General features: G+C 44.7%; 2 long non-coding RNA genes across 4 annotated transcripts; both read left to right on the plus strand.

The window, feature by feature from the left end:
* The first annotated feature begins 4,763 nt into the window (after positions 1-4,763).
* Positions 4,764-24,920, plus strand: LOC141056754 (uncharacterized). 3 transcript variants are annotated; one of them, XR_012221926.1, is made up of 4 exons: positions 4,775-7,529; positions 8,076-8,125; positions 18,609-18,750; positions 19,862-20,570. It is a non-coding gene; the product is annotated as an uncharacterized lncRNA (long non-coding RNA). The 3 variants fall into 3 exon arrangements; XR_012221925.1 differs by lacking the exon at positions 18,609-18,750 and having other exon boundaries at positions 4,764-7,529; positions 8,015-8,125; positions 19,862-24,920; XR_012221924.1 differs by lacking the exon at positions 18,609-18,750 and having other exon boundaries at positions 4,771-7,534; positions 8,015-8,125.
* A 1,518-nt stretch (positions 24,921-26,438) lies between these two features.
* LOC141056756 (uncharacterized) lies at positions 26,439-58,329 on the plus strand. Its single transcript, XR_012221927.1, has 2 exons — positions 26,439-27,438; positions 57,718-58,329. It is a non-coding gene; the product is annotated as an uncharacterized lncRNA (long non-coding RNA).
* The last annotated feature ends 13,760 nt before the right edge of the window (positions 58,330-72,089 follow it).

The raw sequence follows: 72,089 nt of genomic DNA on the forward strand, positions 1-72,089 counted from the left end.
GATAGGACAATCATATTCTCTGTGAGGAGGTAGTTTCTCCGACTCCACTATAGAGAAAACATCTTCATAATCCCTAAACGCATATGGAATAGAAGGTGTTTTAATTTTAATCTGGTTCACTGAAAAAGACATACAGTTACTCTGACACCGTGGACTCCAGCGCACAACGTCACCTATGCGCCAGTCAATAACCGGATTATGTTGGTGCAACCATGGCATGCCTAACACCACTGGATCTGATAAATTATATATAACAAAAAATGACATTTGTTCGTTATGTAACGTCCCCACTGACATAGAAGTTTCGGCAGTAACGAATTCCACGCCTCCTTGGAATATTGATGTACCATTAATTGCAGTAGTCTGAATAGGCGCTTTAAGCCTTGACAGAGGTACACCAAGGCTCTTAGCACATAAAAAATCCATAAGGTTGACGGCAGCACCACAATCCACATAAGCCTTCACACACAGACGTTTCTTAGCAAATGAAAGGGAAACTGGTAACAACAGTTTGGCCGCTTTTGCGGGCAATACCTTGCCCCCAGAGCTGTCCAGGGGGTGATGGTCCAGGAATGTGGATTTCCAACAGCCAGCATTTTCCTTGAGGCTGTGTGCACACGCTGCGGAAAAGGTGCGGATTCATCCGCGCGGATTTTGTACAATCCGCAGGTGAAACCGCAGGTCAAAAGACCTGCGGTTTTACCTGCGGATTGCTCTGCGGTTTTGCATCTCCTCAATGGAGGAGATGGCAAACCGCAGGAGAATCCGCAGAAAGAATTGACATGTCAATTCTTTCTGCGGATTGAAAACCGCAGATAATCCGCGCGGAAAATTCCGCACCGTCTGCACTGCGGTTTTTGATTCCCATAGGGAATCATTGTACTGTACACCGCAGCAGAAACTGCTGCGGGTCCGCAGCGGCCAAAACCGCTGCGGAACCGCAGCAAAATCCGCAGCGTGTGCACACAGCCTGAAGCTTCCAGGCTGCAGCATGTTTGAGCCTGAGAGTGACTTCCCAGGCTGAGCAATGTAACAGGTGTTTGGGCCAAGAATCAGCTCAGTCAAGAGGAAGGAAAAAAAAAAAAAAAAAAAAAAAAAAAAAGGTGAGGAAAACTGCTTTTATCTGTGTTAAGTATAGACACAAAAAGCAGTTTTATTTTTATGGCCGGATATAATGTGACGTCTGCCTGCGGTCTGGACTGCAGCCAGACAGCACCCCGAGAAACACTGAGACCCTTTACCCCTATACAGGGATCTGGATTTATAGCAGAGCCCAGGAGGCGCTGTCTGAATAGGAGCAATGACCAGAGCAGGACGGTCGCCAGAAAGGTGTTCCAATACAGGACACAGAGGCAATGATATCCGAGACTAAACCAGTCAGGCAGAAATGGTATAAAAACAGTAGACAGTAGCAGAGTCAGATTCCAGGTCGAAGCCAGAGTCATAAACCGGGAGGGCAGCAGAGGTACAGAATCGTTAGGCAAAAGCAGAGTCAGAATCCAGGCCAAAGTAAGAGTCATAAACCAGGAGGGCAGCAGAGGTACAAAGTCGTTAGGCAAAAGCAGAGTCAGAATCCAGGCCAAAGTAAGAGTCATAAACCAGGAGGGCAGCAGAGGTACAAAGTCGTTAGGCAGAAGCAAAGTCAGAAGTCCAGGCAAAAGTCAGAGTCAGTAAAACAGCAATTCACACAGTAACACGCAGGGGAACCAAGAATATATCCGGCGGCCTGCAAGAGCAGTCCCAAGGTATTTAAGGGATCAGGTCATCCCTTACAGGCCCGTGGCCTGATGATGTCATCCGGACCGCCCCCAGGAGCAGGCTGGATGGTAATGCACCAGCCCCTTCATGACTGACCGAGGAGCGAAGCCTGCGTCCAGCGGACGCCTGCGCAGGAGCCTCATGACTATCGCCGCCACCACTCGGGGTTGAAGCACAACGCCTCCCAGAGACCAAGGCCGAGACTGCAGGCCACGGGTCAGACGGTGATAGGACAGTCCGGCGCCTCCTAGTGGTCGAGGCCGGAACAGCAGGCCCTGAGTCTGACGGTGATGTGATAGTCCGGCGCCTCCTACTGGCCGAGGCCGGGACAGCAGGCCCTGAGTCTGGCGGTGATGTGATAGTCCGGTGCCTCCTACTGGCCGAGGCCGGGACAGCAGGCCCTGAGTCTGGCGGTGCCGTGACAAATGGTCTGCGGGTGTCATGTGCGTTTGGAGAGCCCCTGATGTACCTAAACTATTGAAACTCCCCACAAGTGACCCCATTTTGGACACTAGACCCCCCACGGAACTTATCTAGATGTGTGGTGAGCACTTTGAACCCCCAAGTGCTTCACAGAAGTTTATAACACTCGGACGTGAAAATAAAAAAATCATTTTTTTCCACAAAAATGATATTTTTGCCCCCAATTTTTTATATTCCTAAGGGTAACAGGAGAAATTGGACCCCAAAAATTGTTTTGCAATTTGTCCTGAGTAGGCTGATACCCTACATGTGGGGGTAAAACACTGTTTGGGCGCATGGCAGAGCTTGGAAGGGAAGGAGCACCATTTGACTTTTTCAACTCAGAATTGGCTGGAATTGAGATCAGACGCCATGTTGCATTTGGAGAGCCCCTGATGTGCCCAAACAGTGGAAAACCCCAATTATAACTCCAACCCTAACCCCAACACACCCCTAACCCTAATCTGAGCCCTAACCCTAGCCCTAGCCCTAACCCTAGCCCTAACCCTAGCCCTAACCCTAACCCTAGCCCTAACCCTAAGGCTGTGTGCACACGCTGCGGATTTTGCTGCGGTTCCGCAGCGGTTTTGGCTGCTGCAGACCCCAGTACCATGATTCCCTATGGGAATCAAAAACCGCAGTGCAGACGGTGCGGAATTTTCCGCGCGGATTATCTGCGGTTTTCAATCCGCAGAAAGAATTGACATGTCAATTCTTTCTGCGGATTCTCCTGCGGTTTGCCATCTCAGATGAAAAACCGCAGGACAAAACCGCAGAGCAATCTGCAGGTAAAACCGCAGGTCTTTTGGCCTGCGGTTTCACCTGCGGATTTTACAAAATCCGCGCGGATGAATCCGCACCTAATCCGCAGCGTGTGCACACAGCCTTACCCTAACGGGAAAATGGAGATAAATACTTTTTTTTTAGTTTTATTATTTTTCCCTAACTAAGGGGGTGATAACGGGGGGTTTGACTTACTATTTATGGCGGTTTTTATGTTTGGCGGCTGTCACACGCTAAAAGACGCTTTTTATTGTAAAATAGTTTTTGCATCACCACATTTTGAGAGCTATAATTTTTCCGTATTTTGACCCACTGAGTCATGTGAGGTCTTATTTTTTGCGGGACGAGTTGACGTTTTTATTGGTACCATTTTCGGGCACGTGACATTTTTTGATCGCTTTTTATTCCTATTTTTGGGACACAGAATGAACAAAAACCAGCGTTTCATGAATTTCTTTTGGGGGGGTGCGTTTACACCGTTCCGCGTGTGGTAAAATTGATAAAGCGGTTTTATTTTTCGGGTCAGTACGGTTACAGCGATACCTCATTTAGGTCGTTTTTTTATGTTTTTGTCGGTTTTATGCAATGAAAACTATTTTATATAAAAAATAATTATTTTTGCATCGCTTTATTCTGTGAGCTATAACTTTTTTATTTTTTCGCTGATGATGCTGTGTGGTGGCTCGTTTTTTGCGGGACAAGATGACGTTTTCAGCGGTACCATGGATATTTATATGCGTCTTTTTGATCGCGCGTTATTACACTTTTTGTTTGGTGGTATGATAATAAATCATTATTTTTTGCTTCGTTTTTTATTTTTATTTTTTAAGGGGTTCGCTAAAAGGGTTAACTAATGGGACAGTTTTATAGGGCGGGTCATTACGGACACGGCGATACCTAATATGTGTACTTTTATTGTTTTTTTTATTATTATTTTCAAAAAATGAATTTATTGGGGAATATTTTTTTTTTTTTTTACTAATTTATTTGGCGATTTTTTTAAATTTATTTTTACATTTAAAATTAATTTTTTTTTTACTTTATTACATAGTCCCAGGTGGGACATCACTGTCCTGTGACAGATCGCTGATCTGTCACATCACAGATCACTGTGACAGATCAGCAATCTGTCACAGGCATTGAAGCAGACCTCCTCTTGCCTGCGCTCTGCAGGCACTGAGGAAGCCAGCTTCCTCAGGTCCCCGAAGGCCCCCGTCGCCATCTTGGATTCGGGGGCCTGGAGGATAGGAGCCCCCCGCAGCAGCGCTGCACATTGCGCTGCCGTGGGGGGCTCAGGGAAGCACGGAGGGAGCCCCCTCCCTGCCGATGCTTCCCTTTAACTCCCGGTACACCGCGATCATGTTTGATCGCGGTGTGCAAGGGGTTAACGTGTCGGGGGCGGTCCGTGACCGCCCCTGACACATAGTGCCGGGTGTCAGCTGTGATAATCAGCTGACACCCGGCCGCGATCAGCGGCGCTCACCACGTGGGCGCCGCTGATCGCGGTAGACGTACTGTCCCGTCCACGGTCATACGGGCCCGGGTTCCGTGGACGGGATAGTACGTCGGATGTCAGGAAGGGGTTAACAATTGTGAAAATAAAAAAAATTGCTTCTGAAGTAAATTTTTTGCAAAAAATAGTTAAATGTTAATTTTTTCCTTCCACATTGCTTCAGTTCCAAGGGTTAATAAACTTCTTGAATGTGGTTTTGAGCATCTTGAGGGGTCCAGTTTTTATAATGGTGTCACTGTTGGGTATTTTCTGTCATGTACACCCCTCAAATGACGTTAAATATGATGTGGCCCCTAAAACAAATGGTTTTGTAAATTTTGTTGTAAAAATGAGAAATCGCTGGTCAACTTTTAACCCTTATAACTTCCTAACAAAAAAAAGTGTTGTTTCCAAAATTGTGCTAATGTAAAGTAGACATATGGGAAATGTTATTTAATAAGATATTTGTGTGACACATCTCTCTGATTTAAGGGCATACATTTTTTGGCCATATTTCCCTTCTTTTCAGAGCTAAACACAAGTCATATAGAAGAAATTTTATCACTAACATGAAGTAAAATATGTCACGAAAAAACAGTCTCAGAATCAGCGGGATCCGTTTAAGCGTTCCAGAGTTATAACCTCATAAAGTGACAGTGGTCAGAATTGTAAAAATTGGCCTGGTCATTAAGCCGCAAAATGGCTCTGTCACTAAGGGGTTAAAATAGCAGACAACTTCTTTAATTAGTGAAAAAAAAAATGCAGTACAGTCTATCTACACTAAAAAGTTCTAAGATGGTGGTTCAGAAAATAAGGTTTTCTTTAACTACTGCAAATCCTCCCAATGCAGGGCAACAACAGTCTCCTAGGCAGCACTACATTTAGCTTCCCGTATATCTCAGTGTCATCCATACACATTAGACTAATATCAGCCAAAAGCGCTGATATTGATGGGTTCAACCAACAATCTCAAATATATTGGGGTGTCAGCCGACTGATGGTCAAGTGAGACGTTGATAGCACGTGTTGATTTTAGACCACCAATCGTATGGCACTCTTGTAGCTAACTAACGTGCAAGCTTTCTCATAGAGAACACAAGTAGGTGGCCCAGGATGGGGGTTGTTATACCAGGAAAAAGCCTAGGTTAGAGGACATTACAGCCAGAAGGGGCCTAGGATGAGGCATTATACCAGAATGGGGCACAGGATGGGGGACATTGTTATAGGGTGATTGGCATTATATCACGAAGGGATACATACTGGGGGACATTATAACAAGATGAAGGAGAGTGTTACAGGAAAGGACTAGGAAGGGGGACATTTTTGTTGAAAGGGGCTCAGGATGAGGGACTTTATGCTAGGAAGGGGCCAAGGATGATGATTACCGGATAGGGGTTATGACGGGAGACATTATTACAGAAAGGGGCTAGGATGGGGAAGACATTGTTATAATTAGGGGCCAGGACGGTGAACATTATTACTGGAAGGTGCCAGAATGGGGACATTATTACATGGAGGGTGTACATGTATGATTTTACAGGATCTAGAATGCTACAAAGGCCCCATGCATCTGACCAATGTGCAGATAGGGACCCAAGTCCAAATGAGTATTTGGTTAGTTTTTGATGTTGCAGAATTTCTGCAACATTTCTACTGCTATTAGGCAAACTATTTTACTTGCGTTTTGTTTGTTTTTTTTACATGCGTGTTTATTACATTTTTGACACGGTCTTTTTGGTATGTCATGTTTTAAATAAAGCTGTTTTGTTTTTTTATATTTCCTGGTATTTGGCTTTGACAAAACGTTATTGATACACTCATTGTGCGGATTACATACATCTTGAGTGTTTTCCCAGTAAAAACGCACTAAAAATGCTCAGATTTTTTAATAGTGAATTTTCCGCATCTGATGCAATTTTATGTAGCAAATTCGCAAATAAAACTCAGCGTACAAACAAGAGAAGTTGATATGTTGTGGATTTCAAGCACGCACCACAGGTGAGTTTACGCAGTGTAAAAAAATCACAGTGGGCATGAAATTTCTGTAAATCCCATCCACTTTGCTAGAACTGTAAGACGCCACGATCTTTTGTGAAGCAAAAATATGCAACGTCAAAAACTCAGTGTGGGAACGTAACCTTAAGGTACTGTCACACTAAGCTATATCACTAGCAATATCGCTATAACTTGTGACGTTATAGCAATATTGCTAGCGATATCGCTATGTGTGATACTTACCTACGACCCGCTCCCCCGCTGGTTATCGCTGATCGCGCGAGAATGTTCAGGACCGCTTCTCGTCGTCAGCATCCTGCTGGGCTTCCTGTGGAGAGACGAGCGACGAGCGTGGAGCCAGGCGGGAGGACGCAGGATCGCCTAGTGTGACAGGTAAGTAGCGTCCCCGTCCCCAGCGATGTCGCTTTTGAGATCTGCCTGTGTGGCAGCTCACTAGCGACCACTTAGCGATGTACCAGCGATCCTGACCGCGTCATATCGCTGGTCGGAATCGCTGGTACATCGCTAAGTGTGACAGTACCTTTAAAGAGATTGTCCATTGCTAGGACAACCCCTTCTCGATCTAAATGTTTGATGCAAATAAAATAAAAAAGCCAATACCTCCCGTGCCGGCTCCTTTTGTCATGTCGGACGCTATTCACACCACAGCGTCCGGCAGGCAGAGGTAGTTTCACCTCCGTCCACTTGTCATGTCGGACGCTATTCACACCACAGCATCCGGCAGGCAGAGGTAGTTTCACCTCCGTCCACTTGTCATGTCGGACGCTATTCACACCACAGCGTCCGGCAGGCAAAGGTAGTTCCACCTCCGTCCACTATAGCCTCAGTGGCGCCGGCTTGAGTTTCTCAGGCTATCGGGGGTTAATCTAGCTGGAGATCAGGTTGGATGTTTGGTCACGCCCACGGTCTTTAAATAGTCGTGCTGGCCTATGGGCGTTGCCGATTATAGCTTGTGTTTCATACCAAGTGGTTCCGGTCTGGAGTGGAGGTGTTGGAGAGAGAGAGAGATTCGTATTTGGTGGCGTATGATCCGTTGTTACCTTTTCACCTTCCCATATTTGTGTATTGTGCCACACATGTGCTGCGCGTAGTACACACACGGACACTGATATCTCCAGTACCGGTTTTTCTGGTACCGGAAATATCAGGACGTGTGAAACCGACCTAAGTGTCTTTTTTGTCGTATTTCCTGTCGTGCTTTGTAATTGGTTTGCTGCTGACATTTTTTATTGTAATCCCCTAATGAGATGACTGCTGAAAAGTGATTGATATAGAACAAGAATTGTCTGATTAGTATGAGGCTCATTAATAAAAATAACATGGTAAATTAAAGAAAAATATTCACAAAAAAATGTGTTTAGCATAAATCCCTGGTTTAAACTTTGTCTTTAGCTGATGACGCCTTCTCTTTAAATGTCTGTTATAGGACACGAGTCCTGTGCACTGCCTACTTTGATGAGTCAGTCTGTACTATACTGGACATATTTGTAATGTTTCCTTTAGTTCCTTCCCATTTTCAAGCAGTTGAACTATGACCATGAAGATTATTACTTCATTTCTGCAGGGCAGCTCAGCCGTGTGATTCTGGAGAAAGTAAAGTCCTTGTAAGACCTGGTAAGAGTTTGTATTTACTTATGTTATTGTGCTATAATCTATTCTTATTTCAATGTAAAATGTTTTCCCCCTAAAATCTAATGTATTTGTTGTGCAGAAATACACTTGATTTGAAGCTGCAGCAGCAAATCATAACCTCCTTATAAAACCTGACAAATGAGGCTTATTCTCCAGTCTTATTAATAATCATTCAGATGTTTTTACAGATGGTATCAGTAATCCCTGGATGCCAGACAGGATCACTACAGACCACCTCCACCTTGCTGGAATCCCCGGCAGCTCTTCTGATTTGTAGGCCCAGAGTGACAATGTTGCTGCTGAGCCTACTAATCAGTAGAGGCACTGCAAATTCAGGCAGATATGGGGCAGCTTTGGGGCCATGGAGCACTGATGTGGCCACTGGATCAGGGCTCTGTGAATCAATTCATCCTTCTCCTATATGTAGCGGCTGCTCAATGCACACGATTACACAGCAGTGTGCGACTGCTATGCACAGCAGAGTGAGATGAGAGCACGCACACACTCACATTGTTCATATTCTCATGATCCCCCCCCTCCTGTCAGCATCAGCCACTGCTGCAGTGTGACCCTGTGTGTAGCGAGCGGCTACTATACACTGGAGAGGAAAGAAAATCAGCCCCTGCACACACTAACACTGTGTATGCAGACGCACAGTTGCTCCAGTGTTAATATGTGCAGGCCTAGTGAGTTAGATTAGACAGTGCTCGAAAGTGAGTGCTGCCAATCACCATGAGAGGAGGGGCGGAAAAGCACATCAAGCCATGGCCACATGAAGGGTGCATCAAAGCCCCATCATTTATAAACTTTTTTTTTTTTTTATCTAAAACACATTTACTAAACTCTATAGTTTCAGTATGATTTTTATAGGGCTAAGTTTTGATTTATATTTTTCTTCTTGGCGATTAACATAAAGGGAGTCTTTCCTCCATATAATGTAGTACAATGCACACCATAGTCCTCCATATATTATAATGCAGCCCCCCACAGGAGTATAATGCAGCTGCACGCGGGAGTATAATGCAGCCCCACACAGGAGTATAATGCAGCCCACATAGGAGTATAATGCAGCCCCACGCAGAAATATAATACAGCCCACACAGGAGTATAATGCAGCTAGCCCATAGGAGTATAATGCAGCCAGCCCATAGGAGTATAATGCAGCCAGCCAATAGGAGTATAATGCAGCACCCCAACTGAAGTATAATGCAGCCCTCTCATAAGAGTATAATGCAGCCCTCATAGTCATGCAATATTATGGTCACCACGTACTCACTGATTTAAAAAAATAAAATATAATAAAATAATAAATATAATACTCACCTCTCCTCGTGCCGCCGCTGCAGCGCGTCTTCCCACCTCAACAACTCCACTGCCTGGCACAGCGTGGTGCGAGTTAAAGTGATGTCATCGATCGCACCTGCTGTGACAGAGGTAGAGGGGGGATGATGGAAGATGGAGCATCATGTGACTCTCTCTTTAGTGGCATGCCACTGGCTGGGGTACCCTGGAGTAGTGGGGGTTCTATTCAGATGCCTAGTCTGGATGCCCCTAACGCTGGCCCTGCTTAGGCTCCTGGAAGGAAACAATGACTTATCCTTTCTCCAGGCCTCTGTAACAGACAAGTATTTAATCCGATCTCTCCTAATCTCTAATCTATGACGTTTTTCCTCTTTGAGATTCTTGGGATTAGCACAAAAAGGTGGAAGAACTACTTCTTGAGACCTATAGAAAAGAGAAGCTACTTTTGGCAGATAGGGTCATTTTAAAGATATCTTCCAGTATTTGTCTGAAAGGAGGACTGACAGGGTCTAGATGTTGCTAGCCCTGCAAGCTGATGTTAACGTTACCAGGAAGATAATCTTTATCATGAGAACCTTAACCGATACTGACTCTAAAGGTTCAAAGACCGAATCTGTTAGGGCCATTAGGACCAGATTCAGATCCCATGGAGTTAAATTTTGCCTAGGAATTGGTAATTATCTAGAGTAAGCCTTGTTAGAACGGGAAACCCCACGATTACCTGCTAGATCACAATTATATTGAGCCTCAAGTGCCAACATCTGAACCATAAGGATGCTGATGGAAAGACCCTGCTCTGGACACCTTTGTAGGAACTATAAAATAGAACTGACTGGTACTCTGTCTTCCAGCTTTGCTACTGAAGTGGGCTGAAATTTCCTCCAGGTCCTACTATAAATTTTCATGGTGATTGTCTTCCTACTCTGGAGCATGGTATAAATTAAGTTAGTAGAAAACCCACTGTCTCTTAATAGCGACCTTTCAAATTCCATGCTGTTAAATATAAGCTTGCTACTTGAGGATGGTATACCGGTTCCTGGGAGAGAAGATCCAGAACCTCCTGTAGAACCCATGCTTCGGTAATGACATCATTCTGAAACCACGGACCCTTGGACCAGAAGGATGATATCAAATGACTTTTGCTCTGTCTTCCCTGATCTTCCTGAGCACTGCAGCAATTATAATCACTGGTGTAAAAGCATATTCTATATTGTAGCTCCATGTGATCAGGAAGGCATCCACTACCTAAGGATTTTCCCTGGGATTCAGGGAAAAATTTTTTTACCTTCCTGTTTTGTTTGTTTGCTAAGGCCTCTTTCACACTTCAGTTTTTTGCATCAGTTCAAATCCGCCAAAAAGTCAGACAAGCGGATCCGTTATGAACTGATGGCACAGGATCCGTTTTCAGACGGATCCTGAAAATGAGGAAATTTAAAGGAAACGCTGGCCGGGATGAGAGAGAGCTCCGTTTTGAAATCTTTGAGGATGATAACGGACAGCAACTTTTGGCGGATCCACAAAAAAAACGGATGCAACGGACGGCAATCCGTCACAATCCGCCCATAATGCAAGTCAATGGGGAAAAAAAACGGATCCTCAAAAAAAATTTGCGGATCCGTTTTTTTCAAAACCTGGCGGATTGTGACTGATTGTAAAAAACTGAAGTGTGAAAGAGGCCTAATAAGTCTATGTCCGGGAGGCCCCACTTATTCACAATCCGATTAAAAATTGATTCATTCAATGTCCATTCTCCCTGCTTTAGCCGATTGCAACTTAAAAAGTCTGCTTTGCAGTTCTCTTTCCCCTTTACATGGGATACATAAGGTCAGGGAATCCAGCAAGGGCATAGCCCTCCTGAGAGGCATAGTGGGAATCTATAGAGCATCTGATACCTGGCTGCATATCTTTCCTATTTTGCCATCTGAAAGATGACAGTCCTGATTTCCAGAGTCCAGCAAGATACCTAAAAAGTCCTGCTCTTTCAGGGGTTCTAATTTTGATTTTTTTAAAATATTTAGGAGACAAGCGAAAATATTTTAAGATAGCGCTGACCTCTTTTAACTGAACACTGCAGTGATTAACTGAATTGCCAATAATTAGGAAGTCATATAGAAAAGAGACAACTAATGGATCTTTGCCCCAAAGGTGAGCCATTACTTCCGCTATAACTGTCGTAAAGACCCAAGGGAACACTGCCAGGTCAAACGGAAGAGCTCTGTTCTGGAAGTGTCTGATAATTACGACTATGCTTAAGGCCACTCTGAAGAATTTCTGGTGTTCCAAGTGTAAGGGCACATAATACACATCCTTCAGATCCAGGACTGCCATGAAAAAATCCAGAAAAATTAGCTTTATGATTGACCTTACGGACTTCATCTTGAATACTTGAATCTTCAGAAATCTGTTTAAGCCTCTCAAGTTGATTATTGTCCTGAAACTCCCATCTCTTTTTTTTTTTTTATCAAGAAGAGCGGGGAATAAAACCCTTCCTCCTCTTGTATAGGGAGACGTTTGATTCCAAGGCTAGTTGTTCCCTCTGGGAATCCCATGGGGAAGTCAAAATTAACTTCCCCGGAGGAAACAAGGGAAACTCCACCCTTAGGACAGATCTTTCTAGACTGACAATCCAACTGCTTGAGGATATCTTTTCCCAGGCAGGGAAAATGATGAAGAGCCTTCCCCCTGAGGACAGGTGTCACTGGGAGGATTTCTTTCCATCATGGGAGGGACCGCCACACATAAAACCTCTACCTTATTTCCTCTGGTCATCCAATCTATCCTGCTCTCTGAGGGGTGTCTTTTACAATTAAAACTTTTTATCCAAAAATGTTGGAAAATATTTGGTACAACAACTCCATTCCTGTTTATGAGTGTTTAGTTGCTAGATTTGTATGCTGTTTATAAAGTTAGAACAAAAAAAAAACTCCCAGGGGCTCTCACAGGGAGACTGTATTTCCTGTTTTTTCCTGTGTCTGTTTTTATGAGAGAAGCAGCCTGCTGTAGATGCTTCACAGAGAGACACAACACAAATTATTTATTCCTGATCTTTTAAGCTTATCATATATTGTCCCTGATTGTTCCTGAATAAAGAAGCTCAGTTGTCACATGCTTGGTGAGTATCCTGAATAATCCGCTGCCAAAAGGTTATGGGCCCAGAGTGACACAGAACCCCAGAGTAACACAGCAACAGAAACCAAGAGCAAAAGCAGCACAGAGCAACAGGGAAGATGTCCACTAGCAGCAATCCTGTCAAGTTCTCAGTGCCAAAAATCTCTAACCAGAACTACCAGTCCTGAAAATTCAAGGTGAAGATGCTGCTCATAAGAGAAGGCACGTGGAAATATACTCAGGATCAAGTGCCTCATCCATTACCAGATGATTGGCTAGAGAAGGATCAGAAAGCACAAATCACAATCTCCCTCTGTGTGGATGATAATCAGATTGTACATATATGCAAGTGGGCAACTGCAAAGGAGATATGGGATGAGTTACAGAAAGTGCATGAAAGATCAAATCTCAGCAATAAGCTTTATCTGATGAGAAAAGCTGTATCAGTCTAAGATAAGTGATGGACAGAATAAGCAGGACTATATAACAAACACCCTAGAGATTATGGAGCATCTCATGGGTATTGGAGAAGAAATTCAAGATTTTCATGTTGCTGCATTTCTATTAAGTGGTCTTCCAGAAAGTTATGACACGCACGTGACTGCACTAGATGCATGGCAAGATGATGAGCTGACACTAGAGTATGTTAAAGGCAAACTTGTGGATGAATTCAAGAGAAAAGTGCAGCATGTAAGCAGCACTAATGAATCCAGAGCTGAAACAGCATTAAAGACACAGGATTTCCCTAAATATAAGAGCAATCATCTTTTCCCACTCTTGACACACTGATAGCAACACCGCAGAAGAAATTCTAGCACAGGCTTCCAGTATCCGTTGTTTCAGATACTGCACATCTCGTATCTTCACAGCACAGACAATTGCCTTCAGATGACATGACCCCAAAGATAAAAGTCTAAGGGGGTCTGATCGGGAGACCTCGGTGGCCATTCAACTGGCCTACGATGTCTTATCCACTTTCCATTAAACTCTTCATGTAGGAATGCTCGGACCTGACACCCATAATTGATGGTATGGTGTGGTATATGGGGTACATAGATAGTGGGGCCATTCTTCATCAATGGAAACCTCAATGCCACTGGATATCTGAAATTGCTACATAATAATGTGTTGCCCTCTTTATGCACTGAAAATGGCACGTTCTGAGTTTTTCCAGCAAGATGATGCACCTCCACATTATGGGTGTCAGGTACGAGCATTTCTACAAGGAATCTGTCCCCCTTGTACTAGCATTTTTTCTGTGGTGTTGCTATCAGTGTGTCAAGAGTGGGAGAAGAGGGTTGCATTGACAATCCAACAGAATGGGCAGCACTTTGAACACATTTTGTAATACTTGTAAATAACTAATGAAAAAATAAAGTTACATTAAAACCAAGCACACCAATGTTTTTCTTGTGAAATTCTCAATAAGTTTGATGTGTCACATGACCCTCTTCCCATTTTAAAAAATAAAGTTGGATCCAAAATGGCCAACTTCAAAATGGCCACCATGGTCACCACCCATCTTGAAATAAATGGCCCACTCACCCTGTATAGTCGCCTACCTGCTTCACAGTAAATATAATGTTCCACAGAAACTTAAAGAATATATTGCTGTACTGTTTAACAAATTTGGAAGAATGGCAAAAGCCCTGCGTGCAGATAATGGAACTGAATATAAGTGGTAAGGTGCAAACCATTTTGAAAAAGGATGGAATCGTTTTCCAGACTACCATTCCATACAATCCAGAACAAATTGGCATTGCAGAGAGAGAGAACTGTATTCTCTGTGAAGGTGAAAGAAGTATGTTGTTTGATGCGAATCTGCCTACAACGTATTGGGTAGAAGCCATCATGACAGCTTGCTATCTTCAAAACAGAGTGCCGGGTAAAGCCACAAATAAAACTACATATGAGCTATGGAACTGTGAGAAGCCTAACCTGAAGCACCTCAGGATATTTGGAAGCCAAACATTTGTGTATGTTCCCAAAGAAAAACGTTCCAAGTGGGAATCACATGCAAAGCAAGGAGTCATAGTGGGCTATAGCAAAACTCAAAAGGGATACAGAATCCTGCACCCAGAGACCAACACAGTAACCAAACACCTACTGTTTGGGAACGGACACCGAACGCAGACTTCACCAGGAAGTGTGTGTTACTGTTCGGGTTAGGCTGCCCGAACACCGGTTGTTTGTTGCGCTTTCATGTGCATGGCAGCGCAGCAAGCACAGCTTCTGATCTTAGAAATACATGCAGCCGCACACTCCAGTCCCGAGTCCCGGTGGCAGTGCCGGGTATTGAGGTGCGAGACTCGTGTGAGTTTCTTGCAAGTGTGACCCCGGCCTTAAACGCAATATCTGTTTAATTTAAAAAAAAATGGAAAAAAAATTGCTTGGGCTCCTGCGCAATTTTCAAGTCTAGAGTGGGAAAACCAGGAACTGGGGGCCGGTGTTTATAGCCTGGGAAGCGGATAACACCCATGGATCTTCCCAGGCTATGATTATCAGCCCACAGTTGTCTGCGTAGCTTTACTGGCTATTAAAATAGGGAGGCCCTGTAGGGAAGGTGACCGGACGGACGGACTAGTCTGAAGAAGAAGGAAAGGGATGCACAGTGTAGACAGGTGTTAGTAATGACAGTGGGAAAACAGCTAGGAAAGTGTAGTGGACGTGCAGTACCTTGGGAGGACAGTAGATGGCAGGGAGGAGTGTGAGCAAAGGACTTTACAGCAGCTTAGGGCTTTAGAAACCGTTGGTCATGGGGGGCGTGGTGACAGTTAGAGTGACAGTTTCAAGGAACTGGGAGAGTTATAAATACTGAGGGAGGGTTCCAGAAAGTTCCAGTCCCCAGGGGGAGCTCAAGTGACAGGAGGACTACGACAGTCTGTGCACTCTGAGGAGAATCCAGACCAGGGGGACTGAGGAGAGAGAACGTCAGGGGGGTGGTCCTGACAGGAAAGGACCGCAGTTGAGACGAGGTACTGGGTGTAAGACACCGTATGTGACACGACGACTGAGCAGTAGAAGCGCTGTTGGTTAATGGGCCTAAGGCGGCCACAGTGACGGAACTGTCAGGAGCGTCGACAGTAAAGGAGGGGACGGTGTGTGCAGACACGTCTCCAGTGTACGGTGTGAGAAGCGGCTCTGGAAACGGAGGGCCGCGAGGTGTGCCGTCAGTCGGACGGCAAGTGAAGAAATAAACTTGGACCTGTTGCACCCAGAATCTGCCTCCAATTGTCTCTGTACGCCTCTGCGCGGTATAACGAGGGATCACCCCCCTAGTCCGGCCCTCACACCCCTACATTCCCCCCAAAAAATGACGTGGGGTCCCCCTATAATTAATAGCCAGAAATGCTACGCAGACAGCTGTCGACCGATATTCATAGCCTAGGAATATTGGATATTGGCCCCTCCCGGCTACAAATACCAGCCCGCAGCCGCCCCAGAAATGGCGCATCTGTAAGCTGTGGCATATGTGGTAATAAGGGGTTAATGTCACCTTTGATTGTAAGGTGACACTAAGCCTGGTTAATAACGGAGAGGTGTCAATAAGACGCCTATCCATTATTAATCCAATAGTTAAAGGGTTAAAAAAGACACAGCCAGAAAAAAGTATTTTAATGAAATAAAACACAACACAGTTTTGCCATTTTATTATACTCCTAATCCATGCAAAGCCATCGATCACCTGAAAAAAACAAAATAACAAACCAACAGTATACTCCCTGATCCGACATAGTCCTTAATAACGATTGTCCCACGACGAGTCCAGCTCTGCTACATCTGGATGCATGACATCCAGATATAGCAGAGCTTGTAGATGACCACTGGAGATGTCTCTGGCGATCACCTACACTCTAGCTCTCGTGGTCAGCTGACCGTGAGAACTAGCCTAGTGACCGGAGATAACCCTTGGTCACGTGCACGGCAGCGTCAAACCCGCAGCGTTTCCTGACCATGGAAACATACCCTCAGCGCACAATCACTAACAATCTCGAAAAGAAGGAAGAATTGGAACCATTTAAAGAGACCAGGATGGATGAACACAGAACTTAAACACTTGCTAAAAAGAAAAAAAAAAAATGCATGTTAAAGAGAATCTGTCACCGCCATCACGAGCTTATGTTATGTTATCTTAAATAAGCCCCCGATGAAACCTGAGAGATAAGAAAAACAAGTTATATTATACTCACCGGGGGTCGGGTGCTGTCGTTGTCGGGGTCTGGTCCAGCGTGTCCCATCTTCCAGAGATGACGTCCTCCTTCTTACTTCTGCCGCGGCTTCTGCGCAGGCATACTTTATCTGCCCTGTTGAGGGCAGAGTAAAGTACTGCAGCGCACAGGCACTGGGAAAGGTAAGAGGTCCGGCGCCTGCGCACTGTAGTACTTTACTCTGCCATCAACAGGGCAGATAAAGTACGCCTGTGTAGTAAGGGGTGGCCAGACTGGGGGAGGCGATTAGGTGGTGCTTATCCAACAGGACTGGGGGGTGACCCACTTTATGGCACCAACAGACATGAGACTGAGACAAGGGTTGTGTCCAACAGTTCAGATTTTATTGGCCGCTTTTCGGACGACCACCGTACTTCATCACAGGATTAATCCACAGTTCACTTTTACACACAGACCCGGGTACCTTCTCTTTCTTAGTTTCACCGTTCGTGGCGTCCTCTATTGCTCTTCCCCGCTGTGGCTGCCCTAAGCATTTTCACCACAGCGTTTCACCCTTTAGAGTACGCCGTCCACCTGACACTCAGTCTGTCTCTGTCCGCAGCCACTGTCCTTTTTGGGTCACCCCCCGTGACCGTCTTCACTGTCAGTAGCTCTCTGTAGGCCTTTTCCGTCTTTCTACCTACAGCAAACTCTCCTCTCTAGTGAGCTCCCTTGGCTGACTGGAACTTCCAGAACCTTTCCTGTCCTCTTATACTCCCAGTCGCCCTGCCCACTATCACCTGACAGTAGCCTTTGACAAATAGCAGTTACCTTGACCCATGGCAGTTACACAGTCACTCTCCTATACTCCCCACTGCCCTCTAATGGTCAAACTACCACATGACACCCTTTTCTTTTTATCTCAGCCTACACTGCGCTATCTCTCTGGGGGGTGACCCACTTTGTGGCGCCGGCAGACATGAGACTGAGACAAGGGTTGTGTCCAACAGTTCAGATTTTGTTGGCCGCTTTTCGGACGACCACCGTACTTCATCACAGGATTAATCCACAATTCACTTTTACGCACAGACCCGGGTATCTTCTCTTTCTTAGTTTCACCGTTCGTGGCGTCCTCTATGACCCTTTCCCACTGTGGCTGCCCTAAGCACTTTCACCACAGAGTTTCACCCTTTAGAGTACACCGTCCACCTGACACTCAGTCTGTCTCTGTCCGCAGCCACTGTCCTTTTTGGGTCACCCCCCCGTGACCGTCTTCACTGTCAGTAGCTCTCTGTAGGCCTTTTCCGTCTTTCTACCTACAGCAAACTCTCCTCTCTAGTGAGCTCCCTTGGCTGACTGGAACTTCCAGAACCTTTCCTGTCCTCTTATACTCCCAGTCGCCCTGCCCACTATCACCTGACAGTAGCCTTTGACAAATAGCAGTTACCTTGACCCATGGCAGTTACACAGTCACTCTCCTATACTCCCCACTGCCCTCTAATGGTCAAACTACCACATGACACCCTTTTCTTTTTATCTCAGCCTACACTGCGCTATCTCTCTGTCTCTTACTACAGACAGACCTGTCTGTCAGCTCAACCTCCCCACATTCCCCCTTCCTTTATCCATTGTCATCCCTGACAATCTTATCTCCTTCTTTTCCGTTCTGAAACTTTCCCACCTTTTGTCGGACTGGTTGTTGAGCCAAACCCGCGATACACGGGGGCTGAACCAAACCGGGAGCAATCATGCTCCGAGTAGCTCACGGCTTACTCGCCAGCGCGTACACCACCATGACATTTCCTTCAGGTTGGGTTAGGTCCATCCTGACTACTCTACGGATGTGTACCTCCCACTGCTCTCCCTTCTCTCAGCCTACACTGCGCTATCTCTCTGTTTTACTACAGACAGACCTGTCCGTCAGCTCAACCTCCCCACATCTGCGCAGGAGCCGCAGTAGAAGTAAGGAAGAGGACGGCATCACATGAAGATGGGAGGCGCCGGACCGGACTACGACACCCATCGGACCACACCGCACCACACGCCAGGGTGAGTATAATCTAACTTGTTTTTCTTGTCTTTCAGGTTACATCTGGGGCTTATCTGTAGATTACAGAATGCTGTAGCATTACAGAATGCTGTAGATAAGCCCCTGATGGCAGTGCTGGCAGCTGATAGGGCTAAAATGAGGTGACAGATTCCCTTTAAATGCAAAGAGGGCAGCATATCTAAAGAATATAATGCTATTTTTAGGGAATGCAGGCCAATTGCTGGAAGAGCTAAAGCCAGTAATGAAGTAAGGCTTGCAATCAAGACCAAAAGCAATAAAAAAAGATTTTAGGTTTGTATGTCAAAAGCAAAAGACACATCAAAAATGCTATTGCATTTTTACAGGATGAAAAGGATGAATTGGTAAAAAATTATGTTGAAAAGGCTGAACTTTTAAATTGCTATTTTGCGTCTGTGTTCTTTTAGAAAGCAATTGTAACATCAACTGATCTTCACGGTGCTATGGAAGGAATAAAAGAATGTACACTATCTCTAAACAGAGAGATGGTGAGGGAACACTTAAGCTGATTTAAATGAATTTAAATCTCGTGTTCCAGATGAATTACATCCTAGGGTACTGAAAGTCCTTTCCAACTCTAACATTCTATGATTCTATGTCTGCTGTAAAGCGCTGCGGAATATGATGACGCCATATAAGAAACGCATAGTAAATAAATACACATAGCCTAATTTACATTTAAAAAATCTCTTCCATGACTTTCTCTTGCAAGATGCAATAAAAAAATCTCAGTAATGGAAATCCAATCATAACCCTGCAATAGAAGAATGATATGATGTAAGATCTTAATCTATTTGGCACCAGTTCATGAGCTATTTAGTACTTTTGATTTAGGTAATATTTTATACTTTAGTGCAATGCCCATATGTTTGTTTATTCAGGAGCACTTTCCTTTATGATGAAACAACAAAGATTGTACCACACACTTTCTCTAGTAGATGAACACAGAAGTTCCTATAATAGCTACTGATGATGACTAGACAGCTCTTACATTATATATCTTGTTTGAAAGAACTGCAGAATGTGATAGACAATCATGTAGTGGTGCAAGGATGGAAGAAATAGCTGGACTGCTTTTTTTTTTTTTTCCAGACATGCTTTATCTATTCCAATTTAGCATTTTGATACTGTACTTCTGAAGACTTTCCTGAAAGAAGACATCAGTAATCAGTTCAGAGATGGATTTGGCACAGGCATCAGTAATCAGTTCAGAGATGGATTTGACACAGATGGCGGCACTTGAGGAGGCATGTTGGCCAATGATGTTGATATGGGAGAGAATTAACCAAGCGTTTACATCGGATTCTCCCCCGAAGACCTTTGGGTTCCAAAAAGGGGACTATGGATACCAAATATGGTTTTTTAACTCCTGTAATGAAAGATATTCCGTGGTCTGGGACACTTTTTGCTCCTACTGGAAAGTAGTTACTCCTTTCGGACCTGTTTTATATTTTATTGGTCCTTTGTTTATTGATAAAACAAGTACAGGATTACGTGTTCAGCCATCACTTACTGTCATTTCATCAGAAGCAAATGTTTTAACGCCTTCCCGAGGTTCAATAGTGGCTAAACAAATAATGAAAATTGCCAGGTTTGTTATGAACTCTGTACAAGACAGTGATTTACCGTAGATGATAAATTCATTTGATGTGTAAAAATAATTTGTTGTAATTCACAAATTCTCTGAATGTCACTGTATTCATATCTCTTATGTAGGTATTTCATGTTTGAAAAAGTAAGTAGTTCCTAGGATTTATATACATTTACATGTTGCTAAAGGGGAATATACTTCATTTTAATATATTGTATGGCATTGTCTTATGTTCAAAGTGTATGTCAATGTGCAGATCCATCAAACGTGCTGAGTGATGCCCTCTCTCTTTACTCTGTTTACTCTAGAGAAGCCAATGGCTTTCCGTAATGCTTTTCAGGGAAAAATAAGAGCCTCTGTAGTGTCATTACACTATATCTGAGAAAACTCCATGTACCAGGGAAGTAAAATGGGACTTTACTGTCTGCTGCCAGAAGGGGAAGGAGACTGATTCTCTCTCTAAAAAGTCCCCAGCACCACAGATTAGCAGCAGCAAAACTACAGTGACATAGAAACAAAAATTTTATAAAAAGATAATTATGTTATTCTAGAAAATCTCTAAGTTACTGCTATTGGTATGAAAATGATTTTACCACATAGAAGAGTAGAGAGGCACTAACTTTTTTGATCTGCAAATATTAGTATGAATAGCCATACAACTTCAAAAAGTAGGAATATAAATGCAGCACTACGGCCATTTTGCCTCTTCGATAAAACAAAGCATGAATTAAAAGAACGACTAGCAAAAAGAGATAAGTAATATAAAAAAAAACAGAAAAAAATCCACTGTTTAGGTTTTATAGCATCAATCCTAGGTGATAAGACAAGATATATCTAATGTAGGGCTTCTATTAAAGGGAACCTGTCACCCCCCCCCCCCCCCTGTTTTTAAGTTAAAGAGCCACCTTCAGCAGCACTAAGGCTGCACTCTGTGAAGGTGGCTCTTCTTTTTCTGACCCCTAGTAACGCTGAAATATCGACTTTTATAAATAGCTCCTCATAACTGTAATGTGTCCCCCTGTATCAGCCGCCTACCATCCGTCCATCATGCCCCTAGTCTTGTGTCTGGGCGCCGCCCACCGTCCGTCTATCATGCCCCTGTGCGTCGCTGCGTCCTCCTGTTTTATATTCCGGCACCTGCACTGTGACAAGAGTTCTCGGGCATGCACAGTGCGCGCTGCCCGAGAACCGACATCAGGCTATTGCGCCTGCGCATTGCGGAGGCCCCAGATCCCACCCCGCAGTGTGTTATGATGTATTCACACTGCAGGGCTGGGGCCTCCGCAACACGCAGGCGCTATAGCCTGATGTCGGTTCTCGGGCATCAGAGAAAAAAAAAACATGGTTGGACCGAAATAATCCAACTGGGAACCATAAATGCAGCTGTTGTTCCTTTTGCCAAGTACATTTCACAGGCAAAACAATTAAAATCAGGCCAATAAATCATAAAATAAAATGTATAATATGTCGTTTTAAATATATACCGTAGTATATGTCATTTTTTGCCCATGCTAGTTCTTTTATATTGGTGAGACGATACGACCATTATTTATTAGATTTAGAGAACACTACCATTCAATATTAACAAAAAAAGGCCTAAACTCATAAAACATATACATGAGCACAACGATGCTGATCCAGACACACTCAGATTTGCAGGTATTGAACAGCTGTAATATCCCCCACAAGGAGGAGACAACCACAGATTATTAGTAAAGAAGGAGGCAAAGTGGATATTAGACACAGATGTCATAGGGCCTCTAGGTTTGAACAAAAAACGTCATGTCTGTAACATTATAAAGCTGTGAACACTAAACTTATTTTAGTGTTTTTTAAACTTTTTTAAATAAAAAGACGGTCTCCTCCACCTTTAAAAGGAAGTGGATACATGTCAGCTGACAAAATGGACCCGTAGAAGTGTCAATTAAGACGCAAAATGGCAGTAGTCTGTTGTTTCTCCTCTCCCCTGCCTTAACCCCTGTTTTTACATGCTCTCTGCGAAGAATAATGTCCATGTGTGTGAAATAAAAGATTTTTAATTCATAGGATGCAGGTGAGTGTTGCATTTCTAGTCCTACTTTTTGAAAGTGATTCTAACCTCCTTAGGACTTTTTTGAAATTGCTTCTAATCTCCTTTAGATTTCTGGTTCAGGTAGAAAATAAATGTAGAGCACAAAAAAAAAATCAGATTCATTTTGACTGTTAAAGGCTATTTTTCACAAAAGGGTCATTTTGTGACATTTATGACACATTCTTGGGTTATGTATATAAGGGGTTGTCATCTTTCTGGTAATATCCTGCATGGATGAAATTTTGTTAAAAAATAACAAACTTTGCCGTACTCACTTTCTTTTGGGTCCGCCGGTGACTCTCCTCTGCTGCTCCTGCTGTCTGGCATTAGCTGCTGTGTTGACATGACGGCGCGGCAACCAATTAGTGATTTCAGCGGCTCTGAAGCGGGTGTTCATTCTACATGGGCAGTGCAGCTGACTGGCTGCCTTGCTGTCGACGTCAGTGCCGCAGCCAATGCCAGATTCTTGGAGCAGAGGCGGTGACTCTCCGATGGACCCAGGAAGTTGAGTACAGTGTGGTTTGTTATCTTTTTAGCAAATTGCAATCAAGGCAGAATATTGTTATCTATTTTCAAACTCTCAAAGAAGCGAATGGATACAAACTGCATATTTGTATGCATCTCTTCATTCACAGCTATGAAAAATGGGGCCCTGTTCTTACAATAGAGGTGTGACACATGTCAATCAGTCTTTATGGCATATCCCATTCAGTTATGGAGGCAGTTTTTGCAGAAATAACTATAGGCTGTACAAACACTCTCTCTGGCTCCAGCTACCTCTGATTTACGCCTCATTTTAGACATCCGTGTATCATGGTCCGAGCATGAACTGTGATGTCTAGACTGTCCATGCGTCTCCTGGCCTGAACTTCACAGCCTCATAGGCTTATATTTATATCTGTAATCAAGTTCTAGGATAGTCCATGCATCACGGTTCTAATTCTTTCGGTTAAAAAAACCTCTTTCATAATGCTTCAAAGCCGTTTCAGGAAATGAAAAAATTCTACAAAAATTCACCAAGGATGTTATTTCATTAGGGTATGTGCACCTGATGTCTTCTTCAGGCTGGTGAACCAGTCAAGTTTTCCAAGAGGAACGTGTTTCAGAATACGCAAACCTATCGAGTTTTTTCAAGAGGATGACATTTTAAGAAAGGCAGATATGTCAAGTTTTTTCAAGAAGAAGATGCTTATATGTTTGTTTGTTTTTCTGAAGATTAGTGTGTTTTTGGTAGTTTCCTGTGTGCCTTTTGTCTATTTTACAATCTGGCAACAGACAAAATTATTGTGGTTATATACTGCTTTGAACCATTACATAAAGGGGCTTTCTGGTTTTGGAAATACCTCACCCTCCAAGCTCCAGTTTGTTAAAAAAATAACCTCTGCTTTGCTCACTGTCCCCAAGTCCAGCTGTGTTTCCAATGTAGCTCTGACATCACGTCACATGAACCCTGGAGCTAATCAGTGAACTCAGTGGCTCTGAGCTACTCATACTGTTAACTTGGGCAGAGCTACTGAGTTCACTGATTGGCTCCAACGCTCATGTGACGTGATATCAGAGCAGCAGACAATGAGAGACACCAGGAGTAGTTGCAGAGACTTAAGGCCCCTCACACACAGCGAGATCACTAGCGAGATCGCTGATTTTGTGATGCATCAGCGATCACGCCAGCGATCTCGCTATGTGTGACACGCACCAGCGACCGCCCCCCCGCTGGGTATCGCTGATTGTGCTCTAATGTCCTGGGCCATTTTTTGATTGTTGGTCTCCCGCTGGCCAGCACGCATCGCTGCGTGTGGCAGCGGGAGACCAAAGATCAGCGATCTGGGCGCTGTAAGCAGACGCTAGCTGGTATCCAAGGTAAATATCGGGTAACTAAGCGCGCGTCGCTTAGTTGCCCACTGTGTACCTTGGATACTTGCGTGCTGGCAAGCGGAGAACTAAGCGACGCGCTCGCTTAGTTACCCGATATTTACCATGGATACCAGCTTCCTCGCTGGTCCTGATCGCGGGTGAAATTTGCATGTTTGACAGCTCACCAGCGATCATGTAGGAAGGCACCAGCGATCCTGACAAGGTCGTATCATTGTCGGGATCGCTGGTGCATCGTTTAGTGAGACGGGACCCTTCGTGTTGGACCCCGGGAGGGTGAGTAAGACAAAGATTATTTTTCAAAACAAACTGCAGCCCGGGGAGAGTGGGGTTTTACAAAACTGAAAGACCCTTTTAATCATTTTTATGCTCTAATACTGGCATTGAAGCCTTAGCAGCACTGTTTTCCATTGTTTGGTTTTTGCCTGACTTAATGAGGATCTAACCAATTTTTGCTCTTTTTTTATTCTCTCTGCTCCCCTGCTGCATGAACGGCAGAACCTTAGTCTTAGATTAAGTGCTGTGGAAGCTCAAAATGCACTGATCCGATACTACCATGCTATTTTAATTCTTCATTTTTCTTTAAATGGTTCAAATAAATGTGATACTTTATTTATTTTTTTGGTTGCTGTATTTTTTCCTCCTTTCTAAGACTGTTTGACTCAAGAGTTGTTACCGCAACAGAGAGGAGCCAGAAGACCACAGTGACTGATTTCTTCAATTCCTGCACTGATTACAAGCACTACATCTTCATATTAAATGGTACAGATTTCTTCTAGCAGTGCAGGGGTTAATCTGCTCTGTTGAAAGCTCCTGGAAGCTTTACTACATTAAGGCTCCCAGCTGTTCACTGTTAGCCATGCCCATCTCCTATTTAAGCACTCATTGCCAGAGCTAGCTTTTGCTGCATGGTTGGAAGTTGTTGGTTGGTGGTTGTTTGAGTAGGTGTTTGGTGGATTTATCGGTGACTGTTGCTAGGTTTTGGGTGTGTGCTAATTTCCCTTCTCCTACTTTAGTTTTACCCCATCCTCCACCTCTGTTTGTATGAGTATATTCATATGATTGGTATTTTCCTTTATCCCTGATTGAATTTACCTTGTTAATCTGGTTAGGGTATTACGATACATTACTGCTCCCCTCTTCCCTGGGTGGAAGAAGGGCACTGAATGAGGGAAGATTCAGGAGCTAAGGGAAGGTACCTGGTCCCGGCGTCTTCACCATCAGAAGTAATCCAGGGAACAGGGTGGGCTAAGGCGCCCCTAGCAATAGGGACAGGAAAGGAGCCCCTGGTCTTGGGACACCCAACAGAGCCATGACAGGAGCCAGCCTGAAGCCATTGTTCACCATGCCCTCATCATAGCACACTTCATACTGGTGAGCTGATATTTATTCTCCTTACTTGCATGTGTTTTCTCCCATAAGTGTCCCTAGTTTACAAAACTTCAACCCCCAATGAATACATATTCTTATACCATTGGGCAGAGAAGAAAAAAATAATTACATGTTTAGTACTAAAATGTTGTTTTAGTCACAGATTTTACATTTTCACAAGGGTAAATGGGTAAAAGGGCCCCATATTTTTTCACAATTTCTTCTTAATGTAGCAATCAATACTCCACATTGACCACATACAGTACTGTTTGGCAACATGACAGGGCTCGGGAGGGAAGGAGCTCTATTTGACTTTTGTAGTGCAGATATTCCTTTTGTAGAGCAACAAAATGCCAGACCAGCAGACACTTCTCTCAAGTTACCCTTTTGGAAATGAAACCCCTTGGGAATCCATCTACAGCTGTAAGGATGATTTTTGTTCCACAGGTGTTTCTCAGAAACAAGCAGCAATGTTTGTTACAATTTGCCCAATACATTGTGGAGCCCAATTGGACAGTGAAGAAAAGATAATTACATATTTACCACAAAAAAATTGTTTTAGCTCCAAATTTTAAAATGGTAGTAAAATTTGTAGCACAATTTCTGTTGAACATTGAAATACCCCATCTGTGACTGTACAGTACTGCTTAGTCATGGTGAGACTTGGGAGAAATGGAGCGCTATTTGCCTCCTGGAGCTCAGATTTTCCTAGAATAGTTTGCAGACTCAATATACAGAGCCCCTAAGTGCTAGAAGAGCAAAATCTCCCCTCAAGTGATCCCATTTTGAAAATTCTACCCCTTTATCTACAGGTATAGTGAAGATTTTTACTGCATAGGTGTTTTCCAGAAGCAAGTAGCAGTCGATGTTGCTGAATGAAATTTTCAAACTGCCGATGTAGTGCCCAGTACACATTAGTGCCCAGCTCATGCTTCTAGAGACACTCATTCATAAATTTAGCAGGCTCTTATCGTTACAAAACACCAAACGTGGATGCTACATGTGGTTTAAGTACACTGGGGTTCAGAAGGGAGGGGTATATTTGGATTTGGCAGCACAGAATTTGATGAATTTATTTTGGGGGACGAGGAGCCATTTGCTTTTTCAGAGCCTTTGTACTTCCAGAACATGGAAGCCCCTATATGTCTGTTAACAGATGACAGACCTGAGCTGGGACTTGCTTATTTTATGGATTGAGTTGAACCTTTTGTTAGGAACATTTCACATAACATTTGGGGTCACATTTATCCTTCACACTATGCTGAGCACTTACATTGGTGTTTCCATCTAAATCTCAGAGTGGTGTGATTCAGATAAAACCTCTGAGGGAGTCACTCACTATAGTGAATTAGGATAAAAATATAAGTAAAAAATGGGCTTCCAAATGCGCTGCGAAGGATGTAGGGAGAATGTTCTTTTCTTATTCAATTATTTTTCTTAAGCTAAGCATTACGGAACTGGTCCATCTACTTTATCAGGCTAATACAAACTGAGTAATATATTCTGTCATTTATAGTACCATAGTGACATTACAACCTTAACTTCCAATCACATTAATTTACAGGCATTAAAAATTTACATATAATGTTAATAACATTTAAAATACCTAGGTTCACCGCAAAACACACTTAAAAATTATTTGCAGATGAAAACAAAGTACAATATGTTTAAGGGAGGGACGAAGCCACTGATTACACAAGAGGTCATTGACCATAAGTTTGTCCTAAGTGAACAAAGCTCAAAAGTGAAGACATGAAATAGCAGGTAGGCATCGGTGGTGTAGAAGAGACTTAAATGTGATTTTCTTTTACTTAATTTATAAAACTCTTGTCATGATTCATATCTTCTAAATATTACTGACAGCATCACTAGGATAGGGTCATTATTAGCATTACACTTCCTACTTCCATTATAGCTGTAAACTATTGCTCTTCCTATTTCCAACACACGTCATTATACTTGGGGCTCCCTGTATAATGCAAACTATGGATTTTATAGGATGCAGAGGCTGTTGCTCTTTGCCCTCGGCAGATACTGCAAGTGTTATGTTACACTTATTGTGTGATCATGATTGCTTGCTGGATATGTTGTGCTTTACATTGCTTCGAATGTGTGGTGAGCAGGGGTCAGAGTGATCCATGGATGTTTGTAGGTGGGAAGTCAGTCATCATGGTCAAATTGGCATATCACTCAGTGTTGGAATTCAGGGGAGGCAAAGACTGCGAGTCTCCCATATGGCCAAGGGGAGTAGATATATAAGTAGAACAAAGAGGTCATGTGCCCTCTATAACAGGCAGGGTGTAGCCTTTGGTGTGACCAACTAAGCACAATAATTCAAAGCTAATAACTGTGACCGGGTTAATTAGCCATATCTAAAGACCTCCATCCAAATTAGATGACTTTTTCACCAAACGCTTAAGGATAGTTTCACACTAGCGTTTGGGAGTGCTGCGTAGTTCCTCTGTGAAGCTCCGCCCACTGCCGCACCTCCTTCATTCAGCTCCGCCTACATCTATATGCGGCCTGCGTACCTATCTTTAACATTGGGTATGCAGGCCGTGCGGATGCATCCGCATATGTCGTTTTGACGATGCGGCGACCACAACAAAATACAACACATTGCGTTTGACGCAGGTCGCCGCAGCGTCAAAATGACGCATGTGGAGGCATCCGCATATATCCGTACGGCCTGCATACCCAATGTTAAAGATAGGGTACACAGGCCGCATGCAGACGTAGGCGGAGCTGAGCGGAAGAGGTGCGGCAGTGGGTGGAGCTTCACGGAGGAACTACGCAGCCCTCTGCAGCTCTGCCAAACGCTAGTGTGAAATTAGCCTTAGTGGATCGTTCAGCCAACAGCTATCTTGGCTGACTCTCCCATACAATGGAGCGCTCACTTGGCTCAGTGCTACTGTGTACTCTGATTTCTGAGAGAACAAAGTGATCAGCAGTCCAAAATCGGATATGTCTGATTTACATTTACATCTCCCCTCACTATCAGTTGACCATTGCCCCTGTACACATTAGAGTGTTGGGCATACCAGTTGATATTTGATGCGTTCGAATGACTTTACCCTAATGTGTATCGAGGACTGACAGCTGCATTTGTAGATTTTTGTGTACGAGCATTCTTGTGAAACAGGCTGCCAATCGCCAGATAAACAAGCAAAATGTTCGTTCATTGAGTGAAATTATTTTTTTGTGCAGCACAAAAGATCATTGTTCTCAGTGGTGCATAGTCCTGAGTAAACATGACATGAACTCCCAAAAGCTATGGCAGCTTAAGGTCCCGTTACACGCATCAATGTCCCAGCGATCCCACCAACGATCCGATGTGGATGGAATCGCTGGGACATCGTTAACTGATCACTGGTGAGCTGTCACATAGACAGACCCACCAGCGTTCAGGACCAGCGAGCAAGCTGGTTTCCAATGTAAACAGTGGGTATCTAAGAGCCGATCTTGCTGGCGATCTCGCTGTGTGTGACGTGGCCTTTATGAGCTCTGAACAATCTGCTACAGATCACTCAGTGTGCATCATTTACTGCCGTCTGCCTATGTAATCAGGCTTTTAAATGTCCGTTTATGGGTTTGTGTAAATGGATCCTAAATCATAAGAGAAGCTAAAAATCTAGTGCTGCCAGGGTGAATACTTATTATTGCTCTGTGCTAAGAGGGTGAAGCCCATGTCAAGTTAGATTGGCTGTTGCTTGCACAAGCTGGTGCTGTTCCTCTGTTTGTGTGCATAGAACCACTACCAACCCAGGGGAATGACCAGAAGATGGCCCCAGGACCTATGGGATCGCAGCTGATTTTTTCTTGAGGGAAAAGATTTCTTAAAAAACAGGCAGGGAAATGTTTTGCCTCACAAATAGAATCAGCTGTGATCCCGTGCTGTTCAGTTTGTATGCTCTTTTGCATTCCACCCTGGCCAGGAGATGTGGTATGTTCAGACCATGTTCTAGTACAGTCAGACACAGCCATTACGCAGCACATAGCGGGGGCACTTTTATAGGATTATCTCAGCACAGAAACAATTTTTTTAACACATCCAATTTTGGAACTTATTATTAATCCGAGATCTATTGATTAAAATCAACTTTGTTCATGGGAATACCCCTTTAAGAAGGATGACTGTAGAACCAGACATAGTGCCCAACTGTGGAAGCTTCAAAACCTGCCCAGGTTGTGGAGGTGCATCTCTGTCACTCTAAGGCCTCTTTCACACATCAGGTTTTCGCCGTCAGGCGCGATCCGGCGCTTTTGACAAAAACCGGATCCGGCGAAATGCAATGCCGGATCCGGTTTCCCCCCCATTGACTTGCATTAGAGCCGGATCGAGCCGGATGGCCATGCGTTTCATCCGATTTTCGCCGGATCCGGCAATGTGACGCGATCCGGCGTCTGGAAAAAACGGCTACTGTAACGTTTTTTGTCTACGGCGAAAAAGCCGGACACGCCGGATCCGGTGTGTCCGGCTTTTTCATACAATGAAAGCCTATGAGCGCCGCAATGCGCCTGATCCGGCGACGGCCGGATCCGGTTTTTTGGTCTGAGCATGCTCAGTAGCTCTGCCCACAAGACATATATAAAAGCAAGACAGTGTGACCCTCAGCCACACCCAACATGCCACCCAAGCCAAGAACCAGGAGAACCAGCAGACATCTGCAGCAGCAGCACCATCAGCACCACCCCAAATGGAGCAGCATGCTGAACAACGGGAGGGGAGTCCAGCAGCAGATGAGAGACGGTAATTATCATATCCCCCATTCCTCCAAACTAGGGCTATGGAATATCAAGATATTCATTGGCCCTTTGTTTCTCTTTATTCAACAGCCGCCCAATAGATGCAGCAGCAGCAGCAATGGCAGCAGCAGGAACACCACCCACAGCCATGGAGTCTGGCCATGAGGAAGACAGCACATCTTCTTCTGGGAGCCCTCCCTCGCATCGTCAGCGTTTGACGGTAAGTTTTTATTTCCAAAATCCATCATCTCTGGAATATATGTCTATTCATTGCCTTTTATTTCAAAACAGGAATCACAAGATGAAGAGGAGCTCCCAGAAGAAGAAGGAAGGGGTGGACAGACACTTGGAGTGGGCTCACAATTGGTAAGTTTTTTGCATCAAACGCAGAAACACAACATCACACTACACACAACACATAGAAAACAATGTTCTGCAGACCACACACAGCAAACAAATGCCTACATCCAAACTCATAACATTTTTTGTTTTCTTCTCTAGTCTTCCCAATCTGGTGCTCGGCCAAGAGGTCCTCGCAGTGCCTCCCGGGGTCGTCGGCGACAGCAACGCGGCGGTCACCAGCGTGTAAGTATAAATATTTTTGCTTTGGTTTTTTTGCACTTTTTATTTCATTTATTTTGTGGAGGCTAATTATGTTATTTTTGTCTTTTTCTTTAACAGCCTTCACAGCGTGCTCCCGACTCTGACGGTGAGGATGGAGGGATTGATGTGGACCGCCTGATCGATTTCGTCAGAGAAAGGGAGCCGCTATGGAATATGGCTGACCGACGCCACGCTGACCTTATCGTTACCCGACGACTCTGGGAGGAAATCTGTTCGCTCCTTGTGGACCGCTGGGAGGACCTCGAAGCTCGGGCCCAGATTAAAGAGCGTAAGTATATACAGTACCGGTTGCTTGATTTAAACCAGTGTTTCCCGAACTCCAGTCCTCGTGGTCCCCACGGATCATGTGTTCAGGATTTCTATTTACTTTGGAAATCCTGAAAACATGACCCCTGGGGACCATGAGGACTGGAGTTTGGGAAACACTGATGTTGTATACTAACCACTTTGTCCTTTCTCGTTTCAGGGGAGAGAATTGTGAAGCGGTGGCGGTCTGTGAGGGATCATTTCAAGAAGGAGTTCAATAAAGAGATGCGGGCCCCGAGTGGATCTGGAGGACGCAGGAGCAAGTACAAGTACGCACGAGCCCTGTCGTTCCTCCGGGAGACAATGCTCACCAGAAGGTAAATATTACACACCACATGTGACAAAAAAATGTTTACATGTAACTTTTTTTCAGCCAGGGCCATACCATGTCACTATTTTAATTGTTTTTTTTTCTCTTTATTCCACAGCACGGTGAGCAGCACTCAGGAGCCTGCACGATTGGACCCTTCTGAGGCGATCCCTGAGGAGACCGGCACCGAGGGACACTTCGACCGCCCTGGTACATCTGCACCTTCCCAGCCTTCCCACACATTCGACCCATCTGTCCCATCCACCAGCACTGGAGCATCGTGGCCGCCTACATTACATGAAGCTGCTGGTGAGGAGATTGCTTTCCCTTTACCCCACCCTTCTGCCCCTGCCACCTCTAGTACACCTGCGGGTACTGGGCGGCAGCGGCAGAGGGGTCAGGAAAAGAGTTATGCGCCAGAGTTCTTGCATCTGAATGCATCTTTCCAGAACTGTCTAAAAGTCTTGTCAGAGCAAATCTCCGCAGGCTTTCAGCAGATCAACTCCAGCATTCTGGAGGTGAAGACACTTCTGCAAACCATGCATTCAGAAGCAAGATCTTCGCCAAACCACACCTTTTTCAGGTCTGTTGTAGAGCGCATGGCAACACTATCTCCTACCCAGCAGATGCATGTAATGCATTCGTGCCACGGTGCTCTACAGCAGGTTACCTCCCAACCTCCACCTCCCACCACTGCAGTTCCTCCACCTGCACCCCCTCCAGCCACTTTCCATCCTCCCCCTCCTATTACATCTGCACCCCCTCCATCCACTTTCCATCCTCCCCCTCCTATTACATCTGCACCCCCTCCAGCCACTTTCCATCCTCCCCCTCCTATTACATACCAGCAACCTCCCCAGTACCAGCAACCTCCCCAGTACCAGCAACCTCCCCAGTACCAGACATCTCCCCACTTCCAGCAACCTGCCCCGTACCAAACTCCTTCCCCGTACCAAACTCCTTCCCCATACAACTTTCCATCAACATCATCTGCTCCTACAGTCCCTGCCCAACCCTCCACTCCACCGCCCACCACCTCTTCTGCCTCCCACATGTCCACCCATTCTGTAGCTTTTTCCACACCATCACCTCTAACTGTTCCTTCCCCACCACGATCCCAGTCCTCTCTCCACACTCCCAGTGTCGAAGTGTCCCGCAGCCCCTCCAGCAGTATTTCCACCCCACACTACACCGAGTTATAATGTTTTTTTTGTAATAAAAATGCCCATTTGGTTGGTTTCAAAACTTTATTAAAAAAGTTTTTTTAACTTTAAAAACAGTTTACAAAAAAAAATATTTTAAATAAAAGTTAAATTATTGTTTACACTGGTTGTCTGTCATTTCTTTCTGCGGCGAAATATGTTTAAAAAAAAGGTTAAATACAGGGTATTTAAAAGGTAAAAAGGTATTCAAAACCAGGTATATAACTGTGGTTAAATTTTAGCTTTTTGCCACAGTTGTGTTCCTGGTTGTGTTTGAAGCAAAGTATTTCACCTAAAAAGTTGTGTTTATTGTTGGTGATTTCCTAACAATGTACACAACTTTTGTTAAAAGGTGAAATACTTTGCATAAAACACAACCAGGTACACACCTGTGGCCTAAAGCTAAAAATAGAGACCATGACAAGATAGCCAACTTTGGTTGGCAAAGGTATATACTGTTGGTACAGAAGGTACACAAGTTTGGTTAGGGCACAAATCTTTCACACTCTGTCATCCTGTCAGTGTACTCTGCCTTGAGGTGACAAAGTATAGTGCAAAATTGTCCCTCATTACTGAAACCGTCACAGAACTTCTAGTGGTAATGTCATGGTAATCTTGCAAGGTGGTTTCTTCAGAGGTGTCCTCAATGGAAATGGGTTCCTTGCAGATAACAAAATTGTGGAGTACCACGCAAGCTTTGATCACCTCGTCAACAGTTTCTGTCTTGAGGTTGATCGCAGTCAATAGGACCCGCCATTTGGCTGTCAGAATACCAAAGGTACATTCAACCATTCTTCTTGCTCTTGTGAGGCGGTAATTAAAAATGTGTTTTGGTTTTGTCAATCCTCTGCTAGAGTACGGTTTCAAAAGGTGTTCTGACAGCTGGAAGGCTTCATCCCCTACACAGACAAATGGCATAGGTGGACCAGATGTTTGCGGCAGCGGTCTAGGGGGTGGGAACTGGAAGGTGTTTCCATACAGTTTACGCCCCATGGCAGACAGTTTGAAAACTTGAGAGTCATTGGAGCGGCCATAGGCCCCAATATCAACAGCAATAAATTTGTATTCCGCGTCAGCGATGGCCATGAGGACAATTGAAAAATATTTCTTGTAATTTAAATATTCCGATCCCGATCCGGCTGGCTTTACAATGCGGATATGTTTCCCGTCCACAGCGCCCAAGCAGTTGGGAAACTGACATATCTGTTGAAACTTGTCAGCAATTTCAATCCACCTCTCTGTTGTGGGCTCTGGTAAAAACTCTTCAGCTAAGGAGTCCCACAGTGCACGGCATGTGTACTTCACTATTCCAGATATGGTGGAAATCCCGAGTCTGTACTGGAAATGCAGTGACGAAAGGGATTCTCCAGTTGCAAGAAATCTGTGGGGAATTAAAAAACAATAAATTAGTTTTAAATCACAGCATTACATACCAAAACTCAGCTATAACACTTGGAGATACAAACTACCACCAACAAGATTGCAGTGAAAGTGTGCTCTGATGCGAGCATATCCAATAAATGTGGCTTACCTTAAAGTCACCATCAGACACTCTGCGGGTGAAACAGAGAAGCGGCAATAGGTGTCCGCTTTTCTTATGAGGTGTGCAATGCGCTCCACCAAGTAATCAAAATTCTCCATTTTCATCCGAACATATCCAAAAAATGTATCCGGGTTTCGTCGAAGGTCCATGCAGAGTGTAGAATAGACCCCACGCGTCATTCTCTTGGCTGTGATGGGGTGGATCCACAAACGTCGTCTACGATGCCTGATGCGCTGCTGTCTCGCTCTCTCCTTCTCCAGAACAATCACCCTCAAACGATTCGCCTCCGCTATAAAATCCGCCAAATTCTTCAAAATATTTCCAATCACAACATCCATCTTCGCCAGTAACTTGCTCTTCTCTCCAACCTGCACTTTCTCCTCTCCAACCTGTCAAAGAAGGGCTGTAGGAACACGCTATATATAGTTTTCCAGTAGCCAATCCGTTCGGAAGGCCACAAGGGTCAATTTTAAAAACCGGATCTGGCGTAATCCGTCGAAAAACGGATAGAAAAACGGATGAACCGGATGAGACGGATCCGTTTTTTTCTGTCAAGAACAAGACGGATCCGGCAGAAAAACGGATCCGGCACATCAGCTTTTACAAAACATTTGCCGGATCCGGCGTTCCGGCACGACGCCGGATCGCGCCTGACGCCGAAAACCTGATGTGTGAAAGTAGCCTAAGCATTCACCCAGTGTGCCATTAAAACATTTCCTGTGGATGTATATAGACAGGTCAAGAGAGTGGACCACATTCCTGCACATGAGAGCACAGAAGGGGCACCCCTTTCTGTGAGAAACAATGGTGGATAGGTACCCTCGAAGGAGGCTGAGTGCACGCCGTCATTTCCTGAAATGTAGCTGACTCCATTAAGTAGTACTTCAGCCACTGCATCAAAAGCAACTTAAGTAATAATCGGGAGCATATGCTAGTGTCCTTGACACACAATTAGGGAAGAATATTTGGTGGTACAACGGAAGAGGAATATGAGAAACATTAATTTTTGATTGTGATGTTGGTGATGATGACACTGATCAAGTAATACTTGAGCATACGGCCTCACTACCAGAAAGACAAGTGTGAGGAAAAGAGGTAGGAGGACAACTTGAGGTTTACTCAGATTTCTGGACATTTTGCTTCTCCTAAATGAACAGGTGATATTGCTTCAAGTGCTGAAGGAAAGTGTAGTGCCTTGTATTTTCAAGCCTGAACATCCACAGCTTATTTTCCTGCTGCAGAGACTGCAAAAGGCCAAAGATTTATCTGTCATCAGTATGGAAAAGAAATCCCACTGTCACGGTTGGCTGGCGAGTAAACTTAGACCAGGGGCACCTTTCCTGGCCCTGACACTAGGGGGCACCCTAACTCGCCCTGTTCCCCGGGATACCTCAGATGGCGAGGATGCTGGGGCCTCCGCCCTAGCCCTGTCTCCTAGCTTTAGCCCTGCGTCTGTCCCCTTCCCCCCTCCCGGGGAAGAGAGGTGCTACCGTGTACCGAAGTACACCAACCCGACAGGGGAACGAGACAAGGGTAAAAGAAAATTGCACTCACAAATAATACTGTCGCAGGCAACAGAGGTATACACCATGGTGTGATGGACGGGGGGAGAAAATAAAGCAGGAATGGATGAGGAATCTCCAAGCGTACAAAGGAAGCAACCGTCGTACAAAAACTCCTGCAGCACTCCAAACACCAGCTTCTCTCTCTTCAGGTCTTTGTAGCAAATGCTAACTCAGACAAGATCTGGCCTGCAGACCTAGTTTTTATAGAAGAGAGGAGTGGTTAACTAAGCACAGCTGAAAACAGGGATTTCCAAATGGACGATTAACCCCTGTCCTGCTGGAAGAAAAAAAACACCCTTAATACGCCGGAGAATTTCTTCTTCTCAGCGGCAAAGCAGGAGCCATCAGATGCTGCGGTCTTCTGGCTTTGTTCTGTCACGGTAACCCCGTGACACCCACACTCTATATGCCTGCATGTGCACTAATGTCAAAAGTTTGGTCACCCAGACAATTTTGTGTTTTCCATGAATACTCATACTTAATCAAATGAGTTGCTAAATGAATTTAAAATCTAGTCCAGTTATTGACAAGGTTCGAAAAAAAGATTTTTATTTGAAATAATTTTCTCCTTCAAACTTTGCTTTCATCAAAGAATGCTCCTTTTGCATCAATTACAGCATTGTAGACCTTTGGCATTATAGCAGTTAATTTGCTGAGGTAATCTGGAGAAATTTCACCCCATGCTTCCAGAAGCCCCTCCCACAAGTTGGTCTGGCTTGATCAGCACTTTTTGCGTACCATACGGTCAAGCTGCTCCCACAACAGCTCAATGGGGTTGAGATCTGGTGACTGCGCTGGCCACTCCATTACAAATTGAATACCAGCTGCCTGCTTCTTCCCTAAATAGTTCTTGCATAATTTGGAGGTGTGCTTTCGGTCATCGTCCTGTTGTAGGATGAAATTGGCTCCCATCAAGCGCTGTCCACAGGGTATGGCATGGCGTTGCAAAATGGAGTGATAGTCTTCCTTATTCAAAATCCCTTTTACTTTGTACAAATCTACCACTTTACCAGCACCAAAGCAACCCCAGACCATCACATTGCCTCCACCATGCTTGACAGATGGCGTCAGGCACTCTTCCAGCATCTTTTCAGTTGTTCTGCGTCTCACAAATGTTTTTCTGTGTGAACCAAACACCTCAAACTTGGATTCGTCTGTCCATAACACTTTTTTCCAATCTTCCTCTGTCCATTGTCTGTGTTCTTTTGCCCACAATCTTTTCCTCTTATTAGCCAGTCTCAGATATGGCTTTTTCTTTGCCACTTTGTCCTGAAGGCCAGCATCCCGAACTCGCCTCTTCACTGTAGACATTGACACTGGCATTTTGCGTGTACTATTTAATGAAGCTGCCAGTTGAGGACCTGTGAGGTGTTGATTTCTCAAACTACAGACTCTAATGTACTTGTCTTGTTGCTCAGTTGAGCAGTGGGGCCTCCCACTTCTCTTTCTACTCTGGTTAGAGCCTGTTTGTACTACTCCCTTCAGAGGAGAGCACACACTGTTGTAGGATATCTTCAGTTTCTTGGCAATTTCTCGCATGGAATAGCCTTCATTTCTAAGAACAAGAATAGACTGTCGATTTTCACATGAAAGTTCTTTCTTTCTGGCCATTTTGAGAGTTTATTGGAACCAACAAATGTAATGCTCCAGATTCTCAACTGGCTCAAAGGAAGGTCAGGTTTATAGCTTCTCTAATCAGCCAAACAGTTTTCAGCTGTGCTAACATACTTGCACTAGGGTTTTCGAGGGTATTCTAACCATCTATTAGCCTTCTTACACAGTTAGCAAACATAAAGTACCATAAGAACACTGGAGTGATGGACGTTGGAAATGGGCCTCTACACACCTATGAAGATATTGCATTACAAACCAGACGTTTGCAGCTAGAATAGTCATTTATCACATTAACAATGTATAGAGTGTATTTCTGAATCATTTAATGTTAGCCTCATTGGAGAAAACTGTGCTTTTCTTTCAAAAATAAGGAAATTTCTAAGTGACCCTAAACTTTTGAACGGTAGTGTAGGTTTCACCACCACAACTAGACCTTCTTTTCAGGCTCCTCCATTAAGGGTATGTGCACACGTTGCGGATTCGTGTGCGGATTCTCTGCAGAATTTGCAGGTCAAAATGCTTGCATTTTACCTGCAGATTTACTGCGGATTTCCTGCTGATTTAGTGCAGATTTTGCCTGCGTTTTTACACCTGCGGATGCCTAGAATGGAATAGGTGTAAAAACGCTGCGGAATCCGCACAAAGAGTTGACGTGCTGCAGAAAATAAACTGCTGCGTTTCCGCACGGAATTTTCCGCAGTATGTGCACAGCGGTTTTTGTTTTCCATAGGATAACATGGTACTGTACATCCCATGGAAAACTGCTGCGGATCCACAGGGCCAAATCCGCAACATGTGCACATACACTAACATTGTCTGCGGCATAACCTGCTACCGGGTTTACCGCAGAAGAAGAAAATTGTGTCTCAGCATAACTTTCAACCACACATCGCCTCCACTCTTTATCGGGGAGGCCACCAACCTCCTCCTGTAATGACATCACCTCTTAAGCACCAAATCGGTTTCTCAGATTTTGTCTACCACACAGTCATCATCATCATAATCATTATCCCTGTCTCTTCTGATAATTGCCTCAGTGTGAAAAATGTCCTGAGTTTCATTCTCCTGTGCCTATTACATACTTCTAGATTTGTCCCTGACACTGCCCCTAAGAAAATGGTAGAGAAAGACACACAACAAAGCTAGGTGTATGATTCTTGTCCTCCATCTCCTTCAATCCCATATCATGTGAGTACAAAGGCTGACTAAAATTTTGAAGTAGTAAGCTAATTGTTAGAAAGGACAATATCATCCCGCTAAAAACAATACATTTTATTAATTTTCTTAAAAAACACCATTACACCATGTAACAAAGACACACAATTGATAAAGAAGAAAAGACAGAGGACATACAGAAACCTGAGGATGTATTGCGAATCGTTCCTTTGAAAAATATCCAATAATTATATACATATATACAAAAAACAGACAGCAATGTCCTGTGATTCCCTTGTCTTTTACCTGGACTGATACTGTCTAACTGCTGAGGTTGGCACCCTACATTTGACAAAGTATCTCACACAATCCTTATTTAAAAAATGACTAAGGGTCTGTGCACACGTTGCGCGTTCTGCTTTGAATCCGCAGCAGATTTGGCCCTGCAGATCCGCAGCAGAATGCTGCGGTTTACAGTACCATGTTAGTCTATGTAAATCCAAAAACGCTGTGCACATGCTGCAGATTTATCCGCGCGGATTTTCTGCAGATTTGAATCCGCAGCATGTCAATTCTTTTGTGCGGATCCGCAGCATTTTGACACCTGCTCCATTATAGGAATCCGCAGGTGTCAAAATGCAGGGGAAATCCACACAAAATCTGCAGAAAATCCATAGTAAATCTGCATTAAATCTGCAGGTAAAATGCAGATAATTTTACCTGTGGATTTAGCAAAATCCATGCGGAAAAATCCGCAGGGTAATCCGCAACGTGTGCACATACCCTAAGTATGGAATGGACAAGGCAACTGTTCGGTGGATTCATAACTGGCTTAGTGATCGGACCCAAAGAGTGGTTGTAAATGGCTGCATATCCAGTTGGAAGAATGTCTCAAGTGGGGTACCACAGGGCTCTGTCCTGGGCCCTGTATTGTTCAACATCTTTATCAACGATTTAGATGAAGGAATTGAGGGTAAGCAGATTAAATTTGCTGATGACACAAAGCTAGGAGGGATAGCTAATACTAGAGAACAGAGAGAGGATTCAAAAAGATATAAATAAACTGGAGCAGTGGGCAGAAACTAACAACTAACAGAATGGTTTTTCACAGGGAAAAAGTACTACATCTGGGCAATAAAAATGAAAAAAAAACATACAGAATGGGAGGAATAGGGCTAAGCAACAGCACATGTGAAAAAGATTTGGCTATACTAATAGATCACAGACTGAACATGAGTCAACAGTGTCATGCAGCAGCAAAAAAGGCAAATACAATTCTAGGATGTATTAACAGAAGCATACAGTCTAGATCACGTGAAGTCTACTCCTCTTTGGTCAGACCTCATCTGGAATACTGTGTCCAGTTTTGGGCACCACATTTTAAAAAAGACATCAACAAACTGGAGCAAGTTCAGAGAAGAGCGACCAGAATGGTGATCTGTCTGCAAGCCGTGTCATATGAGGAACGGTTACAGGATTTGGGAATGTTTAGCTTGCAAAAGATAAGACTGAGAGGAGACTTAATAGCTGTCTACAAATATCTCAAGGGCTGTCACATTGTAGAAGGATCATCTTTATTCTCATTTGCACAAGGAAAGACTAGAAGCAATGGGATGAAACTGAATGGGAGGAGACACAGATTAGATATTAGAAAAAACTTTTTGACAGAGTGATCAATGAGTGGAACAGGCTGCCACGAGAGGTGGTGAGTTCTCCTTCAGTGTAAGACTTCAAACAGAGGCTGGACAGACATCTGTCTGGGATGATTTAGCGAATCCTGCTTTGAGCAGGGGGTTGGACCAGATGGCCCAGGAGGTCCCTTCCATCTCTACCATTCTATGATTCTATGAAATGGCACCCCATGTTGACTGAAACTTCGGAAAGAAGTTGTTGTGAAATGCCTTTTTTAGACCTATACTACTAGGAGGTTGAGAGATACAAGTGTCATTGTAAGAATTGAAAGTCGGAAATTTGAAATATTAACTGTTACGGCAACGGAGGAGGTGGACTGTGCAGAACGCAGTCTGATTCTAACTGATGGTTTCGCTGTCAGAGGTAACATTATCCTGTTGTGACTGAGAAGAGTTATGTATCATATATTTGACTATACCCTCAGCTTCATCTCCACTAATACACTCATTGGAGGCAAATGAGTATATTTGTGTTCTGCACTTGGTAGTTCTTTCTTCTGGACAACTGGTGGCAGTGGTGCTGCAACTAGTTACTCCCACATTCTTAGCCATGGTATGAAGTTTTTTCTTTCCCTCTACTTTGTATATTGCCATTCCCACTCTTTTTTTTCCTTTACATTTTTTACACAAGTTAATTAAAGTTTCTTAAAATGTTCAACTACAATTATTAAATCCTCGACGAAAAGAACTGAACAAGAAACGCTAGATATGTGCACATGATGCTCAAAAAGCCTAATGCGACAACAGCCTTTAACCCTTTCACGACATGCGCTGTATACGCTGAGCCCACATCTTTTCCGGCACAGGTGGGCTGATTTGAACAGCTGAAATTTGCCCTTTACTTCGCTGGTGGAATCTAACATGATAATTATTAACTTAATAATTATTAAAAAAACAAACATGGGCTGCGGAGTGAAGGGATTAATATTGATGCAGCATGTACGGGTCTCAAATTTGACTATTTAAAGGGTTTTCCCACAAGCAAAGTAAATTTTGATTAATAGAATGAACATACCACAGCTCCTGGCCAGGGGAGAAAACAAAAGATAGTATACAGACATTGCAGCATGAGATCATAGCTGCTGATTTTTGTGAAGTAAAACATTTTCGCGTTTTCACTGTTTACTTCCCTTCTTCCCAGAGCCAACTTTTTTTTTATTTTTGGGTCAATATGGCCATGTGAGGGCTTGTTTTTTTGCAGGACAAGTTCTACTTTTTAACAACACCATTGGTTTTACCATGTCGGGTACTGGAAAATGGGAAAAAAAAATCCTAGTGCGGTCAAATTGCAAATAAAAGTGCAATACCACAGGTTTTTTTTTACCATGTTCACTAAATGTTAAAACTGACCTGCCATTATGATTCTCCAGATCATTACGAGTTCATAGACACCAAACATGTGTAGGTTCTTTTTTATATAAGTGGTGAAAAAAATCCAAAATTTGTTAAAAAAAAAATTGCCATCTTACCAGACTCGTGTTTTGGTAGCACGTTATTGCATTTTATTGCTAAAATGTAAAGTGCTGCAGAATATAGAAATAAATTTATTATTATTATTGCAATGTAGCGACAACCAAATAAACTTAATACTGGCTTTTTGAATTTTTTTCTCGTTACACCGTTTAGCAATCAGGTTAATTTTTTTATATTGATAGATAAGCGATAGGCAACTCTGAACACGGCGATACCAAATATGTATACCGTATATACTCGTGTATAAGCCGACCCCACTAATTTTGCCACAAAAAACTGGGAAAACTTATTGGCTCGTGTATAAGCCTAGGGTGGAAAATGCAGCAGCTACTGGTAAATTTCAAATAGATACCAATAAAAGTAGAATTAATTGAGACATCAGTAGGTTAAATGTTTTTGAATATCCATATTGAATCAGGAGCCCCATATAATGCTCCATACAGTTCATAATGGGCCCCATAAGATGCTCCATACAAAATATACCCCATATAATGCTGCACAAAGGTTAATAATGTCCCCACAAGATGCTTCATAGAATAATATGCCCCATATAAAGTAATGCTCCATAAAGGTTATGGCTCCATAAGATGCTCCATAGATTATGCCCCCATAAGATGCTCCATAAGATACTCCATAGATTATTCCCCCATAAAATGCTCCACAGATTATGCCCCATAAAATGCTCCATAGATTATGCCCCCATAAGATGCTCCATAGATTATGCCCCCATAAGATGCTCCATAGATTATGCCCCCATAAGATGCTCCATAGTCTATGCACCCATAAAATATGCTCCCAGATGCTGCTCCATAGAATATGCCCCCATATGCTGCCCCATAGAATATGCCGCCCCATAGACTATGCCCCCATATGCTGCCTCACAGACTATGCCCCCATATGCTGCCCCATAGACTATACCCCCATATGCTGCCCCATAGGATATGCCCCCATATGCTGCCCCATAGGATATGCCCCCATATTCTGCTCCATAGGATATGCCCCCATATGCTGTCCCATAGGATATGCCCCCATATGCTGCCCCATAGGATATGCCCCCATATGCTGCCCCATAGGATATGCCCCCATATGCTGCCCCATAGGATATGCCCCCATATGCTTCTCCATAGGATATGCCCCCATATGCTGTCCCATAGGATATGCCCACATATGCTGCCCCATTGGCTATGCCCCCATATGCTGCTCCATAGAATATGCCCCCATATGCTGCCCCCATAAAATACTCCATATATTATGCCCCCATATGCGGCTGCAAAAAAAAATGCCATACTCACCTCTCCTGCTCAGAACCTCAGCTGTCTGGGGGCCATCACTGCTCACCGCTGTTTGCCATGTTGTCTGTCAGTGACGCTCAGGCAGCAGAGGGCACGGCGCGCACTAACCACATCACCGCGCCCCCTGCTGCCTAAACTTCACAGACAGAGGATGCAGCAGACAGTGGTGAGCAGCGATGGACACCCCGGACAGGTGAATATCGCTATACTTACCTCCCCTGGTGCGGTCTGTGCAGCGGCAGCACCGCTTCACCACGGTCTCCCTTCCTGCCTTCATTCCATCCGCAGCTGTTGCCAGCATGTGTCAGCTGTATAGATCAGCTGTCGCGTGCCCGGAAAGGTGCGGGCTCAGCGCCGGAGCCCGCACCATACAGGGAGAGTCCAACATGTGCGTATTATAATGTCACATGTCAGAGAGGGGTTAAAATCAAGCATCTAAAACTGTGTCTCACAGAAACAATCAGCTGTGATCCCATGCTGTAATGTCTGTATCGTTCCTTTGCACCCTCCCCTGCCCAGGAGATGTGGCATGTATAACCTACAATTGTTGGTGGCTAGCCAGTGGGCCAATTTAACCCCTTCCTGACATGAGACGTACTATCCCGTCCATGGGACCCGGGCCCCTATGCCCATGGACGGGATAGTATGTCTACCGCGATCAGCGGCGCCCACGTGGTGAGCGCCGCTGATCACGGCCGGGTGTCAGCTGATTATCACAGCTGACACCCGGCACAATGTGTCAGGGGCGGTCACGGACCGCCCCCGACACGTTAACCCCTTGCACACCGCAATCAAACATGATCGCGGTGTACCGGGGGTTAAAGGGAAGCATCGGCAGGGAGGGGGCTCCCTCCGTACTTCCCTGAGCCCCCCACGGCAGCGCAATGTGCAGCGCTGCTGCCGGGGGCTCCTTTCCTGCAGGCCCCCGAATCCAAGATGGCGACGGGGGCCTTCGGGGGCCTGCAGGAAGCTGGCTTCCTCAGTGCCTGCAAAGCGCTGGCATGAGGAAGCCTTCTGCAGTGCCTGTGACAGATTGCTGATCTGTCACAGTGATCTGTGATGAGACAGATCAGCGATCTGTCACAGGACAGTGATGTCCCACCTGGGACTATTTAATAAAGTAAAAAAAAAAAAAAAAAAAGTGTTAAAATAAATTTAAAAAAATCGCCAAATAAATTAAGAAAAAAAAAAAAATATTCCCCCAAATAAATCCATTTTTTAGAAATAAAAAAAACAAAAAACAATAAAAGTACACATATTAGGTATCACTGCGTCCGTAACGACCCGCCCTATAAAACTGTCCCATTAGTTAACCCCTTTAGCGAACCCCTTAAAAAATAAAAAACGAAGCAAAAAATAATGATTTATTATCATACCGCCAAACAAAAAGTGTAATAACGCGCGATCAAAAAGACGCATATAAATATCCATGGTACCGCTGAAAACATCATCTTGTCCCGCAAAAAACAAGCCACGACACAGCATCATCCGCAAAAAAATAAAAAAGTTATAGCTCGCAGAATAAAGCGATGCAAAAATAATTATTTTTTATATTAAATAGTTTTCATTGCATAAAAGCGCCAAAACATAAAAAAAGACCTAAATGAGGTATCGCTGTAACCATACTGACCCGAAGAATAAAACCGCTCTATCAATTTTATCGCACGCAGAACGGTGTAAATGCACCCCCCCAAAAGAAATTCATGAAACGCTGGTTTTTGTTCATTCTGTGTCCCAAAAATCGGAATAAAAAGCGATCAAAAAATGTCACATGCCTGAAAATGGTACCAATAAAAACGTCAACTCGTCCCGCAAAAAATAAGACCTCACATGACTCGGTGGGTCAAAATACGGAAAAATTAGAGCTCTCAATATGTGGTGATGCAAAAACTATTTTTACAATAAAAAGCGTCTTTTAGCGTGTGACAGCTGCCAAACATAAAAACCGCCATAAATAGTAAATCAAACCCCCCGTTATCACCCCCTTAGTTAGGGAAAAATAATAAAATAAAAAAAATGTATTTATTTCCATTTTTCCATTAGGGTTAGGGTTAGGGCTAGGGTTAGGGTTAGGGCTAGGGTTAGGGTTAGGGCTGAGATTAGGGTTAGGGGTGTGTTGGGGTTCGGGTTGGAGTTAGAATTGGGGGTTTCCACTGTTTGGGCACATCAGGGGCTCTCCAAATGCAACATGGCGTCTGATCTCAATTCCAGCCAATTCTGAGTTGAAAAAGTCAAATGGTGCTCCTTCCCTTCCAAGCTCTGCCATGCGCCCAAACAGTGTTTTACCCCCACATGTAGGGTATCAGCCTACTCAGGTCAAATTGCAAAACAATTTTTGGGGTCCAATTTCTCCTGTTACCCTTAGGAAAATAAAAAATTGGGGGCAAAAATATCATGTTTGTGGAAAAAAATGATTTTTTTATTTTCACGCCCGAGCGTTATAAACTTCTGTGAAGCACTTGGGGGTTCAAAGTGCTCACCACACATCTAGATAAGTTCCTTAGGGGGTCTCGTTTCCAAAATGGGGTCATTTGTGGGGATTTCCACTGTTTAGGTACATTAGGGGCTCTCCAAAGGCAACATGACACCCGCAGACCATTCCATCAAAGTCTGCATTCCAAAACGTCACTACTTCCCTTCCGAGCCCTGACGTGTGTCCATACAGTAGTTTTCTCCCACATATGGGGTGTCAGCGTACTCATGACAAATTGGACAACAACTTTTGGGGTCCAGTTTCTCCTGTTACCCTTGGGAAAATGAAAAAATTGGGGACTAATTGATCATGTTTGTGGAAAAAATACGATTTTTTTATTTTCGTGTCCGGGCATTATAAACTTCTGTGAAGCCCTTGGGGGTTCAAAGTGCTCACCACACATCTAGATAAGTTCCTTGGGGGGGTCTTGTTTCCAAAATGGGGTCATTTGTGGGGGTTTCCACTGTTTAGGTACATTAGGGGCTCTCCAAAGGCAACATGACACCCGCAGACCATTCCATCAAAGTCTACATTCCAAAATGTCACTACTTCCCTTCCGAGCCCCGACGTGTGTCCATACAGTAGTTTTCTCCCACATATGGGGTGTCAGCGTACTCAGGACAAATTGGATAACAACTTTTGGGGTTCAATTTCTCCTGTTACCCTTGGGAAAATAAAAAAATTGCCGACTAATTGATCATGTTTGTGGAAAAAATATGATTTTTTTATTTTCATGCCCTGGCATTATAAACTTCTGTGAAGCCTTTGGGGGTTCAAAGTGCTCACCTCACATCTAGATAAGTTCCTTAGGGGGTCTAGTTTTCAAAATGGGGTCATTTGTGGGGGGTTTCCACTGTTTTGGTACATCAGGGGTTTTCCAATCGCGACATGATGTCCGATCTCAATTCCAGCCAAAAACGTCAAATGGCGCTGCTTCCCTTCCGAGCTCTGCCATGCGCCCAAATAGTGGTTTACCCCCACATGTGGGATATCAGCGTACTCAGGACAAATTGCACAATAACTTTTAGGGTACTGTTACCCTTGGGAAAATAAAAATTGGGGTGAAAAGATCATTTTTGTGGAAAAAATATGATTTTTTAATTGTACCGCTGTACGTTATAAACTTCTGTAAAGCCCTTGTGGGTTCAAAGTTCTCACCACATATCTAGATAAGTTCCTTGTGTGGTCTAGTCTCCAAAATGTGGTCACTTGTAGGGGGTTTCCACTGTTTAGGTACATCAGGGACTCTCCAAACGTGACATGGTGTCCGATCTGAATTCCAGCCAATTTTGCATTGAAAAAGTCAAACGGCGCTCCTTCCATTCTGAGCTCTGCCATGCGCTGAAACAGTCATTCCCCCCACATATCAGGTATCAGCGTACTCAGGACAAATTGCACAATAACTTTTGCAGTCCAATTTCTCCTGTTACCCTTGGTAAAATAAAAAAAATTGAACCTGAATTATTTTTTTTGTGAAAAAAAGTTAGATGTTCATTTTTTTTTAAATATTCAAAAAAATTCCTGTGACGCACCTAAAGGGTTAATAAACTTCTTGAATGTGGTTTTGAGCACATTAAGGGGTGCAGTTTTTAGAATGGTGTCACTTTTGGGTATTTTCTATCATATAGACCCCTCAAAGTGACCTCAAATGTGATGTGGGCCTAAAAATAAAATGGTGTTGTAAAAATGAGAAATCGCTGGTCAACTTTTTAACCCTTATAACTTCCTAACAAAAAAAAATTTTGGTTCCAAAATTGTGCTGATGTAAAGTAAACATGTGGGAAATGTTAGTTATCAAGTTTTTTGTGTGCTGTATCTCTGTGATTTAAGGGCATAAAAATTCAAAGTTGGAAAATTGCGAAATTTTCGCCAAATTTCCATTTTTCTCACAAATAAATGCAAGCTATTTGAATGAAATTTTACCACTAACATGAAGTACAATATGTCACGAGAAAACAATGTCAGAATCACCGGGATCCACGGAAGCGTTCCAGAGTTATGACCTCATAAATGTACAGTGGTCAGAATTGTAAAAATTGGCCCGGTCATGAACGTGCAAACCACCTTTGGGGGTGAAGGGGTTAAACCGATTAGGAAATTACAGTCAAAAACAACGCACATAATTACAAGACTTACAAAAATGACTGCAATAGTGTTTAAAATTATTACTTTATTGATTTAAATTAAATAGTAAAGATAGATAAAAATTGAGTTGTGAATGAGTGGTATCACTATGGAAATATATGCACCAAAGAAGACATGAGATGTAACAACTAGTAAATAGGTAAAATACAAATATGAATCAGACAGCAATAAACAAAAACAAATAAATCAGGCATGGAACGAGAGTCATATGTAGTGTAACTGGAACAAATAAAATGCATATGGAGACAATAAGAAGTACATACAGCAATGAGAATAACAAAAGTGATAAGATAGTTATAATTTATATATGTAGTAAAAATGTAACAATACTATGGGGTTGTCACGAATTCAGAAAAAGTGCATAATGCATGAAAAACATTAATTAATAAAATTAAGGCTGTGTGCCCACGTAAGCATTTTTTAAGTGTTTTTGAAGCGTTTGTCCCTGTCAAAACCCTTCAAAAACACATAAAAGAAGCACTTAGAAGTGCTAGTAAGCATGAAATGACCTTCATCAGACATTGCTCACTCCTCCCTCCAGCCTCCCGGCCATGAAGTTTTAATGTGGATTGCTAAATAAAGCGGACTTTTTCACCTGGATCGGTGAGTGCTATGCTATTCTTTCCTTTTATTGGATCCATACATTGTGTTTTCTGCACTAGCACCTGAGATCTCGGGGTTCAGCCTCCACGAGCAGTATGGACATGACAGTCTCACATCGGCAGTAGCATTGGCAGTGCCGACTTGCTTTTTCTTTACACGTTTATTGGAAATAATTATTTGATCCCTTGCTGATTTTGTTAGTTTGCCCACTGAAAAAGACATGAACAGTCTATTATTTTAATGGTAGCTTAATTTTAACATTGAGAGAAAAATATCAAAAATAAAATCCAGAAAAAGACTTAATATTTGGTGGCAAAACCCTTGTTGGCAAGCACAGTGTCATGACTCTGGACAGGATGGTTCCGCCTCCATCCTGGTCAGGTCAGGGTTAGTTTTAGTCCGTCTCTTTGGTTCTGGGGCCGCTATTTAATTTTGGCTGTTCCTAGATTTGGTGTCGGTGATACTTCCGTATACTCGGTTTGTGGTTGCTGACTCAGGTTACTCGTCCATAAACGTTGTGCCTCTGTGCTTTGCTGTGTATGACTCGGTTTGTCCCTTGACTTTTGCCTCTGCCTCTGCATCCTGTTTTGTACTGACCTGTCCCTTCTGGTTATCTGACCCCTTGGCTTGTCTCTTTTTAACTTGCTTGTCTCCGTTTACTCTTTGTCTTATCCCTAGGTACTATGTTCTCGTCTGGCATTTGTCCCTTGGCTCTCCTTGACCATGTTTACTGTCTGTGCCCTGCACTCTGCTTGCTCAGTTTCCTTCCCTATACTCATGTGCATAACTCCGCCCCCTGTTCACATGACTGCTTAGTGCCAGGTCCTGTGCTCACTGCATTAGTCTCAGGTCCTTGCGTGCTGCGTGCCTTGTTCCTGCACTCCCTGCTCTCGTTCAAGTGCCCCCTGATAGCGCCCCCTAGGCAGCACCAATGACACCTTTGGTGTCATCACATTATCACCGACCCATACAATTTTTCAGGTTTTTTTTTTGTGTGTGTGTTTGTTATGGACCCACTGCGTGCTCTGTCAGATCAGGTATCTAACCTTACCAAGATGATGCAGAACCTATCTGTTGGGTTAAGAGCGTTGGTTGCTTCGCACCAACAGGTACAGAGGGAGTTGGCAGATACAGTTAATGCTGTTCGGGGTGCCTCTTCCTCATCTGGCCATGGGGAGGGTACTGTGTCTGATGTTTCCTTATCCTCTCCTGAACCCTTTGTCAAACTTCTGGATACCTTTTCTGGGGATAAGAAATAATTCAGGGTATTTAAAGAGAGTTGTAAATTACTTTTTTACAGAAATAACAATCAAACAGTATTAATAAGACTGGCGGGGTGCCAATATATTACTGATAAGGTAAGAATCAATAAAGAGATCCTTGATCATTGATCTTTATAGATTACAGAAAAAGCGCTGTAACAGAATCGGCATTTGTGCAATCAGATCACTTACAAAGCATAATCAACACCCGCGCCATATAGCCTCCCATCGTCACATAGGTAATACGTCACAGATCAAAGGTTATATATTAAGTAATGTGACTAGAACAATAAAGACTGAAAAAGTACCAGTATAATGATAATCAAATGAGAGGCACTGCAAAAATTCATAGTCACTAATTTCCATATTAGGCATGTTAAATAGGCGCACACCCATAACCGGTTTAACCCCTTCGCACCTGAGCCTGTTTTTGCCTTCGTGACCGGGCCAATTTTTTCAATTCTGACCAGTGTCACTTTATGAGGTCATAACTCTAGAACGCTTCAACGGATCCTGCTGATTCTGACATTGTTTTCTCATGCCATATTGTACTTCATGATGGTGGTAAAATTTCTTAGATATGAACTGCGCTTATTTGTTAAAAAAATCGAAATTTGGCGAAAATTTAGAAAATTTTGCAATTTTCAAACTTTTAATTTTTATGCCCTTAAATCAGAGAGTGATATCGCACAAAATAGTTAATAAATAACATTTCCCACATGTCTAGTTTACATCTGCACAATTTTGGAAGCATAATTTTTTTTTTTTAGGAATTTACACCATTTTTTTTGGGGACCACCTCACATTTGAAGTGAGTTTGGGGGGTCAATATGACAGAAAATACCCAAAAGTGACACCATTCTAAAAACTTCACCTCTCAATGTACTCAAAACCACATTCAAGAAGTTTATTAACCCTTCAGGTGCTTCACATGAATGAATGGAATGTGGAAGGAAAAAATATACATTTAACTTTTTTTCACAAACATTTTATTTCAGAACCATTTTTTTTATTTTCACAAGTGTAAAAAGAGAAAATGAACCACAAAATTTTTTGTGCAATTTCTCCCGAATACGCCGATACCCCGTATGTGGGGCTAAACCACTGTTTGAGCACACGGCAGAGCTCAGAACGGAAGTAGCGCCATTTGACTTTTTCAATGCAGAATTGGCAGAATTGAGATCGGATGCCATGTCGCATTTGGAGAGCCCCTGATGTACCTAAACAGTGAAAACCCCCCAAGTGACCCCATTTTGGAAACTAGACCCCTTAAAGAACTTATCTAGATGTGTTGTGAACACTTTGAACCCCCAAGTGCTTCACAGAAGTTTATAACGTAGAGCCATGAAAATAAAAAATCATTTTTTTTCCACAAAATGACCTTTTAGCCCCCAATTTTTATTTTCACAAGGGTAACAGGAGAAATTGGACCCCAAAAGCTGTTGTCCAATTTGTCCTGAGTACGCTGATACCCCTTATGTGGAAGAAAACTACTGTTTGGGCACACGGTGGGGCTCGGAAGGGAAGTAGTGACGTTCTGAAATGCAGACTTTGATGGAATGGTCTGCGGGCGTCATGTTGCCTTTACAGAGCCCCTGATGTACCTAAACAGTGGAAACCCCCAATTCTAATTCCAACCCTAACCCCAACACACCCCTAACCCTAATCCCAACCCTAACCATAACCCTAACCACAAACCTAACACCAACACACCCATAACCCTAATCCCAGCCCTAACCCTAACCCTAGCCCTAACCCTAGCCCTAACCTGCGTGCCTGCTTTTTTTTTTCTTTACTTTTTTTTTCTTTTTGTGACAAGATTGCTGCCCTGCGATCTGACTCATAGTAACGCCACTTCTCCTCTGATCTCACACTGACAGATGATCAGAGGAGAAGCAGCGTTACTATGTGACAAGATCACTGCCTGGCACATAGTAACGCGACTTCTCCTCTGATCTCACACTGACAAATGATCAGAGGAGAAGCAGCGTTACTGTGTGACAAGATCGCTGCCTGGCACAGCTGTGCCAGGCAGCGATCAGCTGTGCCAGGCAGCGATCTAGTCACACAGTAACGCTGCTTCTCCTCTTATCATCTGTCAGTGCGAGATCAGAGGAGAAGTCGCATTACAATGAGTGAGATCTCTGGGAAACAAGCAGCTTTCCCAGCGAGCGCTCTCATTGGCTGCTGTGACTCTGACGTCATCAGGACCTGAACCAATCAGGTCTCGATGACGTCGGGGGTCCCAGCATGCATTGTGCACCGGGATCCCCGCCTTATAAGGTATGTTAGGGTCCCGGGGGCACATAACCGCCGACAGTAGATAAACGTCGGCGCTGCACAAAGCCCAGCAAGCGCCAACGTTTATCTACTGTGGGCGGTCGGGAAGCGGTTAATCCACTCAATGCATATAGGCGCCCACATTCTTGAAGGCACACAAATATGTGATAAATAAACCATTTAACGCGCAGAGAATGACACCATCAGCACATACATATATTCTAGTCCAGCACTCAGCAGAATATCCGGTACTCAAATCCTTGCCCACCCAACGCATGCGCAGTTATACACTTGCTCCTTACCACATATATATCAGGCCAAAATTACGATGCTTTTTAGCAGAGAAACCTAAAAACAGGGTAATACAGAATAGATGGCCCTGCTAGACTGATAACACCACATTTATCAAAAAATAAACAGATCAATGTGTCGATAATACTATAGAAGTAGTTTTAAGGTTCCTAATCATTACTGTATAAATAAGGCCAGTCAAATCCATGATAACCAGAAGAGAAAAGTGACTGCGCATGCCGGAATAGAAGAGACACCTACAGTATGATATAAAAGCGCACATATGGCATTAGATGAATTTTCTATACGCAAACATATATCACAGGCTGCAATGTCATAATCCAGTTATTAAGGGTGTGTGCACACGCTGCGGAATCCGCTGCGGATTAATCCGCACGGATTTTGCAAAAACCGCAGATAATCCGCAGGTCAAAAGACCTGCGGATTATCTGCGGTTTTGCCTGCGGTTTGGTCCTGCGGATTCACTATCTCCACAATGGTGGAGATAGGAACCCGCAGCGGTTTCCGCAGAAAGAATTGACATGCAATTCTTTCTGCGGATTCAAAACCGCAGCAAATCCGCGCGGTTTTTTCCGCAGCGTCAGCACAGCGTTTTTTTAGTACCATTCATTTGAATGGTACTGTACACCGCAGCTAAAACTGCTGCGGGTCCGCAGCGGCCAAAACCGCTGCGGAAACGCAGCGGATTCCGCAGCGTGTGCACAGACCCTAAGATAAAGAACTCTGGTATTCAAAATATGTATTTTTAAAGTTTATTTTCCTTTTGGCAGAATGGACTCAGAAAATGTATACACAATTTCTCAAAATGCCGACACTAATTCTCAACGTTTCGGCTGGCAAGCCTTTTTCAAGAGGTGTCTGTCTTTTACTAATATGGAGAGTCCTCTTAGGAATTAGTGGTATGAGTCCCACTGTATGAAGAAATTTGGGTATGTGACGCCGGGTGTGTGTCCCCTGGGCGGGAAAGCCCACCAAACAAGCTTATATGTCCAACAATATACCTTCCAAAAACCCACTGCCTTTCACTCCCATTCCAGGATCCCCCAAAATGTCCCTGATATAAAAATTTTTGGGGCCTTACCCTGAATATGAGATTGTTAAAAAAAAAAAACCCACACTCCGCTCCTACTGGGCAACAAAAGCTGTCCACAGCACCCCTGTATTTGCAGCCGTCATGTCCTGAGTCTGTTATGAAACCCTAATGAGATTCTTCCACTTCAGTGATAATTCCCAAGACCCCCCCAAGAACTGACCACAACTATGATCGGCTAAACAAATTAAGACCCTTAATTTCCCTCCTACAACATTCATTTCCAAATTCCTATACCCCAGAGCAAAATGTGGCAGTTGACGAGTCCTTGATAAGTTACAAGGGCCGTCTGTCATTCAACCAATTTATCCCCTCTAAGCAAACGAAATACGGCGTCAAACTGTTTAAAAAATGTGAGAGCACATCAGGGTACACGTCCACCTTCCTAATCTATGAAGGTAGGGACCACCCAAATCAACCCCCAAAGCTGCCCCGAGACAATTTGGCATCCCAGACAAAATTGTCTGGGAGCTAATGACATCCTTTCTACATCAAGGGTACCACGTGTATATGGACAACTATTACATGAGCGTCCCCTTATACAAATCCCTCCATGCTGCAAATACAGGGGCTTGTGGGACAGTCAGGAAAAACTGAGTGGGGTTTCTGTCACAGTTGGTGTCCAGACGTTTGGAGAAGAGGGCGTCATTCTCACTCGCAAGCGACCAACCTCTTGCAGTGAAGTGAATTAACAGGAAGGAAGTCTACATGCTGACCACACTGCATGCGGACACTACTGACGGTCAAAGACTGGGCGCCACCATGGACAAGCAGAAACCAATCTGTGTCACAGATTACAACAAATTTATGGGTGGCGTTAACCTGTCAGACCAGGTTCTGCAACCATACCTGGTGAAGCGGAAGACCAGGGCCTGGTACAAAAAGGTAGCAATCTATCTCATCCAGATTTCTACCTATAATAGTTTTGTACTATACAAAAAATCCCAAGGACCGCCAACTTACCTCCAGTTCCAGCAAAAATTGTTGAGGATCTCATATTTGAGTCGATGGCACAGAGGGAAGCCTTCGAGTCTGAGGATGGCCGGAAACTTGCAGAGTGCCATTTTCCTTGCCCTGTCCCTGTCACTCCCGCCCAAAAGTATCCCCAAAAAAGATGCCAGGTTTGTAGGAAGCATGGTAGACGGAGTGATTCTTGGTACTATTGCCCCATGTGCCCATCCCAGCCAGGCCTTTGTATCTCCCCCTGTTTTGAGAAATACCACACATCTTTCAATTATTAGGTTTTTTTTAAATAATTTATATTTTCTGCTTGTGGGCCCCAGTAGAGTAATTTTTATGGAACAAGTAATGAAGAGAAGATTCCCATCAGTATATTTCATTCTCCTTCAATGGAAGTCTTCAAACAGAGGCTGGACAGACATCTGACTGGGATGATTTAGCGAATCCTGCTTTGAGCAGGGGGTTGGACCAGATGGCCCAGGAGGTCCTTTCCAACTCTACGATTCTATGATTCTATGATTCTACTCGATTTCACAGTTAATTCCAGGACTTGATTAATCACATACCAAACTACTATTCCAACCAATTATCATCCACGTACCAAAGTCTTTAAACTCCACAGTGTACACCCCACAAATGTTCTTGAAAAGTCAGGTCATCTGAAAATTAATTCTAGGACTTGATTACTCACAAACATTTTTGACCATTTATCTCACTGTTTTTACGACTATGTCTTGTTAATAAAACTTTTGTTTCCATTTATATTACTTATATTTATGTTGGTGATACAGGTATGATCATTTTATTGGAAGATCTCTAATAATGAGGAAGTTCCGTACTTAAACACTATGGGCTTTACCTTATGGTTCTTGCCGAACCTCTGCTACCAGACAATACTTTACGGTTTCTGTAGAGAATTGGGTGTTTTGTGCATATAGCAGTCCTACTTTGGCAAATCGTGGCTTGCTATGGTGTGCCACATCTATTGACACATTCGTCTCTCATATATGGACTGATGATGCTAAACGTTCTACAACCAGTCTCTGAAAGTGTCTGCCATTCAAGCCCTGCTGGTGTTCTTTCATCTTTGGAACAAACTCAGGTTTGCCGCATACTTGGCTGCATTTTCCTCCACATTTTGCCCTTCATTACAGTACAGTTTATTCTTCCTGCTGCAATACACGCAAATGCGGGGCAACTTGTTAGCAAGACCAAGTTTTATAATCAACCAATGTGTTTTTAGGAGCATGCCTCCCTCTGTGAGTAATAATTCCTAGAAGGATTTTCTTGTTTGCTCAATTTAAGCTTTGAATGAGTCCTGGAACTTGTTCATTTTCACCCTAAAGACCAAATGGTGTGCCACTTATTATAGGCACAGATTTGTGTCCAGTAGTCACATTGGTGCCAAATTGGATATATTTCTGAACACATAAAAACTACTGCAATAAAATTTGAGGTGTGTTCCTCAGAACGTACAAAAAATAATCATAAAAGAGACAGTGAAAAAAATGTAAATTTTCAAACTTGTATTGCATCAACTGCATAAAAAATGGGGGTATCAAACTACTCACTACCTCCCTAGTTAAATAGATTAGAGGTTACAAAAAAGACATTTATGGGGGATTTCTGTTGCTCTTGAACCACACTGGCTCTAGAAATATGACAAAGTGGGTAACAAATTGTGGGGTCAACTTTTTGGTGTAATCTCTGACAAAAGTGAAAAATTCAGGTCTAAAACAAGATTTTTGTGAAAAAAAAATGAACTTTTTCAATATGACGACCTAATGTTATCAAATTCTGTGTCGTACCTTTGGGTTCAAATTGCTCAATATACCCCTTGCTAAAATCATTGAGGTGTGCAGCTTCCAAAATGGGGTCACTTATGGGGGGTTTCTGCTGTTTTGGCAGAATATATATATACTACTTACTGTAAGTAAAGGGAGGTCAAACAATCCGAGGTCAAGTCCAGGAAATGGCGCAGTATGACATAGGGAAGTCAGAGACGAAGTCCAATACACGAGCAGAGGTCAGGAAAGCCAGAGAGACAAAACAGCTACAGGGAGCAGGCACAAGCAAAGTCAGGTCAAAAGCAAAGGATCAGAGTCTGGGAAGAGAATCAAGTCAAGCAGGTTCAGGCACAGAGCTCAGAGGGATCAATGTTCCACAGGTAACATCAAGTGTACAATTGACACTGGGGGGAGGTACTAGCATGCTTAAGTAGAATCCTGATTAAGGAAAAATGAACACAGGTGATTACAGCACAGACCCAGTACAGACTGACAGCCCTGACACAAAGAAACAAAAAGACAGAAATAGAGTGGAAATCATGACAGCCAATTTTGAGATTAAAAAGTCAAACGGTGCTCCTTTCCTTCCGAGCTGTGCCGTGTGCTCAAACAGTTTTTTACCCCCACATATGTGGTATCAGTGTACTCAGGACAAATTGCACAACAAATTTTGGGGTTTAGTTTCTTCTGTTACCCTTGGGAAAATAAAAATTTTGGGGAGAAATGTCATTTTTGTGGAAAAAATATGATTTTTTATTTTTACAGCTCTACATTATAAACTTCTGTGAAGCACTTGGGGTTTCAAAGTGCTCACCGCACATCTAGATAAGTTTCTTGGGTATCTAGTGTCCAAAGTGGGGTCACTTGTGGGTGGTTTCCACTGTTTAGGCACATCAGGGGGTCTCCAAACATGACATGGCGTTCGATTTCAATTCCAGTCAATTTTGCGTTGAAAAAGTCAAACGACGCTCCTTCCCTTCTGAGCTCTGCCATGCGCCCAAACAGTGTTTTTTTCTCCACATATGGGGTATCGACGTATTCAGGAGAAATTTCACCAAAAATTTTGTGGTTCATTTTCTCTTTGCATGTGTGAAAATAAAAAAAATTGGTTCTGATGTAAAATGTTTGTGAAAAAAAGTTAAATGTTCATCTTTTCCTTCCACATTACTTTAGTTCTCGCGAAGCACCTGAAGGGTTAATAAACTTCTTGAATGTGGTTTTGAGCACCTTTAGGGGTGAAGTTCTTAGAATGGTATCACTTTTGGGTATTTTCTGTAATGTAGACCCCTCAAAGTGACTTCAAATGTGAGGTGGTCCCTAAAAAATGGTTTTGTAAATTCTGTTGTAAAAATGAGAAATCGCTGGTCAAATTTTAACCCTTAGAACGTCTTAGCAAAAAAAAATTGTTTAAAAAATTGTGCTGACGTAAAGTAGACATGTGGAAAATGTTATTTATTAAGTATTTTCTGTGTCATATCTCTCTGATTTAAGGGCATAAAAATTAAAAGTTTGAAAATTGCATAATTTTCAAAATTTTTGCCAAATTTCCATTTTTGTAATTATCTAAACCGATTTAGCATTTTAATTTTGTACGTCTTAAAATATTCTAGAGAGAAGAAGATGGATTTCACACTGACGACATCATTTGATGAGGCGTGTTGGCCGCTGATGTTGATATGGGAGAGGATTAACCATGGATATACATCGGATTCTCCCCCGAAGTCATTGGGGTTCCAAAAAGGAGTCTATGGATACCAAACATGGGCTTTTAGCTCGAACAATGAAAGATATTCTGTTTTCTGGGACACTTTTCGGTCATACTGGAAAGTGAACTCTCCATTTGGCCCTGTTTTGTATTTCATTGGACCTCTGTTTATTGACAAAACAAGCAAAGGACTACATGTACCGCCATCACTTACTGTCATTATGTCAGATACAGATGTTTTAATGCCTGCTCGAGCTTCATTGGTGGCTAAGCAAATAATAAAAGTTGCCAACTTTTTTTTATACTCTAATATGGATGATAAACACATTTGATGTATAAAAAATGTATGATTTTATATTTTTTTATTGCAAATGTATGTTTTTCACTGAATGTCAAAGTGTCACTATCTCTTACTTTGGTATTTCATCTTTTCAACAAATAGTTAATAGCATTTATATGCTGTTAAAAATATATGTAAAGCGTAATTTACAACATTTAAATACATAATATGGCGCCATTTTATGTCCAGATTGTTTATCAATGTGCAGGTCCACCTAATGTGCTAAGTGCTGCTGGGCATGCATGCTCAGTCTCTCTCCTCCAGTACCATTATAGTATACCTGAGAAAAGTAATTGCAAGGGAAGTAAAAGGGACCTGTCTGCTGCCAGGAAGTGAAGGACACCGATTCTGTGCAGAGTTGGCACCCAGCAGCACAGAATAGTAACAGCTAAGGCTGGTTTACACTAGCGTAGGACAGAGCTGCAGAGGGCTGCGTAGTTACTCTGTTAAGCCCCGCCAACTGCCGCACCTCTTTGATTCAGCTTCACCTACGTTGGCATGCGTCCTGCGTACCAATCCTTAACATTGGGTATGCAGGCCATGCAAATGTATGCGGATGCCTCCGCATGCATCGTTTTGACGCTGCGCCGACCGCAACAAAATGCAACATGTTGTGTTTGACGCAGTTCGGCGCAGTGTCAAAGCGACTCATGTGGAGGCATCTGCATACATTCGCATGGCCTGTGTACCCAATGTTAAAGATAGGTACGCAGGACGCATGCTGACATAGGTGGAGCTGAATGGAAGAGGTGTGGTAGTGGGCGGGGCTTAACAGAGGCATTACGCAAGTGTGAAACCAGCCTTAGGGTCCCGTTTCACATAGCGACGCACCAGCGATCCCAACAATGATACGACTTGGTAAGGATCGCTGGTGCGCCGCTACATGGTCGCTAGTAAGCTGCCATACAGGCACATCTCTTCAACGACGCAGCAACGATACTGCGATCTATAGAACGACCTCGACGGTCGTTGCTACCTTGTCACACAGCAGCTTATCTTGATGACTCACGCCTGCGTCCCTGAGTTCTGTGTCGCCAACGAGGTCGCTTGTCGGCGTCAAACACAGCGATGCATGCTAGCCAACGGGATGCCAATAATAAAAAAATGGCCCAGGACATTCGAGCACGATCAGCGATTTCTAGTGGGGGGGCCGGTCGCCGCTATGTGTCACACTTAGCGAGATCACTGGCGAGGTCGCTGTTGCGTCACAAAATCGGTGATGTTATGATTGAGTCACCGAGGAGGAAAAAACAAAAATGCAAGCTCAGCCCAGAAAATCAGAGAGGTTGGAAACTAGCGGATTGCAGACCCCTAATCTTATCACACAACTAGCAGTAGCCGTGGAGTGTTCCTACGGTGATCCTAGACACCTCGTCACAACCGAGGATCTAAATAAGCCTAAAGAGAGAAAAGGGAAAAACTGACTGCCCCAGAGCAGACCCCAAAGCAATAGGCAGACCCCAACATATAATGACGGTGAAGCAAGATGAAAACACTAACACAGATAGAAAGATAGGATGAGCAAACGATGGGGCCAAAGCTAACTAAAAAGGACAGGACAGAAAAGCTGCTGTCTGCAATCCGAGAAAACCCTGCTAAAAATATTACCAACACAACTGATAAGCAAAAAGGACCCTGAAGTCACTAGACTTCAAACCCTATATCAGCACTCAGAATATTCTGAAAGCAGAGCAAAAGAGAACACTGATCAAGGAAGAAGAATCCAGCACACCCCCAGCCGGGGATGGCTGAACTCCAAAACAAGGTAAACAAAACCAAAACTAATAAGTTCAATAGCAGAGCAAAAACTTATCTTTGGGAAGCAGGAATCAGACTGGTCTCAAAGAATCCAGCAGAGAAATCACCAACCACTCAGAAAGGCGTCGGCTGCCTTATATCCAGTTGGAAGTTCCTGTTACCCAGTCACAATCCACCTGATCAGGTGTTTGGTTTCTTTCATCCAAATCAGCCTCACTACCTTCCTTCACCAGAAGAGGGAGATCCTCGGACACAAAAGGTGAATGAACAGATGAGCTCACAACAGCACCTCCCCATTGAGGAGGGGTCACCGAACCCTCATCCAAGCCACCAGTCCGATCAGGATGAGCACGATGAAAAGCATGCACAAATATTTCGGCATGAATATCAGAGGCAGAGACCCAGGAGTTATCCTTCTGACCATAACCCTTCCACTTAACCAAATACTGGAGTCTCCGTCTAGCCAGACGGGAATCCAGTATCTTCTCTACCTCATATTCCATGTTACCTTCAACCAACACAGGGTCAGGAGGTGCCGCCATAGGAACCACTGGTTCAACAAACCTTTTCAACAAGGACTTATGAAACACATTATGGATCTTAATTGTGACAGGAAGAGCCAACCGAAAAGAGACCGGATTAATAATCTCCAAAATCTTGTAAGGTCCAATAAATCTAGGTTTAAACATTGGAGAAGCCACCTTCATAGAGATATTCTTTGATGACAACCAGACCATATCACCCACCTTAAACCGGGGACCAATGGTCCTATGCCGGTAAGAAAACTGCTGGGCCTTTTCCTGGGAAAGAGACAACTTATCCACCACTCGGTCCCAAATCTGCTGCATTCTTTCCACCACAGTGTCAACCCTTGGACAGGCAGAAGACTCCACCTGCCCTGAAGAAAATCGAGGATGAAACCCAAAGTTACAGAAAAAGGGTGACATCAAAGTGGCAGAACTAGCTCTATTATTTAAAGCAAATTCGGCCAAGGGTAAAAATGAGACCCAATCTTGTTCAGCAGATATAAAACATCTCAAATAAGCCTCCAAAGTCTGGTTTGTTCTCTCCGTCTGCCCATTGGTCTGAGGGTGAAATGCAGAGAAGGACAACTGAATTTCCAACTTGGAACAAAAGGTCCTCCAGAATCTAGAGACAAACTGAACTCCTCTGTCCCATACAATGTTCTTAGGAATCCCGTGCAAGCGAACCACCTGTTGCAAAAACAAGGGCACCAACTCTGAGGAAGATGGCAATTTAGGGAGTGGTACGAGGTGGACCATCTTAGAGAATCTATCACAAATCACCCAGATAACAGTCATCCTCTGAGAGACAGGCAGATCAGAAGTAAAATCCATTGAACTGTGGGTCCATGGCCTCCTGGGCACCGGCAAGGGCATCAACAACCCACTAGAACGAGAACAAGGCTTAGATCAGGAGCAAGTCCCATAGGACTGCACAAAATTTCTGACATCACGAGACAAGGCAGGCCACCAAAAAGACCGACTCACCAAATCTCTAGTACCAAAAATACCTGGATGACCAGCGAACACGGAGCAATGAACCTCAGACATCACTTTCCTCCTTCACTGGTCAGGAACATACAACCTACCACTGGGACAACGCTCAGGCTTATCCTCCTGAAACTTCTCCAGAGCACGTCCCAAATCGGGCGAGATGGCAGAAAGAACCACCCCCTCACCTAAAATGGTAGCAGGCTTGGTCACAATAGGAGAATCAGCCAAAAAACTCCTAGAGAGGGCATCAGCCTTAACGTTCTTAGTGCTCGGAAGAAAGGAGACCACAAAATCAAAACGCGTGAAAAACAATGCCCACCTGGCCTGTCTCGGATTCAAGCGTTTAGCCGACTCAAGGTAGATCAAATTCTTGTGGTCAGTGAGGACCACAACTTGATGTCTAGCTCCCTCCAACCAATGTCTCCACTCCTCAAATGCCCACTTCATGGCCAACAGTTCTCGATTCCCCACATCATAGTTGCGTTCCGAAGGAGAGAACTTTCGGGAAAAGAAGGCACAGGGGTTCATTTTAGATGTTACAGGATCCTTTTGGGACAAAACAGCTCCTGCACCAGTCTCTGAAGCATCCACCTCCACCTGAAATGGAAGTGAGACATCGGGTTGTCGCAAAACCGGAGAAGAAGTGAACCTCCGCTTCAGCTCCTGAAAAGAAGAAACAGCCTCTGGAGACCAATTTAGCAAATCAGCGCCCTTCTTAGTCAAATCAGTCAATGGTTTGGCAATAACAGAAAAATTGGCTATAAACTTACGATAAAAATTAGCAAACCCCAAAAACTTCTGGAGAGCCTTCAAAGAAGTGGGCTGAACCCAATCATAAATGGCCTGTACCTTGGCGGGGTCCATTTCAATAGTTGACGGAGACAAAATAAGTCCCAAAAATGAAATCCTCTGTACACCAAAAAGACATTTCGATCCCTTAACATACAGGGAGTTTTCCCTCAAAATCCGGAAGACAGTCCGAACATGTTCCACATGAGAGTCCCAGTCCCTGGAAAAGATCAAAATATCATCCAAATAGATGATCAGAAACTTATCCACAAAGTCCCGGAAAATATCATTCATGAAGCACTGGAAGACAGAAGGGGCGTTAGTGAGCCCAAAAGGCATCACCAGGTACTCAAAATGTCCCTCTGGAGTATTAAACGCTGTCTTCCATTCATCCCCATGCTTAATGCGAATAAGATTATAAGCCCCCCTGAGGTCAAGCTTGGTAAACCAGCAAGCACCTTCAACTCTAGAAAATAGGTCAGAAATCAGGGGTAACGGATACTGATATTTAACAGTAATTTTGTTAAGGGAGCGATAGTCAATACAGGGCCTTAATGAACCATCCTTCTTGGCCACAAAAAAAACCCAGCACCCAAGGGTGAAGAGGATGGTCTAATATGACCCTTCTCCAATGACTCCTTAATATAAGAACGCATAGCCTCATGTTCGGGTACAGATAAATTAAAAAGTCGACCCTTGGGAAATTTACACCCCGGACTCAGCTCAATTGCACAGTCATAACTCCTACGAGGAGGCAAAGACTGTTACGCTACAGGAGATGTGAGCAAGAGTGGACCCACTGGGCCGTGACGTCGAACCCTCCCTGAGCGAGCACACCAGGTGGACCGACCCCCATACAGGGATCGTTTGGGAGCAGGCTCAAGAAGTTCAAACGTCACGGCAGCCAGGACCAGGGGTCGTCTCAAGAGGATGAGCTGCAGGGAAGCGGTGGAGGACCGGCGAGATTTCCAGGATAACCAGGGTCCGGGAGCAGAGACAGCGGAGCGGGCGGACAAGGGAGAGAGAGCAGGACCTGGGCGGAGGCAGGAGTACACCGTACTGCAAAAGAAAGACACAGGAAGGGTTAGCAGGGAAGCAGGCAGGCAAGGCACAGGAGCAGGGAGGGCGCGGGCTGGAGCAGACAGCGAGCAGCAGCGCGCACGGCCTAGACTAAGCGAGGAAACTCGACAGTCAGGCGCCTCCCCTAAGGGAGGGCGGCCTGAAGCACCTGCGGGTGGCCACCGATTGGCCAGGTGATGAAACCGGGTCAGGGCATGGTGATAGACGTCCGTGCTGAAGGGACGCGCGGTCTGACCCCCCCGGTCGCGTGCACGGAGGCAACGTGCGCGCGGCAGAAGGCAGAGGAGGAGCGCGCCGGGAAGCCGCCCGTCGTAAGGGGGGGAATTGGAGGCGCGCGCCGGAGCTGGCAGGCAAGAGGGACCCGGAGCGGAAGCAGACGGCGCTGCGGGACCAGCGGTAAGTATGGAGGCGATGGGAGCAGCGGTGCTGACAGTACCCCCTCTCTTACATCCCCCTCTACTGTGTCTGGCAAAAAACCTCTTAAGGATGAGTGGAGCATTGACGTTTTCCCTCGGCTCCCAAGATCTCTCCTCGGGACCAAAACCTTTCCAATCGATGAGAAAAAACGTTTTACCCCTTACCCTTTTAGAGGCCAAAATGTCTCTTACCTCAAAAACATTATCAGCGCTGACTGGTGGGGGAGAGGGTTTCGGAAGCGGGTGGAAACGATTCAGGACAACTGGCTTAAGGAGAGAGACATGGAAGGTGTTGGAGACTCGGAGCGAGGCAGGCAACTCCAACCGGTAGGACACGTTGTTGATACGTTTGAGAATCTTAAAAGGCCCAATGTAGCGAGGTCCCAGCTTGTACGAGGGGAGCTTCAACCTAATATACTTGGCAGAGAGCCAAACTTGTTGTCCCGGCAGATAAGTAGGAGAGTCCAAGCGTCTCTTGTCCGCATGTCTCTTCATGCGCTCTCCGGATCTCTTGAGAGCTTCTTTAGTCTCGGACCAGACCTTGGAGAATTCCATGGCCAAGGAATCTGCTGCCGGCACCCCGGAGGTAGTGGCAACCGGTAACGGGATCCCAGGATGCATCCCAAACACTACAAAAAATGGAGACTTGGCCGAGGACTCGCTGGAATGATTATTGTAAGAAAATTCTGCCCAGGGGAGGAGATGGACCCAGTTATCTTGGTGGGCGTTAGAGAATAGACGTAGATATGACGCTAGTACCTGATTGACGCGTTCCACTTGCCCGTTGGACTGAGGGTGGTATGCGGAAGAAAAGTCTAATTTGACCTCCAGAAGTTGACATAGGGCTCTCCAAAACCGAGAAGTGAATTGTACCCCACGATCAGAAACAATATGCTGCGGGAAACCGTGAAGGCGGAAGATCTGCTGGATAAAAATCTTCGCCAATTCAGGAGCCGAGGGTAGTGCTGGCAGAGGAATAAAATGGGCCATCTTAGAGAAGCGATCGACTGCTACCAGGATAGTCGTGCATCCGGACGAGTTGGGCAAATCGGTGACGAAATCCAAGGCTATATGCTGCCATGGAACCGAAGGGATGGGCAGCGGCAGCAGAAGACCGGAGGGTGGCCGTCTGGGAACTTTGACCTTGGCACAGGACGAGCAAGATGCCGTGAAGTCAATCACATCCTGGCGAAGTGTAGGCCACCAATAGAAACGAGTAATGAGATCCAGCGTTTTCCTGATTCCCACATGCCCCGAAAGTTTAGAGGAATGACCCCAGCGCAGCACCTCTCTCCTATCTGCCTCAGAGACGTAGGTCTTGCCTGGAGGAGGAGTGATGAGATTCACTGGAGCCACTGTAATGATCTTGGCCGGATCGATGATATGAGCCGGTTCCTCCACCAGATCTGGAGATTGCAGAGACCGGGACAATGCGTCAGCCTTGACGTTTTTAGGTCCGGGGCGAAAACGTATCTCGAAATCGAACCGTCCAAAAAAGAGAGACCATCTGGCTTGCCGGGGGTTCAGTCTATGGGCTGTCTGGAGGTACGCTAGATTTTTGTGATCGGTAAAGATGGTAAATGGGTGGACCGACCCCTCCAGAAGATAGCGCCACTCCTCCATTGCCAATTTTATGGCTAACAACTCGCGGTCCCCGATGGAGTAATTACATTCGGCGGGAGAGAACGCCTTTGAGAAGAACCCACAGGTAGCCAGTCGCCCGGACGAGGATCTTTGAGAGAGAACAGCACCAGCTCCTGTGGATGAGGCATCTACTTCCAAAACGAAGGGTTTGTTAACTTGGGGACGGTGGAGCACAGGTGCTGTCGCAAAGGCCTGTTTCAAACTGGAAAAAGCCTCTTCAGCCTCTGGTGGCCAGAGCGAGGGATCGGTACCCCTGCGAGTAAGGCTGGAAAGGGGTTTGATGAGAGATGAAAAATGTGGCACAAATTGACGATAATAATTGGCGAAGCCGAGGAACCGTTGAATTGCCTTGGTACCCACCGGGCGAGGCCATTGGAGAATTGCCGACAATTTCTCAGGATCCATCTCTAGTCCAGAATCCGACACCACGTAACCCAAGAAGGGCAATGAAGATTGCTCAAAGAGACACTTCTCAAGCTTCGCGTAGAGATGATTTTCCCGCAGACGCTGTAGTACCTGACGAACACTCCTTCTGTGCGATGCCAGATCCGGGGAAAAAATAAGGATGTCATCTAGGTATACTACCACGCAGGAGTATAGCAGGTCTCGGAAGATGTCATTAACGAATTCCTGAAACACCGCGGGAGCATTGCAGAGGCCGAAGGGCATGACAAGATATTCATAGTGCCCGTCCCGGGTGTTAAAGGCCGTTTTCCACTCGTCGCTGGAGCGGATGCGAACGAGGTTATAGGCTCCGCGCAGGTCCAGCTTAGAAAAGATGCGGGCTCCACGTAAACGGTCGAAGAGTTCAGGAATAAGCGGCAAGGGATACTTATTCTTGATCGTAATGTTGTTTAATCCCCGGAAATCAATACAAGGACGAAGTGAACCGTCCTTCTTCTTCACAAAGAAAAACCCGGCACCGGCAGGCGAAGAGGACTTTCGGATGAACCCTCTGGCTAAATTATCCCGGATGTATTCGGACATGGCCGCGGTTTCAGCTGGAGACAGGGGATAAATTCGCCCTCTGGGCGGTGTGGTTCCGGGTCGTAGGTCGATAGGACAATCGTACGGCCGATGTGGGGGTAGGGTCTCTGCCTCTTTCTTGTCAAAGACATCCGAAAACGACCAGTATGCAGCAGGTAAGCCCGCAGGGCCCGAGGAGACAGGAGAAGGAATAGCCGGAAGAACGGATCCTAGACACCTCTCTTGGCAAGGATGCCCCCAGCGGAGAACCTCCCCAGAACGCCAATCCAACACGGGTTCATGTGTCCTAAGCCAGGTAAGCCCAAGTAGCAGAGCGTGGGACAGGTTGGGTAGAACGTAGAATGCGATCAGCTCCTGGTGCAAGGCCCCGACTTGCAGACGGACCTCCTCCGTAACCTGGGACACCGATACCTGCAGAGGTCTCCCATCCACAGAGGCGATAACACGTGGAGTCTTTAGGGTAATTACGGGAATCCGGTACTTCCTCGCCTCTCTTAACCGGATGAAATTTCCCGCCGCGCCCGAGTCCACATAGGCCACCTCCGAAGCACGTCTCTGACCAAAAACCAGCTGCACTGAAAAAGTAAGAGGATGAGAGGAGTGGGACACACCTAGGGCGGCCTCTCTTACCTGACCTAGGTGGAGGAGTTTCCCGGTCTCTCAGGACAAGATCGTAGAAAGTGAGACGTGCTGCCACAATACAGGCACAATCCCTCCGTCAGTCTCTCCCTCCTGCGCTGTTCCGCCAACTTGACCCGATCTACTTGCATCGGTTCTGGCGCCGAACTGGAAGATGGCCCAAGTGGACGTGGAATAGAGGGCCTATGGAGAGAAGAAGAAGAAGATCTCAGCGGTCTCCTCTCCCTAGCGGCCTCGCGGTTGCGCTCCTGGAACCGGAGGTCGATCCTGGTGGCCAAGGAAATGAGATCCTCTAAGTTAGGCGGGGTATCTCGTCCCGCCAGTTCGTCCTTAATCCTGCCCGAGAGACCACGCCAGAAGGCCCCAACCAAAGCCTCATTATTCCACTCCAACTCAGAGGCCAAGGTACGGAATCGGATGGCGTATTGTCCGACCGTGAGCGAACCCTGAGTGAGGCAGAAAAGGGACTCAGTTGCGGAAGCCAACCGACCGGGCTCGTCAAAAACTTTACGGAAAGTGTCCGTGAAGGTCTGGAGGTTACAAACTATAGGGTCATCCCGTTCCCACAGGGGATTCACCCAGGAGAGGGCCTCTCCCTCCAAATGGGACACAATGAAGGCTACTTTTGCCCGGTCAGTGGGATACTGCTGAGGCAGAAGTTCAAAGTGCAACCGGCACTGATTCAAAAAACCCCTGCATAATTTTGGGTCGCCGCCATACCGTGGCGGTTTACCAAGCCTAGGGGATGGGGCATGTACAGGATCTGGAGTACGAGATGAGTCTCGTGCGGCTGCGGACTGGAGGGAGAGCAGCCGATCGTCGACCGAAGCCATATAGGAGAGGATATGAGCCTGGGTATCTCGTTGTTGACCCAGCTCCTGCTGAAGACTGGCCAATTGGGAGGCGTTGCTGGGATCTGCGGCCTGTAGGGCCGACAGGCGGGAGTCCATGGTCTTCATAAAAGACATTATGCGGGTTTGGTTCTCCCGTAAGAATACTAGCTCTTTCTGGGCAGCGGTCCCGGCGGGGTCCATGGCCTGACTGTTCTGTTACGCTACAGGAGATGTGAGCAAGAGTGGACCCACTGGACCGTGATGTCGAACCCTCCCTGAGCGAGCGCACCAGGTGGACCGACCCCCACACAGGGATCGTTTGGGAGCAGGCTCAAGAAGTTCAAACGTCACGGCAGCCAGGACCAGGGGTCGTCTCAAGAGGATGAGCTGCAGGGAAGCGGTGGAGGACCGGTGAGATTTCCGGGATAACCAGGGTCCGGGAGCAGAGACAGCGGAGCGGGCGGACAAGGGAGAGAGAGCAGGACCTGGGCGGAGGCAGGAGTACACCGTACTGCAAAAGAAAGACACAGGAAGGGTTAGCAGGGAAGCAGGCAGGCAAGGCACAGGAGCAGGGAGGGCGCGGGCTGGAGCAGACAGCGAGCAGCAGCGCGCACGGCCTAGACTAAGCGAGGAAACTCGACAGTCAGGCGCCTCCCCTAAGGGAGGGCGGCCTGAAGTACCTGCGGGTGGCCACCGATTGGCCAGGTGATGAAACCGGGTCAGGGCATGGTGATAGACGTCCGTGCTGAAGGGACGCGCGGTCTGACCCCCCGGCGCGTGCACGGAGGCAACGTGCGTGCGGCAGAAGGCAGAGGAGGAGCGCGCCGGGAAGCCGCCCGTCGGAAGGGGGGGGAATTGGAGGCGCGCGCCGGAGCTGGCAGGCAAGAGGGACCCGGAGCGGAAGCAGACGGCGCTGCGGGACCAGCGGTAAGTATGGAGGCGATGGGAGCAGCGGTGCTGACAGTGACGCAGACTTACTCTCACTAAACACATCATAAAAATCAGCCAAATAGTCAGGAACCTCATGCGACTGGAGTCTGGTGGAGAAAACAGGAGTGTCACTAAGAGCACACCGACAACCCCTACTCACCACAGACACAGATTTCCAATCCAAAACTGGATTATGGATTTGCAACCAGGGGAACCCCAGAACGATGGTATCATGCAAATTATGCAACACCAAAAATCTGCAATTTTCTTGATAGTCTGGGGCGACCCGCATTACCACCTGGGTCCAAAACTGAGGTTTATTCTTCGCCAACGGAGTAGCATCAATACCCCTCAAAGGAATAGACATCCGCAGGGGTGTCATAGGGAAACCACAACGTTTAGCAAAATCCAAATCCATTAGGTTCAAGGCCGCTCCTGAATCCACAAAGGCTTTAGCGGAAAATGTGGACAGGGAGCAGATCAGAGTAATTGCCAGAAGAAACTTAGGCTGTACACCACCTACAGCAAATGTGTGTGCAAAACGTTTCTCTCGTTTAGGGCAGACAGAAATAACATCAGAGGCATCTCCACAGAAAAAACACAGCTTATTACGTCTTCTAAACTCCTGATGTTGCGCCCTAGACAAAACTCTATCACATTGCATAGGTTCAGACATTTATTCAACAGGTGGCAGCATTTCCCGTGTAATTTTACGTTCACGTAAACGTCGATCAACCTGAATGGCTAATGACATAGAACCGTCAAGACCAGAGAGAACAGCAAATCCCACCATAGTATCTTTTACGGTTTCTGACAAACCCTTCCGAAAGAGAGCTGCCAAGGCACCATCATTCCAAGTGGTAAGGACCGCCCACTTTTGGAATTTTTGACAGTACAGTTCTGCAGAATCTTGACCCTGGCTCAATGCCAACAGGGTCTTTTCAGCTTGATCAATCGCATTAGGTTCATCATACAACAATCCCAAGGCCTGAAAAAATGCATCCACATTTGTTAGAATAGGATCATCTGGTACTAAAGAAAACGCCCAATCCTGGGGATCGCCGCGCAGCAAGGAGATGACAATTTTAACCTGCTGCGCAGAGTTCCCCTATGAGTTAGGCTTCAAGGCAAGAAATAATTTACAGTTATTCTTAAAATTCAAAAATTTAGACCGATCCCCAAAAAACACACCGGGAGTGGGGATTTTTGGTTCAGCAGTGTGTGAATGAGCAAGATAGGCAGAAATTCCTCGCACTTCAGCAGCAAGCTGCTCCACACGATCAGACAATTGCTTAAACTCCATCAGAAAAAAATATTCCTCCTACAGCCTCAGAGAAAAAGAGGAAAAAATATACACACAAAAAAAAAAATTCTGACACTTTTTTTTTTTACAATTCTTTCCTGCTATTGAGTACCCTAGAATCTGGGGTATGGCTGGTGATTCTGTTATGATTGAGTCACCGAGGAGGAAAAAACAAAAATGCAAGCTCAGCCTAGAAAATCAGAGAGGTTGGAAACTAGTGGATTGCAGACCCCTAATCCTATCACACAACTAGCAGTAGCCGTGGAGTGTTCCTACAGTGATCCTAGACACCTCATCACAGCCGGGGATCTAAATAAGCCTAAAGAGAGAAAAGGGAAAAACTGACTGCCCCAGAGCAGACCCCAAAGCAATAGGCAGACCCCAACATATAATGACGGTGAAGCAAGATGAAAACACTAACACAGATAGAAAGATAGGATGAGCAAACGATGGGGCCCAAGCTAACTAAAAAGGACAGGACAGAAAAGCAGCTGTCTGCAATCCGAGAAAACCCTGCTAAAAATATTACCAACACAACTGATAAGCAAAAAGGACCCTGAAGTCACTAGACTTCAAACCCTATATCAGCACTCAGAATATTCTGAAAGCAGAGCAAAAGAGAACACTGATCAAGGAATAAGAATCCAGCACACTTATTAGTTTTGGTTTTGTTTACCTTGTTTTGGAGTTCAGCCATACCCGGCTGGGATGGCTGAACTCCAAAACAAGGTAAACAAAACCAAAACTAATAAGTTCAATAGCAGAGCAAAAACTTATCTTTGGGAAGCAGGAATCAGACTGGTCTCAAAGAATCCAGCAGAGAAATCACCAGCCACTCAAAAGGGCGTCAGCTGCCTTATATCCAGTCGGAAGTTCCTGTTACCCAGTCACAATCCACCTGATCAGGTGTTTGGTTTCTTTCATCCAAATCAGCCTCACTACCTTCCTTCACCAGAAGAGGGAGATCCTCGGACACAAAAGGTGAATGAACAGATGAGCTCACAACACAGTGACTTTTCAGCGATCTCGCTAACAATCTCGTTAATTAAGATGGGGCCTTAAGAGAGGGAGGCAGTACAGCTGAGCTGATAACACAATGAGAAGAATGCTAACAAAAGTAAATGTAATTAAAGCTCAGCTCTGCTTTACTGCCCTTTCCCCAACACTTGCTGCCAAGTTGAAAGCTGAAGAAGTGTTAGTAATCCCACTTATGTCTGCTGTTCTCCAAGCACTATGTAATCACATACAGATCAGCATGGAAATAAGAGTGCTCAGATAGTCTGTAATTGCAAATAAAACCTACAAAGTTGCAAGGGAAGACCCAAAGAATTATATATGAAGAAACAAACTATACCGTATATATTTGAGTATAAGCCAACTCGAGTATAAACCGAGGCACCTAATTTTGCCACGGAAAACTGGATACGCTTATTGACTCGAGTATAAGCCTGGTATGCATTGTCCCCTCATCCCTGTCCTGCTATGTGTGGCTCCCCCTGTCCTGTCCTGGTATGTGTCTCCCCCGTTTTGTCCTGGTATGCGTGGCTCCCCGGTCTTGTCCTGGTATGTGTAGCTCCCCCTGTCCTGTCCTGCTATATGTGGCTCCCCCCATCCTGACCTGGTATTTATTGCTCCCCCTGTTGTATGCATGGCTCCCCTGGTAATTTTATGCATAGCTCACTCCCTCCTGTCCCATCGCTGTAAGCATGGCTCACCCTCCCCCAATCCTACTCACCCTCTCCCGTCCTACTCCTCCTCCTCGCGCCGTTGTTGCATCTCCTTTGTCTCGGCGCGGCAGCTCTCCTGTACTGAGCGGTCACATGGTACCACTCATTAAGATAATGAATATGCGTTCCACGCTTATGGGAATGGAGTCGCGTGCATATTCATTAGCTTAATGAGCTGTACCACGTGACCGCTCAGCACAGGAAGAGCTGCCGGTGCCTGGACAACAGAGATGCAGGGATGGGGATGCAGCGATTGTGTGAGGAGGGTGAGTATAATGTCTTCTGGAAGGCAGCAGCTGCAGCTGTCACTGTGC

This window comes from Dendrobates tinctorius, unplaced genomic scaffold (genome assembly GCF_039654945.1).
Source record: "Dendrobates tinctorius isolate UK_male_01 unplaced genomic scaffold, ASM3965494v1 ptg000199l, whole genome shotgun sequence".
NCBI lineage: Eukaryota > Metazoa > Chordata > Amphibia > Anura > Dendrobatidae > Dendrobates > Dendrobates tinctorius.